Below are 60,948 nucleotides of genomic sequence, written 5' to 3'. Positions count from 1 at the left end.
AAGATCATGTTGGATCAAGATGGAACTCAGAGCCAATAAACTGTCCCTTCCAAGGAACAGACACAGGGAAAGCAGCCGTGTGAAGACGGGACCAAAGATTCCCAGCAACTAGGAGGTGTCAAGTACGCTCTTCCGGAGCCTTTAGAGAGAGAGCAGCATTGCCAATACTTTAACTCTGGCCTTCCGAGCTCCAGAGCTATGAGAGAACACATTTCTGCTGTCACAGCTAACACACCAACCTGCCCTGGCAGCGTTAGGAAACTCAGATCAGCTCTGGTTGATGCTTATCCCCAAAGAACCAAAAACCCACCAGGGCGATAAAACAGGTCATACAGGGAATGACAAAGTGGCATTTTAACCCAAGTACATCCTACAGTGAGCCCCAAAGGTCCCAGATCCCCTCATACGGTTATTTCCCAATTTCCTCCATGTTTAACTGGAGTAGATATGCTGGATAATGGTGGAATTGTCACCCTGGCTTCCTGACCCAGGAAGGGATGGCTATTGTGACACTGACCAGAGTGTTTTTGGACCATCCCTTTAGATTAGAACAGTAAACAAAAACAAACACGATGTGGCTGGAGGGGATTGCCAATGTTCACCACACTGAAGTTTCCAAGGCAACAATGATTATCATCCCTGTTAGTTTCACCTGCCTGGATTGTGCAAACAGTCACGGGCCAGTGTTCACAGACATTCCTCCAAAGGTGTCGCATTAGGTAAAGAAACATGAGAAGTTACATGTAGAGGTAGCCGGCATTCAGATAGTAAGACGCAACCCAGAGTCTGAAGAGAATAAAGACAAGCTTCTTCCCTGGCCTCAAACTAATGAAAACGCTGTTTTTGTTTTTAAATATCTCTATATGTTTGGCGTACTTCAGGATGATTTTGAATAACTTACACCTTTACCGGCTAAATTAATAGAAAGAACATTTTTTTTTCTTCACCAAATTCACTATTTTCTTATTCTACAAGATATGACTTTAACCTCCAACGGGGTAAGTTAGTATCTAGGTTACACAGTAGTTAATACTTTTCAAAAAAAGTGTATACATTAACACTTTTGGTGAATTAAATTCTATTAAATAGCTGCTTAATCCAGCTCAGTTTTGCAAGAACATTATGCCATTTTTTTTTTTTAAACAGGATAATATTGTGAGTCATCTTAGGATAGAGAAAATCTGGATTGGCCCTCTCTATTTTTGGTGCCACAATGGGGTTTGAGTCACTGTGTTCCAGCCCCAGTGAATTAATGATAACAAGAAGAGGTGCTGAGAGGTGTCTAGGTTTTCCGGTATATTCGCCCCGCTCTCCCTGGCACCTCTTTTCACCCCTGTTTGTTGTCTCTTTCTCCTCCTCTTCCCCCCTCCTCCTCCCTTCCTCCTCTTCCTCCCCTTCTTCCTCTTCTTCCCCCCCCTCCTCCCCCCTCCTTCTTCCTCTTCCCCCTCCCCATCTTGTTCCTCCTCCTTCCCCTCTCCCTCCCCTCCTCCTTTCCTTTCCCCTCCCCTCCTCCTGTTCCTCCTCCCCCCCTCCCCTTCCCCTCCTCCTCTTCCCTCCCCTCCTCCTCTTCCTCCTCCTCCCCCTCCTCATCCCCTCCTCCTCTTCCTCTCCCCTCCTCCTCTTCTTCTCCTCCCCTCCTCTTCTTCCTCCCCCTCCCCCTCCTCCTCTTCCTCTCCTCCCCTCCTCCTCCTCTTCCTCCCCCTCCTCCTCTTCCCCTCCTCCTCTCCTCCTCCTCTTTCACCCCCCCTCCTCCCCCTTTCTTTCCTTTCCCCCTTCTTCTCTTGCTCTCTTCCCAGCATTGTCGGGGAGCTTAGAACGCATCCGGATGAGGACTATGTGGCAAGACCACCCCTAAGCCTCAGCGCAGACTGAGGGCACAATGGCAGTCCCCGCTGCAGCTACGGCAGGAAGCAGAGCCAATGGGGGGAGTCTCCTTGATCACAGAGGCTGGGGTGTGGCCCGGGGACTTGGTATGTGTTGTCAGGACCCCCCAGCCAGGGTAACAGGTGGTGTTACAGGAGGTAGGTGGAGCACACAGCAGGGGGTTGGGGACCAAGGAACCCATAGAGATCCGGACATGCAGAGCTGGGTTGTCTCAGAGCAGGGGCTCTGCATGGGCCATATGGCATGGCTGGGTACTCAGCCTTGCTGGGGTTGTCTGGGAGGCACTTCTCTGTAGTGGATGTCTGTTCTACCTACCTATGACCTTGAAGTGCCAGTCGCTGGGGATGTGGCCTGGAGGCTACCCTTAAGACCTGAGAGGAACATAGGCCCTCTTCTCTCCCTTGTGGACTTGGATGGTGCAGACTGGCTCAGGAGGCAGGAGCGGTGTGGGACAGGACTTCAACCTTCCAGAACCCTGCGACGATTCGCCCATTCTGCTTAATGAGTTGTCATTTCCGATTTATCTCCTAATAAATTCCTTATAACTCTTAAGCAGACTCCTTTGGATTTCTTGCTATGCTTCTCTGCCTATCCTGATGTGTGAGAAGCTGTATGTCCCTCCGAGGCTAAGCAGGAAGATGAAATCACAAATCATTCTGGTAAATAAAAGATCAGCGACAGGGTATAGCCATAATAGTTAACATTTTCTGATTCAGGCTTCTCCTCTCCTCCCTGGCCTCCCTGCACTGTCCAGGAGTGAGCAGAAAGACCAGTCATACACATTAAGCATGGCACTGAGGCTGCCTGGCCATTTGGAAGTTAGTGGGTTTGGAGACTGGCCTCCAAGGACTAGGACTCACTCGAGTTCTTTCGTTTCTGGGAGGTAGATGCACTGACCAGGCAAAGAAATGTGACTATGAATCACACTCCAAAGCTGGCAAAATCTAAGCCATGTGAGGACCGTGGCTATACCGTGAATGTCATTTCCTCACAGAATGTTGCTCCCAGCTAGGTCAATGGAAGAGAACCTGAGTGCTGAGGGTCTCAGGTATGGGGTCCTGAGGCATCCCACAGGAACTAGGGCAGTGGGAGGTGGGTGTCTTCTGCATCAAGAGATTTAAGAATGTTGTAACCCGGGGAGGAAATTGAGGGAAAAAATTAACAGAGATGAGATAGTTCAGTGGTTACAGGCACCTTCCACTGAGCTTGGTGATCTGAATTCAACCTCTGGGATCCATGTAGTGGAAGAAGAGAAACCAACTCCGGGAAGTTATCTTCTGGAACTTTCAAAACACACACACACACACATATAATTTTTAAAAAGTGGGTTTTTGTTGTTGTTGTTGTTGTTGTTGTTGTTGTTGTCTTTAAACAAGATGTTGTAACTCAGGGATTTAAACAATCTTAAATTAAGCAGAAGAGTCAGTGGAAGGAGATACAAATTGGCAAAGCCCAGGAAAGACAGACTGCTGGCCAGTGCGGGGGGACAGCTGAGGCGGACATCAGGTGTCGAGTTGACCGCCGAGGTACTCAAGTGGATGGGATTCGCACACAGGGATGCAGCTGGACCATCGACAGGAGTCAGGGCTGAGTTTTCTCAGCGGCCTGAAGTGGGACGCGTCCGCTGCAGTGAGAAGGACACACAGTAACAGATTAGAACAGAGAGCAGAGGCGGCTCCGCACCGAGGGTCTTCTTCTAGTGAAAAACTAGCTTCCTAGCTCCGGAAGGACACCAAGGCCACGTTCTCTTTCCCCTCTCCAAGTGACCCTTCGCAGGAAGACGAACGTCACCAGTCAGTGGTAAACAGCAACACTGTTTCACTGCTGTGTCCCTTAATTCCGGGATCTGGTGGGCAAGGAGGAGTTCCCTGACCCCAAACAGAGCGAAAGCTCCCACGGCTTTCCACGCCCCTCAGGGTACAGCGCAAGCTCAAGACAAGGAAAAGAGTTGCCATCCTGGCCTCCTCTGGGCTCCTAGATGGCCTGTGTCCCTCTGATCCAGTCAGGAAAGGGGACAGTGCGTCGGCAGCTCCGGGGTCCACATTCTGGTACTGCAAGCTTCCAGCACGAAAATCAGAAATTTCTAGGGTACTAGCCAAATAGTCACTCAGACGGAACATTTTTGAGAATGCAAGAGGCACGATGTCAGTAAAGTGTTAAGTTGGACATCTATAGACAGCTGAGACATGTATTCACCCGACTCACACCCTGTAATGTAATTCTTTCATTTCCATCACACACACACACACACAAATCCTACAACCATACTCTCTTAAATTTGAACTCAGCATTTAGGCCTAAAGACTACAGAACTACAATTGCTCTGCCAATGTGAATGTCAGATAAACAAGTACATCTTAGTAAAAACAGGTCCTAAATATGTCACGAAACATACCGTAAACTTATCGATTGCTTATTTACAATTGAAATTTAACCAAGCATCTTGTATTTTTATTTGCTGTTAGTAATCCCACTCAAAAGTTAAACCGCTGTGTTACACCCCCGAATCCCGCTGAAATTTCTCATCCGTGGCTGCACACTGGAATCACCTGAAAAGTTTTTTTTAAAAACTGCCAATGCTTTGGGCTGCCCTCCAGACCAATTAAATGGAGATCTCTAGGGACGGACTGTGGCTCCTCAGGTGACCTGACTTGTGTGTCCTGATGGGAATCACCTTCCTTGCTATGTTCTCAGTTAAGCTTGTTTTGCTTCCATCCTTCTGATACCCTCCCTGATAGGATGGCATTTTATGACCCAGAAAATATGACTGACACACACTTTCTGTGTCAGGATGGTGACATGGACGGGACTGGCCAGAAGGCTTTCCTTGTGCATGCGGGACAGTGTCTCATGAGTACTCTAGGCTCTGTCCCTCCACCCCCAGCTCCAGCTCCTCCTCAGCTTTGGGATTCCATTTACCTGCTCCTCTGCTCAGGGCACATTCATTTGCAGGGCAGCTGCCTCCTCCTCCTCTCAAGCCCAGGCCAGTGGCTGCTCTCTCTGGCATGGACTCGGGAGAGCGATCCCTGCAGGCCACACTGGTGGTTTTGGCTGCTCCACCCATCCCTGGCTTTTGCCTCGGTGGTGGTGGTGGTGAGGCCAAGCTCCAGATATCTAGCTATTGGGAAAAAAAAACCAAAACAACTCGCTATTTACGTTCCCAAAGCAGCGGCCTGAGAACCCTTCTAGGGTAATGCGTCAAACTGCCGATTTCTCCCCACACAGCAAGGAGAGAAGCCGCAGCTGTCCATAGAGATCTGCTTCCCCCAAGGGCCTCAGGTGATGGCACCTCCCGAATATCACTCAGTAACTCAACCTGATGAGTTAGGAGGTGCTTCAGGCGACGGGCCGGCTCCGGATACAGTGGCGCTTTTGGCTTCTTGAGCCAGTGAGTAGCCACCATGGGCCACATCCCGTGCTGTCTGCTGAGTGCACGCCCGCTGAATCAGACAGATGTGGTCCCCGAAGCCTATGACTCTTACCGTCAAGTCATGCCTAATTGAAAAGGAGAAGACTGTGAACGAAAACGGGGTTAGACATATTTGACTAAACGAGGGTTGGGCCTGAAGCACCCTGGCCGTGTGTTTGTTCCATGCCTTTTAAATGTAGCATTTCACTGTTCCAACATGCGATGCCCTGACCCCTGTCAGGTGCAAGGCCGCCCACTCAAATTCTGTAAGCAAACAATAGACGAGTGCAAACGGAATGATTCCTCACACCTGACTGTGGACACAGCAGCTGTCAATCTGTGCAGAAATCCTGCTGTTGACAGCTGTGTGTTGAGCAGATGCGCTGGAGCGGTGGGGCTAAGGGTGTCCCTCAGCCTGCGTTGCAGGCAGGGTCGGCGTGTGCAGCTCCTGCAGTTTTACATGCTGAGTCTTCAGTCTGTGCCCAGGGGCAGCGGCTCCTCTCCTCAGCTCTCCTCTTGGAACAACAATGATTAAAAAAAAAAAAAAAAAAAAAATTATTTTTAGAGACATAATAAGGAGGGTTTGCATTGAATTATTAAACAATGGACATCACAGGACGTTTTCCTTAACCTTGATACTTCCAGCCAGAGTCTTCCTGTACTGAAGCAAAGATGTGGAGAACACAAAGCAAATTACGCAAGAATACTGTATTTTACAAGCTTTCAAAACCCTGCCCTGCCTGATAAACTTTCAGATATCTTATGCCCTCTTTCCACTCCCTGAAATTCAGTGGGAATTATCAGGGAGCACAAAAGCACAAAAAGAAAGCCCGGCTTTGTTTTTACACCAGGCCCGAAGCCACCCTCCCGTTCTGCCTTGGGATCCTGGAGCCTGTACATGCGGATGAACGCCCACCCCTCCGCCTCCAGTTCCTGCGAATCATTGTTCTAAACGGTGATAGCAACGCTTGCCATGCTCACTCAGGGGTGACTTTCCGTTAGCAGTTCGCTTGTAAACATTTTCTTTGCGAAAATAAAATATGAGATGAAGCCAAATAATAATAATAATATTAATAATAACGGGACAGCTTAAAAAAAAACAGAACAGGGATTCATGCAGTAAATAAGCACTGTGCCTTGAAATGTCCTTGGTGGGGGAGCGAGAGAGCAAGGCAGAGTTCTAGGGTTAATGCTTTCACTCAAAAGACAATTGCGGGGTGCTCCTTAGTGTGGCCAGAAAAACAAAACCGGAATTTGAGAGACAGGTGACTTGCGGCAAGCTGGGCTTTGTCTGCTTGGGTTTTTTGTTTTGTTCGTTGGCTGTTGCCACTTTGAGCAAGCTGTTGGGCCCCTTTCTGAGCCCCGGTGTCCTCACTGGGGAACGGAGAAGAAGAGGGCTGGAGGTGCAGCTCAGCGGGGAGAAAGCATGTCTAGCCTGAACGAAACCCCGGTTTGAGCTCCAGCCCCCCGTAAAACCGAGCACAGTGGTGCATGCCGCATGTATGGGATGTGGAATAAAAGGATGTTGCATGAATCCTAAATGGTCTTATAATAAAAAAAAAAAAAAAACCTGGAGCCAGACATTGGGGTAAATGCTGAAAGATCAGAGACAAAGGGACAGCCACAGCCACTTCTCACCTCGCCAACTCCACCAATCCTCTGGCTGAATGTCTCTGAGTCGTCAGCCGAAAGGGGTCTAGCTGAAAAAAAGGGCCTTAGTTCCTGTCTCCTCATGCCTTATATACCTTTTTCTACCCAGTCATATCATTCCCTTCCTAGTGCTGGGATTAATGGTGTGTGTGCTTCCCAAATACTGGTAGCAAAGGTGTGAGATCTCAAGTGCTGGGATTAAAGTTGTGTGTGTGATTCCCAAGTGCTGGGATTAAAGGCGTGTGCCACCACTGTCTGGCTCTCTTTCTCCCCTAGACTGAATCAATCTCATGCAATCCAGGGTGGCTTTGAACTCACAGAGACCCAGATGGATCGCTGTCTCCTGAGTGCTAGGATTAAAGGTGTGTGCCACCACTGCCTGGCATCTATGTTTAATCTAGTGGCTTGTTCTGTTCTCTGATCTTCAGGCAAATTTTATTAGGGTACACAATATATCACCACAGGAGGATAAAAATTTGAGGCCATCCTTGACTATATAGCAAGCTCAGGTCCATCCTGGGCTATCTAAGACTGTGTCTTGAAGAAAAGGGAAAGAAAGAGAGAGAATAATAAGTGAAAATAAATGCAAAGTGTCTGCACTTCCCAGGTAGCCCAATAAGTACTTATTAGTGTCATAATGATCATGAATGACATGTCCCTTTGAATTGCACTGAAAGATTTTCAAGAGTGATTTAAAAAAAAAAAACTAAACTCTTTAAAAGTCAAATTGGGGTATAAAAGTAGATAATAAAGGGTTGGCAATCCTAGTTTGGGTAGGGGAAATATCGTTGCTATAGTCACAAGCCTAAAATTAAAGTTCATTGACTCTGAAGTTAATTCCAAAGACATTTCCAAAAATGTTCCCAAGGACCACATTGTCCTTGGAATTATACATAGGTTCACTGGGTGGCCACTTAAAAACAGACTCTACTCCTCTGGATGTTTAAGCCAAGCGGTAGAGAAAATCTCTATGCTTTATGGTCACATCACATATACGAGCCCTACAAATGGGGCTTATTTTTCACAAATCCGACTTGTCAATGCCCAGATGCACGTGGTCCTTCTCAGGGCAGTGGTGCCCAGTAACCAGGGATACTGATTTCCTTTCTCATTCGCCCCACCCCCCGCTTTGATTTCTAAACCTTGTAATTGATGCGGGAAAAGAGACTTGTCTCTGTTACCAGAAGCTTCCATGCCGATCACACGGTTTCAAAGGCTTTCGGGTTTCCACTTTCCTCATCTCACCCCAGATGCCTGCCATACGCGGTAGCAGCAGAAACAAAATCTGTTGCATTTTTGGAACGTTATTAAAGCTTAAGCAGCCCAAGAACTGTGGTAGCAAAGAGGGGGGAGGGGAGGGAGAGAGAGGAGAGTCGCTCCTCCCTTTACACATTTTTTTTTTTTAAGTCCAGAAAGCAAAGAGAACTTTGTCCCAAGACATCACTCCAATGCATTCCAATTCCCCAATTTCTCTTGGCTTGCCTCCCCACCGCTCCAGCCGAGACAGTGCCATTCCATAGTAGATGTAGAAACCCTGCCGTTTGTGTAGAGATCCTGCAGAGACCCTTCCTCTCCTTAACAGCGTCAGAAAGGGAGTTATCGAGGAGCTAAATCACCTGTTATTGTCTCCGGGTGGATTTTAAAATTGTTCCCCACTGGTGGGGGAGGGCTGCTAGGTTTTTAAGGTGTTCATCCGACTGAAAACATTCTATGCCTGTAAGCAACGTGCGATTCAGCATGTCTAGCAATTCGCATGTTTTAACGGATGAGAAAGTGCAGCAGGCAATGTGAATGTTCTCGCCATGTTGGGGGCTTGGAAACCTCTCACTGTCACAAAGGAACACTTGAGGGTAGTGGGTTATAAAAGCCACTCTCTCATTTCTGGGACTTGATGACATCTCTCTGGGTGTAACAAATGTGAGATCACAAATGGAGGTGCTTGGGGCTCCATGGGAGCAAGGTCTGTCTTCAGCACAGGCAATTTATTTCTCCAATAACGTTGCACTGTGCCTCATTTCTCCACTCCGCACTGTCTATCTGCCCTTCCCCGGGACCGAGTGGGTTCAGGTGGTGCGGTCAGGAAACTGGTTATAGGGGAACCAGGCGAGTAAGTAAACCTGCTGAGATAACAAGCGGCTGGTCTGTTACTGGTGGAGACTCTATAACTTGAATTACAAATAGGGAAAGGAGGATGACCCCAGCAAAACCCATGATACTGAATTAGAGTTAAAGGTGTTGGTGTGAACTCTTGGTTTTTAAAATGTAAATAAAAAATTTGACGTAGATTTATGTTTGTGTATATGCCTAGAGATGTACCTACAATACCTACACATGCATGAATGTATATGTAATCTATGTAAGTTTCAAGCTCTGTGTATATTGGATGTAGAGGCACCGATGTGGTAATGGGCATACCTTGAATTCACATCTCACCTAAAATATCCTTTTCCAGTTGAAGGGAACAGGGCTCCTTCAAGACCTGGTTGATTCTAGGGCGTGATAGACTCGAAACTGGCCCACTCATAAAAATAAACCATATCCTAATTCCTGGAATCTGTAAAGGCCACTTTATTTAGGGGGACGAAGGTCCCTGTAGATGTGATTGAATTAAAGGTCTTAAGATGTAGAGATTAGCTTGGGTTCTCTGGGTGGGTCCTAAATGTCGTCTCAAGAATGATACAGGGAGATTACAGACAGAAGGTTCCATGGCAGCGTGGCCCTGGAGGGGTGAGAGAGCAGCGTGGCCCTGGAGGGGTGTGAAAGCAGTGTGGCCCTGGAGGGGTGTGAGGGCAGTGTGGCCCTGGAGGGGTGTGAGGGCGGCGTGGCCCTGGAGGGGTGTGAGGGCGGCGTGGCCCTGGAGGGGTGTAAGGGCAGCATGGCCCTGGAGGTGGAGATTAGAGCAGTTCAACCACAATCTTCTGATGCTGCACTTACCCTCCAGCAAGAACAGGTTCTCTGTCAGATCCCATGTAGGGAACATCCTCCTGTCAACATCTAAACTTCAACCCAGTGGCCACGGTTACAAAAATTTGAAAATAAATTTCTGTTCTTTTAAGCCACCAAATCTGTAGTAATACACAGGCCTCAGCATCTTGTTTTGTTGAAAAGTGAAATAGTGTCCAGGAATGTAACATCAAAAAAATACAGGGACCACCTGGAGAGGTTCCATCAGCCCAACTGAGAAGAAATCAGAATCAAATCAATATAAGTAATAACATATTACTCCCTGCTAAAAATAGGAGTCCAAAGTGATATAAGCAAACAAGTTTTATTTAAAAAGAAAGAACAATATACCTCACAATATAAAGCCAGCTAATAAACATAGAAAAAATGATGAAATTAGAAAATGATAGAATTAGAACATTACCATTAATTAATCAAGGCAAGAATCCTCAATAGATTAAAACTCAGTAGAGGAACATTTGTCAAGAAACGGCATATTTACATCGTGATTATTATTTCCTTATTAATAAGTGCAAAATGCTTACTAATTAACTTTTCTGAAGAGAAACTTGGCAGACATCATCACCCTAGCTAAGCGCCCATATCCAACAGCATCAGCACAAATCACCAGCATGTAGCTCTGACGGGAGGGATCTATGAGAAGAACAGAACAAGACTTTGTGTTGTTCTTGCCCTAAACGTATGACCTAAGACCAGTCACCAGTAAACACCAGGCAAACCCAAGCTGAGGCATAAGTATAGAGAATAAATGGCTGAACTCCTTGAAAATGCCAGAGACATGCAGGACAAGGAAAGGCTGAGAGACTTCCAAATTAAAGGAGATGAGAGAGACATTACAGCTAAATGCACTGTGCGATCCTAGATTGAATCATGGACCCATAAAAGATATTCTTGAGATACCTAGGAAAAAATGTAATGTGGTCTGTGAATTAGATAGTATTGATGTTTGCATTGTAATTACGAGGGGAAATATTCCTGTGCATATTAACGTATTAGGAGATAATAGGACGTTATGTCTGTAAATTCCTCCCAAATTGTTCAGAAAAACAATGCACAGAAATATGTACAGAAAAAAAAATGTAGTAAAATGTTAACCCTAGAGGAATCTGGGTCAAGGTCAAACAGGTGTTTTTGCAATGTTTGAAATGATTTCTGAGAGGAGACTTTGGGAAGAGCACAGCATTATTCTCCCACTGTCCCCTGTCACTGAAGGAGTACTCAGGGGATGCCTCTGGGAAAGCGATACTGGCTCACTTGTCATTTACAGAGAACTCGCAATGGCAACAGATAAAGAGTCTTTACCGTGGAGTAGCAGTCGCTGCTAATGGACACTGAATATCACTTCTTTTGGCAGGACAAAAATCCCTCAAAAGTAGACTGTGGGCATTGCTGAGTGGCCCCACGACAACAGGGAAAGAATACACTGGATGATATGGTATGAGACATATATCTCTATAAAGCCATGGCAATCATTGGTTGTTTCCTCACGCAACACTCAGCCTTTCTGTTTGGGGTAAGGGAGGCTGCAGCAGCCGGCAATGATCTCTTTGGTGAGTAGGGAACACATTCTTGATTCACACTGGAAAAACAAAAACCCTTCTGAAGTGGCTGGAAGAAATACAGACCGGACGCTCAGAGTCCTGCTCTCTCTGCTCTCTGTTGTTTCTTCTTTCTTTCCTTGTCTTTTTTTTTTTTTTTTTGGGGGGGGGGTGCGGTTTCAAGACAGGGTTTCTCTGTGTAGCTTTGCGCCTTTCCTGGAACTCACTTTGGAGACCAGGCTGGCCTTGAACTCACAGAGATCCGCCTGGCTCTGCCTCCGAGTGCTGGGATTAAAGGAATGTGCCACCACCGCTTGGCTCTTCCCTTGTCTTTACTTATGGTTCCCAGGTGACCTGGTCCTTTTTGGTGGCTTTAATTCCTTCCCAGGCATTGTGTGATAATTTAGGATTAGATTTTGCTACAACTGAGAATCTGCCAGAATTTACGTCAGAAGCTCATTTTTTAGTAAAAGGGGGCACCTGTAGGGCCCTGGTCCCCTTTTGGGTAACTGTGGCCTTGCTAGCTGACCTTGACCTTGATATCCTCCCTATGCTAATTCCCTGCTGGGTTCCACCCTCCTGAATACTTAAGGGAAGTTCCTTCTCTGTGTATCCTGCATACTGGGCGTTAACAGCTTAGATGCAAGATTGTAAAACATTAGTAGCGAACTTCTGCCTCTGGGGTCCTCCCATTGTGCTGTAAGTCTGTATTTAAGTTCTCTTCCCTCCTTCAATAAACGGCATTCGGCATTCAAAAAACAAACAAACAAACAAACAAAAACTTAAGCAGGTTTTGCCTAGTGGCACAAGTCTGTAATCCTAACCACTAGGGAGTATGAGGCAGGAGAATTGACCAGCCTGGCTGAGCTACAGAATGGGTTTATAGTCAGCATGGGCAATTTAGCTCCTGTCTCAAAATAAAAGTTCAGAAAGGATTGTCAATGCAGATGGAGCCTTGCGTGTGTAGAGACTTGGGCTCAGTCCTTAGAGCTATCAAAAATGAAAGCAAAAACAAAATTAAACAAAAGGTAAGATTGGAATTCTTTTCTTTCTCACAAAAGAATTCGAAGTAGGGCCAGAGAGACAGCTCATTGGGTAAAGTACCAAGCCTTGAAGGGTCCTGATCTGCATGCATAGACACAAAAGAAATAAGTGTAACTTTGTAAATGAAAAAATTAAAGGATTATAAATAAATAGTTCAGAACTCCACTAGGTCAGAGATAAATCCCTGGGCATCTGGATATAGCCTTACACACTATGTGCCCACAGCTCCCATGGGTGCCGCTGACTCTTCCGTATGGCTGGTTTCTTCTGGAGTAGAGCCAAGAGACAACGCTAGCCTCTTCGCCTTGTCTCAGCCTTCTTGTTTAAGATGGCAGCATCTGTCTTCCAGGCAGGAAAATGATGATGGGGAAGAGTCCAAGGAAAGGGGGCAGGGTCCACATGGACCCAACCTTAAATGAGGTTTAGAACTTCCCCCATGAATGTCCATTTGCTTTCATTGTCTAGAACTCATCTTAGTCATATGACCATGCCCAGGTGCAAGTGAAGTTGGGACATGTATTTTTTATGTCCACATACTCTGCAAGCAAGAAAAACAAAGAACCCCCAAAAAAGCAAGCAAGAAAGAAAAGAAGAACAAATGGGAGAGGAGAGAGGGAAGGGGAAATTCTACCACCACTGAGTCAAAGACAGTCTGTATTAGAGGACAGGAAGTCTTGTCCATACCTCTGGCTAAGATTCACATAGCTAAGGGTATTCTGGATGTCTACACAGACAGCTCACTGATGGTAAAAACGAACCCTACTACCTGGAAGCGGCATGTTCATATGCCTATCCCCTCCCTAGCTCGGCTCTGCCTGTGACTTCCCAGTTTGGTGAATGCTAGCCATCCACCTAGCTGGCTAGAGACCATTCTAGACTCTTCTGTTTCTTCATTGCCTGCTCTGTACTCTGCTAGACTTGCTTAAGTCTTTCTTCCCATCCTGTTACTTTAGCCCAGTTACTGGGTTGGGTTTTTTTTTTTTTTTTTTTTTTTTTTTTTTTAATCTAGATTGTTCTAGGGGCCTCACACTGGGCCTCCTACTACCAGGCCACACCCCCTAAGTTATTCATCCACCTTACAGTCAGAGTGTTCTCTCTAAATGTGAATCTATCTTTGACTGCCCCTTCTTAAAATTCTTCAGGATTGCCAGGCCACGGAGGTGCAGGCCTTTAATCCTAGCACTAGGGAGGCAGAGGCAGGAGGATCTCTGTGAGTTCAAGGCCAGCCTGATCTACAGAGCGTGTTCCAGGACAGCCAGGGCTGTTACACCAAGAAACCCTGTCTCAAAAAAGCAAAAACAAAACAAAACAGAACCGCGGGGGTTCCCCATGCCTTTCATGGTAAAGTTTACTTGCTACCTTCCAACACCCTTCAAGATCTGGCCTCCACCTGCCTCCCCTGCCATCTCCTGCCCCTCTCCCACACTCGACCTTTGCACCAGCCAAGTGTAGTTCCCTAAACAGGCAGCTGTTCCATGCTGGCCTACCTCTGTACATGTCGCTGTTGGTTCCTAAATGAACTTCCCATTTCTTTCTTTTTCAGACCTCATCTTGATCACCGGTTCCCTAAATAAAATGCTTTTCTTGAGTTAACCAGTCCAATTTAGACATTCTTCCTCTTCTCTAACACACCATCCATAAGAACCTCGGTGTACATTTATTTATATATATTTCCCACACAACTATAGGTTCTCCATGGCCTGGGGTGTTTTCTCTTCTTGGGTCCCTAGTCCCTGACTCATAAATATTCATTGAGTGAATGAATATGCTGGGCTCAACCCTATACTGTATGCATTTACATACAGCATTGTGTTAGTTTTCCATGACCGTAGCAGAATATCAGAGATAATCAGCTTATAAAGAGCAAAGGTTTATGGGGGCTGTCAAGATATCTCAAGGGGTAAAGGTGCTTGCTGCCAAGCCTGATGACCTGAGTTTGATCCCCAGGACCTGCATGGTGGAAAGAGTGAACTGACCCCTGAAAGTTGTCCTCTGACCTCCACACATGCACTGTGGCGTTTGACATTTAGCATTCACACACTTAGAATCCATCCATCCATCCAACCATCAATGTAAGAAAAGTTTCAAAAGCCCAAAGCTTTATTTGGCTTAGTTTCTGAAGTTTCAACCTTTGGGCCTGTGGTGGTGCTTTGTAATGCAAGCCTGTGGCATAGCAAACCATTGACTCCATGGGTAGGAATGAGAGAGGGCGGTGGGCTGGAGTCCCATTATCCACTTGAGGGCATGGTCCCAATTAGTAGAAGACCTCTCAGTAGGTCCCACTTGTTAAAGTTTCCACAGACCTTTAGGAGGCACTTAAGGTCCAAACTATGCCAAACATGTAATTGTCAGAAAGCCCCAATGAGATACATGCACTTTACAAATGGGGAAATAGACTCAGAATGGTATGACACGTCAAAACCCACAGCTAATGAGTAGCACACTTGAAAATTAAATCCGACGTTCTTCCCTGCTGGTGTGTCGTTCATCGCCAGACGAACAATAATAACACAGCTGTTTTGAACTGAAATATGGCTGCACCTCCTTTTGACTTGCTAACCTCCAACCTGAGTTCATCTTCAGAGGTGTGTGTTTTTTCCTCTTTCTCCAAATCCCCCAGCTGATTGACACAATTCTTGGGTGCTTGAAAAAGACAGTCTAGAGACATTATTTCTCTACTCCTGGGAGAATGTTTTTATTAATCCTTACCAGTGGAGTCTGTCTCTACTCACCCACTCCTTCGATGAATATTTATTAGACACCGACTCTGTGTTAATGTCAGCCTAATTAAACATAAACACGCAGAAACAAAGGCTTTGCAAACGTCTCCAGAAATCTTTTAATCTTTTAGTCGGAACGGAGGTGCCGCGAGCCTTGTCGAAAAGACACGGTTACAAATGGAGAACAAGCAAGCGGCAGGGCTGTAAGTGTTTGTTCAAGGTTTCATGTCATTATTGTTCCTGCCTAAGCGAGGAGGCGTGTGTAATCCTTGTACTGGAAACAGGTTGCCGGGACAGTGAACAATGGGCTCCCTTATCTCCGTTCACCGGGGCAGTTTCGAGGAGTTGTTTACCACTCGGGCATTCCTTACTCAGCGGCTTCCCTGCAGTAATGATACCTTTTCGTCCCCTAGTGCTTTACCCTCCCCAAAGGTACTAAGAGATCGAAACCATGTGCTGCGTAAATGAAGGCTTTCATGTGGCCAGCAGAGCCATTTTTACAGGCTCCTGCGATGCCCATTGGACTTGAAGCCAGAACGGGTTATACGAGCCACAGCATCCATCTCCCGAGATGGAGTCAGGATTTCTCCGAAAGGAAGGGTGAGAAAGGAGAAAGAAAAAGTGGGTGATTGTCATTGTGGTTAGAAGTGGCCCCAGTTATTCTTGTAGGTTCTCCTTAAATTACCGGAATAGAACAAAAGAAGGTTAGTTGAAACTAAGGAAAATGGGGAAAAGAAGGGGTGAAATATTTCTGTTGTTTTGGGGTGCTTTTGTTTTGAGATAGGGTCTTGCCATGTTGTTCTGGCTAGCCCAGTGCTCATTTTGTAGCCCACACTGGCCTTGCCCTTCTGCCTCAAGCTTCCCAAGCACTGGGATTACTTATTCATTCAACCAACACTGGGCACACAGCTCATTAAAAGGACCTTTAAGGCCTTAGAAATGTGGGAATTAGTTGGACAAGAGATTTGCCCTCAGGAAAGTATAATACAGTAGCCAATTCAACAGGCGTATGTGTACACAAGGGCACAGGTATGTATGCACACGTGTGCATGTACACACACACACACACACACACACACACACACACACACAACTGTATTACTCGATAACAAAGTCACCGTCAGAACTCTGCTACTTAACCTCAGAAGCCAAATGTGTTCTGGCATGTTTAGAATAAGTCTCCAGCCCAACTTCTGCTACTTGCTTTCCCAAACTCAGGACCCGCAGACAATCAGTTCCTCGACTCTGTCCAGTCTCCAAACTTGGCACAGAGTGAGGTGACTAGCGGGATGGTTCTTGCTGTATAAACCTGGTGCAAACTGTCAGGAGCAGTGTCAAATGCCAAGCTTGGAGGAGGGTGCCATGCCTTCCAACAGTACACGATTTGATGGATAATGTATTTGAGTTGTGCCTTGAGTAGAATGTGGTAGAATATTTTATCATCTCCCACCTTGGTGTAACCAGACAATCCTTGTATTTGTCCTGTGTTCTTCCTCCCCTGAGTTCATCTGCACCTTGCACCACTCTCTCAAGTCTCCTGCTTCTGCCCATGACAACAGTCTCAGCAAAAGGCCCTGCTTTTTACTTGATGGAAGAAAAAAATGAACAAAAACAAAACAGCAAAACAAACAAACAAACAAACAAACAAAACAAAACAAGGATACAGTTGTGAGTGGTCCAATTCTCCTGTCTTTACCTCCCTAGTACAAACCCTAACCTTGCTACATTTCATCCATCTTTAACTCATTCATATCTCTCTCAAAATAAATTGTACTAGCAGCCTCCAGGAAAACATATCCAAAAGGAAATACAAGATAGATAGATGTATATTTATCATGTGAGTTGGCCTGTGCGATTATGGAGAGCAAGAAGCCCCATGACCAGCTGCCTATAGACTGGGAAACAGCTGTAATTCAGATAGATGCGGAGACCTAAGAACTGGGGGACTATTGGAATACATTCTGGAGTTCCAGAACCCAGGAACCAAAAGCACGAATATCTGAGAGCAGAAGGGAATCCAGGCTCCCGGAGAAAGCAGTCACCCTTCTTCTGCCTTTTTCTTCTGTTTGGACCTAATGGATTGGATGATGCCTCTACCAACCACTCTGGTGAAGAAGGAGACCGTCCCCTCTTTCCCTCCCCTCCCCTCCCCTCCCCTCCCCTCCCCTCCCCTCCCCTCCCCTCCCCTCCCCTCCCCTCCCCTCCCCTCCCCTCCCCTCCCCTTCCTTTTGTCATTTCTTTAACTAAATTCTTTAAAAATATTTCACGTGTCTGGGTGCTCTGGCTGCATGTATTTCTGTACACCACGTGTTTTCCTGGAACCTGTGGAGGTCAGAAGAGGGCAATGGATTCCCTAGAGCTGGAGTTAACAGGTGATTGTGAGCTGCCATGTGGGTGCTGGGAATCGAACCCTGGTCCTTTGAAAGAGCAGCCGATGCTCTTAACCACTGACCCATTTCTCCAGACCCATTCTCTGGTTTGGGCTTTGTGAGGCAGTGTTTCGTTGATCCTCTGGAATCAACCTCCTGAGTCTCAGACTACAGGTATAAGCCACCGTGTCTGGCATTGTTTTCCTTCAGCGCACTTTTTCTCAGGTCCTCTCCTGCTTTGGTCTAACAATAATGTGACTTTGCTTCACCTAGCGCAGGTGGGCCCATGTCTCAACGAAGTCGGAAGTGTGCATCAAAGGTGTGAACAGGCCCTGCATGACAGAGTTCTTTGCCATGTTTTCTTTGGGGTCCTTGCTATTTGATCAGTGTAAACTTGATCAATATCTACCCAGTAAGGCCAAATACCAGTCTAAGGAGAGCCAAATGATCCCGAGAAACACAGAGAGAGAGACTGGCAACATCGGTTGTGAAGCACCAGGCCGAGGAGATGGTTCCCTGGGTAAAGCACTTTGCCATACAAGGGCTAGGAGCTGAGCTCAGAACCCCAGAACCCACACAGAGCCAGCTGCCAGGTCTGTAATCTCAGCGCAGTTTCAGAAAACTGGGAGGTCTAGACCAGAGGATGCCTTCATGCTCCTGAGTTCTGTCCTGGTTAGCAAGAGACCCTGTCTCAAACAAGATGGAAGTCAAGGACCAACACCCAAGGCTGTCCTCTGACCTCTGCGTATCACACACACACACACACACACACACACACACACACACACACACACACACACACACTGGACTTTTCAATTGTATGAGCCCCAAACTTCCCTAATTTCAATTAAAGTAAGGCTCTTGGTCTATTAGTTAACTCCTTATTTCTCCAGGAACTTTGCCCTTCCCTCTTAAAACTATCTCTCTCCAGCCCATGCATGTGGATTTTTAATCTTAAAAAAGAAAAAACCCAACAACTTGTCTTTGATCCTATCACCATTGTTGCCTGCTCATCCCCAGTCTCCACATCCTTAGGCCAGTGCAACAGGTGATGAAGTATTCAGTTGTCTGTAGCAAGACCGTGATAAACAATAAACAATTTAAAATTCATTCAGGTTTTCCCTGCCTGTCTCTATGTGGTATGTATATGTTTCTGTGTGTGTTTACATGTGTGGACCCATGTGTATGCGCATAGGTGAGACAGCAAATGTGTGCACTTACATGTGGAGACCCGAAGTCAACATTAAGAGGCTTCCTCAACTGCCACCCACCTTATTCTTTGAAGCGGGATCTCGCGGTCAAACCTAGAGCTTGCCAATGTGGCTAGTCTTGCTAGCCAGCTTGGTCCTGTGTTTCCCCATCACCCACAGGTTGCCATACCCACGCCCACCAGGCACTTACGTGACTGCTGGAGATTTGAACTCCGGAACTCATGTTTGTGCAGTAAGTGCTTCCCTTGCTGAGCTGTCTCCCCAGCCCCACATTTAGATTAAAAAAAAAAAATTTGAATTACATTTCCTATGCTGGACATAGTGGTACATGTCATTAATCCCAGGACCTTCGAGACAGAGGCATCAGGGTCTCTATGAGTTTGTGGCCAGCTTGGTCTGTATAGAGGGATCCTGTCTTAAACAAACAAATAACAAAAAATCAAACTATATTGTTTGTTTGTTTAGTGTGTGTTTGTGTGTGTGTGCAGGCACACAAGCAATCTGTGGTTCAAGTGTGCAGGTCAGAGGACAACTTTCAGGAGTTTCTGGGACTGAGTTCAGGTTATCTGGCGTGGTGGCAAAAGCCTATACTAGCTGAGCCATTTATCAGTCCCTAGATTTTTTTTTTTAAGATTATTTTGTTTATTTTGCTGGGATAGAGTCTCACTATATGTAGCCCTACCTGGCCTGGAACTCACAAAAACATTGTGGATGTAAGTCTTTTATCAAACACCTTTGCAGGGATTCAGGTTGGACGCCATACCTGCCCAGCATTTACATGGATTCTGAGAATCTGAGGTCAGTTCCCCATACTTCTGTGGAAAGGATTTTATCTACTGAGCACTATCTCCAGCTCATATCAGTAAATCTTCATTTGACTAATGATGCTGATTTTTCAAAATTAAATATATTTAAGTCAAAGCATTTAAAACTAATTCCAAGATTTAGATTCCCTCTTTTTTAGAATTAGTATAACTTTAAAGCATAATAAGATGATGGTATTAGGACAGAAGTGTGTGTGTATGTTTGTGTGTGTGTGTGTGTGTGTGTGTGTGCTTGCGCGCGCGTGTTTTCTCCAGGAGACAGGCAGAAGTTTGCGTATAACAGACTCTCCTAAACAGCACTCTGGCAGGTTCTTCTCTTACTGGGTGAAGAAGGCTTCACCTTGGTCCTAGTCTTCTCCAAGGAAAATGTCCAGCCAAAAGATACCAACAGCCACAGCAGAACTTTATTTAGGAAAATGAAGCAAAGTAGTATGTATACTCTAGAGTGGGCTGGGAGAGGAGGTCTGTAGCGACACACTGGGTTTTGTATTATGGATTTTAAAGAACTTTTTGTGAATATTTAAGAGGTGGGTAGCATATTCACAGGGCTAAGCTGATCCTTTTCCCTCCCAAATCATGTTGGACCAGATTTCCTAGTTAAAGTAATTCTTCCCATGATCCTCTTGAAAAATCCACAACGGGTAGGACCGAGGGGCAAATCCCTTTAATTTCAGCACATGGGAAGCAGAAATAGGAGAGTCTCTGTGAGTTTGAGGCTAGCCTGGTTTACATAGTGAGTTCCAGGACAGCCAGAGCTACAAAAGAAAGGAAGGATAGGAGGAAGGAAGGAAGAAAGGAAGGAAGGAAGGAAGGAAGGAAGGAAGGAAGGAAGGAAGGAAGGAAGGAAGGAGAGACGGAAGGAAGGAAGAATGGATGGATGGATGGATGGATGGATGGATGGATGGATGGATGGATGGAAGGAAGGAAAGAAAAGAAAAAGGATAAGAAAGAAAAAGAAATGCCCTCAACGGGTAGAGGGTGGGGTACACAGAAAACACAATGAAGGTGATACTGTAGTGAAGCCAGGGCTTTCTGAGGCTACAGACCCTTTGCGAGTGTGCATGTACGGCAACTGAGAAAGTTTCATGGCGCCTTAGTTTCTGATATAATGGGAAGAACTTAAGAACAGCTTCAAGGAAGCTTAACCACAAAGAGGCCCCCTGACCACCAGATGACACAGCTACAGCTGCCAGGATACGGCTGCAGTTTCCTTGGTTACCCCATCACTAGCTCCATGCCCATCCATTCTCACTGCTAAGCACTCTTCTCATCTGGCTTGGACCGCGGACTTCGATGCTCTTACCTGGTCAGCCGGAATCACCTGGCTCTATCAATACCAAGAATCCTGTTGCGTGTTTGAAGAAAACACATGCTCTAATAATCCATTTTTAAGAATGGAGGCTGTCAAGATGGTTCTGCAGACAAAGCACCTGCCACCACCCCTGTTGTTCAAGGCCTAGGACCTACCATGGCAGAAGGAGAAACTTATTAGTCCTCTGACCTCCACGTGCACACAGTGGCACACACACACACACACACACACACACACACACACACACACACATACACATCATACACATACAAAATAGTAAATTTACAAGATGTGATTTATTTATTTCTTTTTCTTTTTTTTTCTTTCTTTTTTTTTTTTTTTTTTTTTTTTTTTTTGGTTCTTCGAGACAGGGTTTCTCTGCGTAGCTTTGCGCCTTTCCTGGAGCTCGGTTGCCTGGCTCTGCCTCCCGAGTGCTGGGATTAAAGGCGTGCGCCACTACCGCCCGGCAATGTGATTTATTTTTTGAGAATTCCATAAATTATGTTTTAACCATATTCATCCCTTACCCAACTCCTCCCAGATCCGCCCTACATCTCCTCCCTCTCCAGCTTTGTGTCTTCATTGTCTTTTTTAACCATCAAGTCCGACTGTGCTGCCTACATATGCTTGTGTGCCTATACATGCCCACATACGGTGTGACTACCTACCAGGGGCCACACCCTCAAAGAAAAGTAGCTCTCCCTCTATTGGCAGCTGTGGATCACTAGTTGTGATCAGCAAGGACTGAGACTTCGTGCCCTTCCCCCTCCATGCTGAGATCTCATCCAGCTTGAGCTTTCCCAGGTCTCGTGCCCTCTCTCACACGGCTCTGAGTTCACATGTGCAAATGCCCCATACAAAGAGTACATTTCTGAAAAAAGAAATGTCCTGTCAAGTCGATTTGGCCAGAGTTACCCCAACCCAGCCCGTTTTCATCTTAATAATGTCCCACCCATTGCTCCTCTTCCTTGTCACGAGGTCCCCATTTGTCCTTGTGGAATTCAGGATGGAGCCCAGCTCTGACCTGAGGCCACTTCTGACTAAAACCTGTTTTTACCGCATCACTGTCTAGCTCTGATCTTCCTTTGATACATGCGGGAAGGTTTTTGGGATCACCAGCAGGAACAATAAGTACTCCATGAGTTCCAGTGACCTGACTGGCAGAGAAAGACGTTGGATTACGATGTAAATACAGCAGGGGTCTTGGCTGATCCTGTAGGGAATTCTAGGGCTGGATTGGTCCTTCCGAGTTGCCCTGAATACAGCCAGGGTCTGGGCCTCTGGTCTCTCAACCTCTCCCTCATTAGATGAGATCATGTGGGGAGCTTCTATCAAATGTGCTGGAGGAATATTTGAAGTGTAGTAATTCTCAGGGAACCTGAGGCAATCCTTCTACAAAGACAAAACAAAACAAAAATGAATTAGTCATTTATGAAACCCTTTCTGTGGTTCTGTGACCTCTGCTACCTGACAGCCCTGTATCCTGGCAACAGTCTCTGGGCTTTCTGCCTACTTTGCATCATTTCCCCCAGGGTAAGAGCATCACTTTTAATGGGCTCCACTGTTTCCTACCCTCATGAAAAAAAGAACAGGTTTGTTTGTTTGCAAATGGACCCTCTTCCCAGGTAGCAGTTCCTAGGGACAAAGACCTCCATGCCCATTAGGAAACTCAAGGGGATATGGATGAAAATGTGGATGAGAACTTTCTATGTGCATGCGTGCGTGCGTGCGTGCGTGCGTGCGTGCGTGCGTGCGTGCGTGTGTGTGTGTGTGTGTGTGTGTGTGTGTGTGTGTGTTTGAGCCAGGGACTCCTGTTGCCCAAGCTGGCCTTGAACTGGTCCCTTCTGCCTCCACCCTTGCAAGGGCTGAGATGACAGGTATGGTCCACCATGCTTGGATTCTAAGTGCTTAAAAACAAACAAAATTTTTACAGCTAAAAATGTTTTATGATATTTATTTGCATGTGTTTGTGTGCACGCACACCATAGTTAATGTATAAAGATCAGAGGACAATTTGTGGAGTTGTTCTCCTACCTATATGTAGATTATGTAGATCCCAAGGATCTAACTCAGGTCATCTGGTTTGCATGGCAAAGGGCTTTTATCCTGTAAGCCATCTCTCCAGCTCTCCAAAAACTCTTTACAGTATACAGAAAATGACGTTTGGGTGGCCCCAGTCCACGTACTTGGGGATCATGTCAACTGAATCTGAAAAGCAGACCAAGAAAAGAAAAGCCCTAAGCATATGCCCGATCTTTGCCCGCCTTTAGAAGTGTAAATGCATTTACTTTCTGGGGTTCTGTTTTTTGAGACAGGATCTCACTATGTAGTTAGTCTTGGCTGGCCTGGAACTTGCCATGTAAACCAGGCTGGCCTCAAACTCCCATAGATCTTCCTGCCTCTGTCCTCCAAGTGCTGGGATTAAAGGCCTGTGCCACCATGCCCAGGTCTATTTCTCTTTTAAAATAGGCACTGCCTAATCTGGCATTTTGTTGTATCATCACAAAATATATTATGACAATAGGCTTAGACCAATTATGACTTGTGCTCTTGCCTTGAATAACTCTACCATCTTAACGAAACCCAAAGTTTTGTCAGGAAGGAGGGCTAAGGGATGGCTGTCTACAGTGGGCGCTTCAGCCTATAAAGGCTTTTAGGAGTGGGTCTCCTCCACTTCTGTTAGCTTACTGTCAGCCACTTTATGTTAGCCTCTTCTCTAATCTGACGGAAGCAACCAAGTTTCCTCCATGACTTAGCAGTTACCATCCCTACCACCCAGAATGTCCCCCTCCCCTTGCTCACCCCACAGCTCCCGTCCTTCTTGGACTTCGAGCTTTGTGAAACCTTCCCTAATCCCCTCAGTGCAATCTGGGCCAGTCACCTTTGACCTGTCCTGGCAGTACCTTGTAGTTAGTGGTTCAATAAATGCTGACTGACTGAAAAACACTGACTGAATGAAAAACACTGATTGGATGCCTCTCTTCTCCATTCGGGCACGCTGTCTTCGAGCCCTCAGATCTGTGTCACTACCCACACCATAAAACCATCTCTTTCTTCATAGAGCCATTTCTAAGAGTCCCTTAGTACATAACATCTTTTTAAATAGTGGGATTGAGTTGCTAATGAATTTGAGCCAGAAGCTGTTTTATAAGGTATGATGTAGTTACGTGCAAGCTCAAAAACCCTAATTTGATATTTAATCTCATAATATCCTGTCCCATGGTCTCTATGATAAATAATTCTCTTTTGCTTCTGGGCATTTTGCATACATTTTCTTGCTGTCAGTTGATCATGTGTGCGGTACAGTGATAGGGACACTCAGAAATGCTAATTTGTGTTAGGCTAATACTAGTTGGGGTATGTGTACAGAAAATTATTCAAATAGAAGCAGCGGGATAGAGGAAAGGGATAAAAGAATATTAAGTAGAAGATAAAATGTAGAAGCAATTTACCCCAGAGCAGGGGAAGCAAACACAGAATCATCTCAGGTAGAGCAGGTATTTAGACGTAGACTTAAAGAACGTTAATCTACAAAAAGCCTACACCCTCTCTGATTCATTCTAAATGCTGGTAAAAAAAAGAAAAAAAATCCATTTCTCTAACTTGCCAGGCTTAGCAAATGGCATCCCACCTTAGAGCGATGGGCCCTGGTCTGACTGGCAATGACTCAGAGCCCTTTGAGGGGAAACAGGTGGTGGGGATCGCTGGCTCTCTGCTGCCTGACAGATGTCAGCAAGCACCCCAAAAGGAACAGAAAATGTCTATGCAACAAGGACTGTGACTCAAGGGTGGAAACTACTCACATCTACAGAGTGAGGCTTTAGCAGACGGCAGAATGTGGCACGCATCATAAGAAAGCAAAACAGAAAAAAAAAAGGCTATAGTGAAAAAAGAAAAGATGCGAGAAAGGAAAAGAGGGAGAGAAGGAAGACACTGCATTCTGCAGAGTTCAATGGAGTCTGAAGTTGCTTACACTATGGCTTCTAGGAGGCCCCGCCTCATTTCTTTGAAATATGACTCAGACCCTTACCCAGGAGCAATATGTCCTTGTTCTGACAGAACTTTAAAATATTTACTCTGTACTCAGTTCAGGCAAATTCTCCGTTCTTCGTCTTGGGCATCTGCTTTGTGGAACAGAGGCAACTGCCTTGCACACATCCGAGAGAAAAGATGTTGTCTTCTGGTGCAGGTAGCCTTTTCTCCACTCCACCCCGGGGGCTGTTAGCACTCCCTTGGGTGGCCACTTCCTTGTGGTCCGTGGTTGCCTTAGAACTGCAGCTAAGGACAAGATCTGGAGCTGCCTGGGCAGAGGAGGATCGAGAAACAGGATGTGCGTGTTTCACAAAGGTTTGCAGGGCTGTTTTAGCCAAGGATCCTTCTCTATGTTCAAAAATATTACACCCCTCTCAGGATATCAGATCAGGACTTCTGAAGATGCCTGATTCAGTCAAAGCAAACCTGCAAGGAAATTGTTGGGTTTCCAGCCTTGTGGTCTCTGGGTGTGACAAGGTCCCTCTCTAATTCTCAATGGACTCTGTTATCATCAGAGGCTGCCATCAAAATCTGCCTTCAGGAATGGAATTAATAACGAACTCTTGGGGCTGGAGAGATGGCTCAGCGGTTAAGAGCACTGGCTGCTCTTCCAAAGCTCCTGAGTTCAATTCCCAGCAACCACATGGTGGCTCTCAACCATCTGTAATGAGATCTGATGCCCTCTTCTAGCCTGCAGGCAAAACATGCCGACAGAACATTGTATACATAATAAATAAATCTTTAAAAAAAAAAAAAAAAAAAATAACGAACTCATCCACACAGGTGCTGTGGCAAAAGAAGAAACTCACCTCTAAAGCTTTTAAAGGGAGTTGTGATTATTTTGCCCATCTAAGACAATGAGTACTGGCAGGGGGTGGGGTGGGGGTAGGAAGTGAGAGGAGAAGGGAAGGGGAGAGAAGAAAGGAGACAAGGAAAGGAGAGGAGAGGAGGGGAGAGGAGGAGAGAAGGTTTTGGGGGGCAGGAAAAGTCTTCTTAGGATCTAAGATTTTGTACGTCATAGCATTCAACTTACCACAAAGAGTGGTACTTTACCAGGCTTGGAAAAGGTTGGCTGCTCTTCAAATAAACTGTTTTCTGGACTGAGCTATTAGAAGCACAATCAAACCTGCCTTTATTGAGCACTTACTGTATGCCAAGCACTATATGAGCCCTTCTTTTCTTTTCTCTTCACATCTGTGTAGACACCACTCAGCATTCTCTTGTCTGGTCTGCATTGAATGGACCCCACTGGAAAGAGCACTTATTGGCTAACAGCAAACTGGGAGGTCCAGGCATAGGGATGGCTCCCGATGGTGGGACTTAAACAACATCCCCAGAACTTTGTATCCCACCATCTCATGACTGGGAGCTATCTTTCTTCCTGTGTGGGCTTTGTCCTCAGATTCCCTGTAGGGACACGTGGCTGGCTAGCCAACTTGTTCCCCAGAGTCTGCAGAAAACAGAGAGCAGCATTCAAGACCTCGGCTTCCTCTTGAGTGCTCAGAAGACTTCTAATCAAAAACTGTCATGGGCCCAGCTCTGAACTGCCCGATGGCCAGGGGGTTTCAGGATTTGTCCTGTTGTGCTTCACGTCCCCAGACTGAGGTGACTGAGCCGCAGCCAGACCAGGGGATAGAGACGAAGGGAGGAGACCCCTCCAATGGCATTGTAGACACAGGCAGTAAGAAATGTGCATGGCCCCTCTGCATGTTAGGCCGAGTTTGGGAGTATGCATCACTCACCAAAGGTTAGTACTAGAAATTGTCAGGACAGAGACCGGAATCCTATTTATTATATTTAGCAACCTATACCTGTTGCTCCATTTATTCAGAGGAAATCTGTTTGATCTTTAAGTAAAAACAAAATACATCATTAGAGTAAATGAATCAAACTTTCCACAATGAAAATCTTCCCTAACTTGTCCTGCGAATGTGTCCCAGGAGGCCGGCTAGAAGAAACCCTCTAAGGAGACACAATTGTCTTTCCAGTAGTCACTGGCCAAGTTATACTGCCAAGGGAGAGAGCAAATGGATGTTCCTGAAGATACAGGGAGTGCTTTTAAATTCATCCCTGGGACAGTTTGAACCAAACGCTACAGGCTTTTTTTTTTTTTTTTAAAGCAATACATTAGCTGAATTCTTGATGCAAATTCTCAGACACTTCATATGGACTCAGCCGCCTCCTGGAAGGACTTTGAAACAGTCATTTAGAGATTTAGTCACTGTTGAGTGTGTTCTGAAATCTTAATCACAAGCATCTATAAAGCCAGTTATCGATGACCTTATGATATTGATTTGTACTGATCAAGACAGAGGAAAGCCATGGTCTAGCAGAGTTTGCAGTGGCTGTTCAATAACTGTGTGATCAGACAAACCATCTATCCTTATGGATTCTTGTATTCTTCAACTATTAAAAATATTTAATTTAGTTTTAGGTGTATGGGTGTTTTGCCTGCATGTATGTCTGTGCACCATGCAAGTGCCTGGTATCCTCAGAGACCAGAAGAGAGTGTAAGACCTCCTGGAACTGGAGTCACAGACAGTTGTAAGCTGCCATGTGGGTACTGGGAATTGAACCTGGGTCCTCTAGAAGAGCAGCCAATGCTCTTAATGGATAAGTCATCTCTCCAGCCCCTAAAAATAATTATATTTGAGATGAAGTTTCATGTATCCCAAGCTGGCCGATCTCTAATTCACCCTGCAGCTACTGATGACCTCGAACACTGATCCTCCTGCCTCCATCTCCTGAATGCTGGGATTATAGGCCATGGGCTGGTTTATTCTTGTGTAAAATCTCTAAGATTATGTTCTCTGTAGATCTTGTGAAATACAGCTGATGTGTTTATAAACCTTTTTTTAAAAGCATTATATATATGATGTTTATAATCTTCCCAGTCCAGGAATCTGAGAAGTCCCCAACTGACTTTTCGTTTTCACAGGGCACCAAGAGGCAGCTCTATAACAAACTGAGTCAGAACAAAAGTCATCATCAGTGGCTGATTCTGACCAGGTAACAACTGTCTAATAAGGAAATAGTTAATGGCCTGTTACCAAACCAAAGAAATAAAACACAGCAAAAAAACACTAACATTTTATTAGCTTGAAATTCAAAACGGAAGTGTCATACAGGTGTGACAAGAACTTCTAATCAAAATAATCAGTCACCCACACGCTATATGGTCCTACTTTCTCAACAAAGGGGGCTTTGGCTTTTTGGTTTGTTTGTTTTGTTTTTAACCTCATGCAAGACATACCATGGGGTTCTCAGCACTTCATGGCCAGCACCCCAAGTCTGATCAAATTGTCTCACCGGGCAGCAGTCTCAGGAGAAAGAACACTTTAACCAAGAGCAAACTAAAACAGCACCAACCTGCATGAAGGTCAGGGACTTTGAGATTTCAAGATCTACTGCAAATCTGAGTGGTCACTGTTGGGGCAGGCAAGTGGTCAGGCCCGTAGTCCGGTGAAGGATGCTGTACTGGTGGCTTGCCTGGTCTCCAAAACCCTCCCTGGGATTTTACCTTGCTTTACAAAGGCACAAAAACCTAGACTCCTTTGGTCATCTCTAGCCTGATGACCCAAGACAATGCTTCTAGGCCCTTTCATGACCCTTCCTGCTTCCTAAACATTGACTGCATTCTGCTCATTGCTTGCATGCTGGGATGTTTATGGTAACAGAGCGTGCAGGATGTTATCTGGTTCCAAGTTCTTAGATTCTTGGTTTGTCAGATCACAGATACCATCTGGAAATTTAACTTTCTCACCTACGGGATCTCTTGGACTAAGGATTGGTCCGCAAAGGTGGAATCTAAGCCAAAGGCTGGCTTGGAGCCTGTCCTTTGGGTGAGGGGTAAGGATGAGGACAGTTAGGTATTCCAAGCCTAAAGAACAGCCTTAGGAAAGAGGAGGCCATGATGCATTTGGAGCATTCCATCAGCATCACTGGACCATAGAGTTTGTATGGCTAGGCAAGCCTTGGAGAGGCAGATACAGGACAGGCAAGGATCACGATGAATAATCAAGAGGTTGAGGCAGGGGGATTATTATAAGCTCCAGGCTAGACTGAGCTACGTAGTAAGACCATCTAAAAATAAAAAATTTTAAAGCTTTGATCATTAGGACAAGCCAAAGGCATCAAAGTCTTTGAGCACAGAAGCGGGTCAATTAGACGTGCTGTTTGTTTGTTTTGTCCCATTGTTTATTTTTGAGACAGGGTCTGCCCGCCTCTGCCTTGAAGTGATTGGGTTAAACGTGCACACCACCCCACCCAGCTTGTTTTTTTTGCTCTGTTTTGGTTTTGTTTCTTGAGACAGGATCTCATTCTGTAGCCCAGATTGACCTGGAAATCCCTGTGTAACCCAGTCTGTCCTTTAACTCACAGGCGTCCTCTTGCCTTAGCCTCCCAATACCGGGGTTTCAGAGGTGAACGCCCATGCCCAGCTTCAGATGTCCATTTCCATAACCCAAACAATGTATGGTGGAAAGAAAATTTAGAAAATCAGGTTAGATGTGGTGTTGCATGCCTTTAATCCCAGCACTTGCTAGGAGAATGAGAGGCAGAAACAGGTGGGTCTCAGTGAGTTCCTGGCCAGCCATCGTGTCTCAAAAAGTGTTGTTTTTAAATCAGAAAGCACACACACACACACACACACACACACACACACACACACACACACACACACGTTAATGCCATGCTTATTGAATGTAATGGACACATTTTAACTCTATGTTTTTTTTTCCTGCTGCTTCAAAGCTCCAAAGCGAATTCCTTGGTTTCTCCTGTTTAATTCAGTCCTAAGAATACTCTCAGTTAAGTCTGGCAAAAGGACATGAACTTGCAGTGTTTCATTCATTTCAAAGCGTCTCTCCTTGCTTCTGTCCTGGAAGCCTAAGTAGGGAAGAGTGTATGCACACCTTGCCGAGTTTAGAGAGCAGAAAACGGAATTTTCTTTAGAAGATCACCCCAAATCCCATCATTTTTGTTTGTATTGTCTGTGTTTTCTTTCTTCCTTTGGAAATGTGAAGAACGAAGAATGAGCACCTACTCTCCACAGTTTGGTGTGCACCCTTTAAACTACCTTTCTTGTTTACACAAATAGGTAGAAGAGCCTAACTAAGCAGAAGTTAATAGCCATGCTGAGTCACAGGACAAATTTTTGACATTTTTTTTTCCACCAAGGGTGGGGTTTATACTCCCTCTCTTGGAACTAGGGCATGCTGTGACTGCTTTGACCAATGGAATATATAGCTTGTGACTTCTGGGGCAGGGTCATGAGAGGCTGTGTGGCTTTCAACTTGCTCCCTGGGGGACACTGGAGGCATGGAGCTACCACAGAACAAACATGACCACCTTGAAGCCATGACGCTGGGGGTGTCCCGGAAGATCCACTTCCGCACTGCAGATCGGAAGGCGGTTCAAGCACATGGAGAGGCATCGTCCAACCCCAGTGCTCCTGTCTCCCAGAGCTCAGGTCACACAAAGCCCAGTTAACGAGGGCAGAGAAAAGCCACCCATGTTATGGCTACTCAGAAGTCCTGGCCTGTGGCATCTCCAAGTACAGTAAACCGATGGATATTTTGAGCCGATGTGTTTTGGGGTGGATTGTTACACAGAGATAATAAATGGGAACAGATATCACTACTCATTTTAAGAAGTTCTGGTCAGCACAACTGGGAAGGGGGAGTGGAGGAGAGCAGCCCTAGGGGCAGGAAAACAAGGTGTCTGGCTTTTGCAGAAATTCACATGTAAAACGAAGGTCAAGTTTAGGCAGTGGTAGTAGGGAAGAGAGAGACCTACTGAGAAATATTTAGGCTAATACCTCTGACCCACATCCAAAGTATGAAATGTGCTAGGTGTGGCAGCACATGTCTGTAATTCTAACACTTGGGAGGCGGAGGTGGGAGGAGAACCAGGTTCAAAACTACCCCGTACTACATGAGAGAGAGCCTGACTCCAAAACACAACAAAGCAAAACATGCTGGCCATAATCTTACAGCTCAGCAGGAGGGTCATGAGTTCGAGGCCAGCCTGGGCTATATATAGCTAGATTCGGTGGTAGCACAAGCCTTTAATCCCAGCACTCGGGAGGCAGAGACAGGGGGATCTTTGTGAGTTCGAGGCCAGCCTGGTCTACAGAGCGAGATCCAGGACAGGCACCAAAACTACAGAGAAACCCTGTCTCAAAAAACAAAAACAAAAAAAGTGTGTGTGGAGGGGGTTATAAAACATAAAAGATGGGAGACTAGGTTCTAAGGCAAGAACTCTTGTTTGGTTTGTGAATGCATCACTCCCTCCCGGTGTCTCAGCTTTTTTTCTTCACGTGTGGAGTTGGCTTTCTTACCCCAGGCTATGATTACAGGGTTGAGTTTCACAAATGGGATGCTCTGGATGCTAGGATGTAGCTTACACTAATCAATCAATCTTGTTTTATCTTACATACTTACTTAAAAGCCTCTCATACTTAGAAAGAAAGCATATGCACAGTGAGGTTTAAAGCAGAACCTCGTTATTATTATTTTAAGCTGAGCCATTTGCCGTGTCGATGAACAAGGGGCTCCTCCTGGGTCAGCAATCAGCCTCGCGGAGATCGGCCTCCCGCAGCCCAGCAGGCAGGTGGGGTGGGAAGGACAGAGTATACGGAAGCCACACAAAGATAAAAAAACAACTGTTCCTAGCCAGTTCACCAGCATGTCTCAAAATACGTCATGCCAGGCTGTACGGCAATGTGTGTGTGTGAAGTATAGTCCGTGTTCTAGGCAGTGATTTGCGCATGCGCAAATACAGGTAGACAAAAGACCAGAGGCTCATATGCTCCAATGCAAAGATTCTGCCCTTCTGTTTTTGCTGCTTTGTTGGGTCCATTAAGCCTGCTTGTTTTCCAAGTTTTCTGCATACACGTTACCAGAAAGTGAAACAAACAAACAAAATATGTCCAGTCGGAAATCCTGCAGGGACTGGTTGATTGGAACTGCAGTACCGTGGAGAGTTTGGTATGTCACAGGTTCAAAGGCCAGTGACTTTATCTTGGGCTACTTAGAGCCCTCTGGAACAGCCGCTCCTTAACCAACTCTGTGTCTGTACTATCATCCTGCGACTAGTAGATAAAAACCCTTGGGAATCCATTACTTTAGTGGACCACTAGCTTCCACCAACCCAAATGTCAGATAGCATCTCAGACATAGAGAAAAGATGCTCCTCATCTGTCCCCACCTCTCTGATGTACCCACCAATGGTTGGTTGGTTTCTTTGTTTGTTTGAGACAGGCTTTCTCTGTGTAGCCCTGGCTGTCCTGGAACTTACTCTATAGACCAGGCTGGCCTCAAACTCACAGAGATCTGCCTACCTTTGAGTGCTGGGATTAAAGGCATGCGCCACCACTGCCTGCTGAACTCCACCAATGTATTTTAAATTTGCCTTGGCTTATGACATTCTTTGTTCTGCAAAACTAGAAAAACTTTATGAAACTTGAAACACGGAATTCGGGGTAACCTAAATCTGTGTCCCCAGGCCATGGTTACTCCAAACGGCCCTCGAATAAACTTTCTTATTCATATCTTTAAGGTGAGCGCCATGGTTTTTGCGTCCGTAACTTCATCCATCCTGCCCATACTTGACAGTGTTTCCTGCGGCTTCCATCTTAGATCACTTTGTGGGTCTTTACTTTTACCTAGGTGATCACAGATCCAATAAAGGGGCCCTTTCCACACAGTTGAGCCCCCTTCTGATTCTTCACTAAACATCTTTCCACTGTTCACCTCATTCCCCAAGTGTCCGGCACAGACCATTACCTTCCGCCCCCCATTCTCCTCCAGCCCTCCCCTTGGAGCTGGGCGCTGTGGTCTTTAGCAACTCATTTCCTGTGTCTCGAATCGCTCTCTGTCTGCCACTCCCTGTATTCCTCCACTTCCCCACTCTCCACTGATTTCCCCAGCAGATATCAGTTTGATGTTAGAGGCGGAGCCAATACATAGTCATTCACAATATCTGAGCAGTTAATAGTTTCGTACTGGGCTTTTAAAAGAGGTTGCCCAGCTCACATTACCGTGTCTCTAATTAGTGATGTTAACGGTGCAGTCAAATGCAGATTTTCACATGCTCGAATTCGTGTGCAAATAGGTCACAACCTCTTTTAGCAAAGCGGGGAAAGTCGCCTGTAGCCAGGCGCCATCACTATTAATATCAGATGGAGCGGCAACTAATTCAGTCCTGTTGATGGATGCTGAGAGGGTGCCCAGGCTCCTGCAGTGGGAGCAGCTGAGTAGAGAAGCCAATTTCCTCCCAGCCTGAAGTGCTCCGGGTCACCCTGGTTACAGAAAAGTGACAAGAGTCACTGTGTCTCCTCCTAAGCCGGCTTATCCAGAATGGTGTGCACCACTAAAGAAACAAACAAACAACAATGGGTGGATGTGGAATCTACAAGGTTCCCAAAAATCTACTCCAGTTTCTCAGGGGTATGGGGCAAGAGGCTAGGAAGCGAGTGCAAAGCGAACCAATGACAGGAGGCATTGCAAACCAATAGGCAACAGAGGCAGAAACGTGGAGAGGCTTCTGAGCTCTAGCCACTGAGCCAGTTCAAAGGAAGGCTGCTCCTGTCCTAGGGAATTCTCTCCCTGAGGGACCCGCACAATGATGTGAAGGCCTCCCTGTTCCTCTTCTACCTCCACCCACCATCTCTTACCAGAAAGTAAATGTGAGGTTTACGTAAACATCCAGGGATCTGAAGACATACCGAAACATCTCTAGGTTTGGTTCATGAAACAAACCTTTGTTAGGACCCACTATATGCTCTGTCCCTACTGCGAGGGAAGTTATAATCTGGGCCGAGGTGGAAAGGGGGCTTGGTGCGAATGAGAAACGCGATCTTCATCAATGAAGTCCGGTGAGAGGGGGCAAAGAACAAAGGTGGACGAGTGCTTCAGTGCTGTGGGATGGGCTGTATGGCAAATGTGTTGCTCTGATTGGTCAATAAATAAAACACTGATTGGCCAGAGGCTAGGCAGGAAGTATAGGCGGGACTAACAGAGAGGAGAAAAGAAAGAACAGGAAGGCATTAAGAGTCACTGCCAGCCGCAGCCAGGACAAGGAAGATGTCAAGTACCGGTAAGCCACGAGCCACGTGGCAAGGTATAGATAGAAATGGATTAATTTAAGCTATAAGAACAGTTAGTAAGAAGCCTGCCACGGCCATACAGTTTGTAAGCAAAGTAAGTCTCTGTGTTTACTTGGTTGGGTCTGAGGGGCTGTGGGACTGGCGGGTGACAGAGATTTGTCCAGACTGTGGGCAAGGCAGGAAAACTCTAGCTACACTTCAGTCTCTTCCTGGACTCTGGGGAGACAGGCAGAAGGTGATGGAGGGACCGGGAACCTGGAGTGAAATCTTCAAGGACAATTAAGGAAAAAGCCTGTGAGGCGCTAGAGAGGAAGGGAAGAGGAGCAGGTAGGAAGCGTTCCCATTGAAGGAAGAGCCCGTTCGACTTTTATTTTTATTTTTTTTTCATTTCTTGTTCTACTCTAAAATCAGAACTAAGTGAAGCCACTTTCATACCCTCTGAAGGTGGAAATGGTACAATCTGACCCATGACTTCACACAGTTATTTCCTGGAATCATCATCGTCGTCGTCGTCTCTTAGCCTTTTGGATCTGTCCTTGTCCTACAAGCTAGATCAGAGAAAGGAAAGGGACAAAGTTAAAGCCAACCCCTTTTAAGTAGTTGGTTTATGTTTTTATAATCTACTTCCAAAGACATTTAGAGGAAACAGTTAATGTATCTATTGAACTGATTGGGTTAAAATGGCCATGAAAAGGTTGGAAAGGACAAGATACATTTCCACTATTTCCTTAAGCTTCTCTCTTCAATTAGCCCGATAACTGGGAGATAAAGTAGAACATGCTACACCCACTTCTAAGAACCATTCAGGAAAAATACCGGAGAGCTGGCTCCACGCACACACTGCACAAACAAACTGCCTCTACATGTATTCCTTTAGAACTAATTTCTAAAATGATATGTGATATGTGCTGTGGGTTAAAATACATCAGGCAGTCACACTCACTCTTCAGAGGTAATCCCAGTCAACAGCTTTGTGAATCCTCCTCCAATATAGATACGACCAACAGGATAGATACATTGTACCTCGTGGCATCTAGAGACTGTATCTGCGAGGCTTAGGAGAGGCAATCTGGTAAGATGGGAAGATTTACTGAGAAACTGAATCCTCTGGTAAGCAGTTAAGTATTTAGGATGATATTTACTTGGCATGATTTTGTGGAATGGGGGCTAGAGGAAACGATGGAGGAAGCAGGAGCCTCCCTGGAGCTGGCCATCGTACACAGCCACAGACGCTTTTTGTGTTTGAAAGTACATTTTTTCTTTTTTGGTTTTCAAGGTGGTGTTTTGTTTTGTTTTTCCTTTTCCTTTTTTTCTTTTCTATGTAACCCTAGCTGTCTTGGAACTTGCTGTGTAGACCAGGCTCAGAAATCTGCCTGCTTCCGCCTCCTGAGTGCTGGGATTAAAGGTGTCCACCACCACTGTCCGGCTTATTTAAAAGTATCTTGAACATTTCATTGCATCATTTGCACATTAATCAGTCACTTTCTTTGATAATTACATAGAATTTTTACTATATTTAACTCATCCTATAGTACATTTATATTTCCCCGTTTCTACTCTCTCTCTCTCTCTCTCTCTCTCTCTCTCTCTCTCTCTCTCTCTGTGTGTGTGTGTGTGTGTGTGTGTGTGTGTATTCTGATTATAAAAAAAAAAAGAGTTTCTGTAAGATAGACTCATAGGAGGGACATCTCTAGGATAAACGATGGGAATCCTTAAAGTTCAGACAGAAAACCGTCATGTTGATACACTGTTAATGTGCAGCCCAGTGTACAGCCGTTCTGTGGCTCTGCAGCTGTGAGGGCAGAAGGCTGTCCTAGGTAACTAACTAATAGAGTACCTGTGCAATTCAGCCTCTGGGGCAGGGCGGAAAGACAGGAAATGAAGGATACGCGGAAGGGAAAGGAACCCTCCTGTCTGAGTCCCTTCATCTGCCGAAAGTCAAAAGTCTCCAGGGCTAGGGAGATGCCTCTGTGGTTGAGACACTAGTTGTTCTTGCAGAAGATACAGGCTGTTCCCAGCACCCACCTGGCAGCTCACAATCCTCAGGGGATCCAACACCCTAGTCTGACCTTCTGTAGGCACCAGGCATGTGTGGGCCCTAGGCATGTATGTGACGCACAGATATACATGTGGTGCACAGACATACATGCAGGCAAAACACTCATATACATGAAATAAAATAATTTTTTTGGTTTGGTTTGGTTTGGTTTTTTCGAGACAGGGTCTGTGTAGCCTTGGTGCCTGTCCAGGATCTTACTCTGTAGCCCAGGCTGGCCTTGAACTCCCAGAGATCCACCTGGCTCTGCCTCCCAAGTGCTGGGATTAAAAGTGTGCGCCACCACCGCCCATTGAAATAAAATAAATTTTAAAATTCCAGAATAAAGACATTTAGCTGTGAAGGTTGCTTTCATAGAAATATTCCTTTTACATATTTCAAGTAAGAAGGTTCGAATACATCCAGGGAGATGGTTCAGCCGGTAAAGGTGTTAGTATCCAGGCCTGGCACTCTGAGCTCAGTCCCCAGAAGCCATGGGAAAAGCCAGATGTGGTGATATGCATCTGTAAGTCCAGCATTCCTGCGGTGAAATGAGAGGTAGAGGCAGGAGACCTGCCCAGAAACTCATAGGCCGGTCCAACTATCCAAGAGAACACGGGACAGCAGGAGAAACATGGAGGGCAGCTCCCACAGGATAGACGGCACCCCCAGCTCCTGAGAAGCTGACACCCACACATGTACCATTGCACCTTGACACCAGAGCCACGACTCCATAGCTGATAGGCACAGCCTAACTCACACACACAGACACATATGCAAAAAGAAATACCTTGTTTAATGTTAAAATTGCAGTGAGCTGTGCTGAAGGTCCAAATAGACCATATTCCTTCTCGGCTGTAAACCTGCAATATTTTGGGAATCTCATGACACTATAAACTTCATATTTATGAAAGCACGCCTTAACTCCCTCATGCAAACCTAGTGTCTGTGGCTTTACCAGTGTCTGATCTTCCTCAGTCCTCTGTCCCCAAAGTACCTGTGACCAATGTAACCAAAATCATATATATGGCTGTTGCTAAGATTCTAAGTGCAATGCTCTCCTAAGGAGCCATGCCCAGGCCTGAGTATGTACTTCCTTTACCCAAGCAGCTCAGTTTCCACTAAAGACAGCGCTGAAATCTGTTAGAAATCTTGATAATCTCCACCCGTGCTTTATACTGACATGCCCTGCTCTTTCCTGTAGCGTGGTCGTATAGCAGCTAAACCAGAACATGTTTGAGAGTCTGAGAAGGAAGATGCCCTTCATTGTTATACTGGGAGCACATGCATAAACCAGGACAGAGGAGAGGAGAGTGGAACAATTGCTTTTCCTAATGACTACTACAATAATTACAACAAATACAAGCACTAATGAAAATAAAGTCTCTGAAAAACCTGACAGCTCTGTAAGAAGCTTAAGAAACTTCAAGTATCTCCCTTCTGGCCTCCAGACCTCCTTTATTACATACACAGTACTGCACTAGAGAGTATATGAACCTTCTAGCAATCTGCTTGTTGGAACTTGTGTTAACGGCACAAACAAAACATTTAGTGATGAGTGGGTATAATTAACTTCTAAATATTTTGCACTATTAAGCTTCTCATTTGGAGAAGGGAGATTCTCAAACCAAAGATTACAGTAGGATACAGAATTTTTCATGGAATGAAAACATAATAAGGAAAGGGCAGATGTTTTGGAAAACAGAACAGTTTGCCACAAAACACTTATTTCTACTGTAGCTACCCTTCAGTGTTCCCATAAGCATGGAAATTCCAGAGCCCCAGACAAGAACATGAGGGTCCCAGGTGGGTGTTGTTAGCAGGCCAGATTTCAGGCGTTCTCCGGACTGATGGTGACTTTTATGGCTCAACTGAGAACGTGCATTCTGTTTGCTGTCAGTTCTGGCAAGGGTTGGCTTATTTCCTTCGGTTCTTTGTGGACAGTCCAAAGCCCGGGGATACTAGCTGTCTGGTTGTCTTCTGTGTGTTCTAGCAAATAGATGGCTTCTCATCTCCAAGACAGCAGAGGGGTGATGGGGCTTATTTGGCTGCCAGGCAGGATCAATTCTTGTTGGAAATCTGTGATTTTGAGGGACAACTGGTCATTCCAGATGGAAGAGGAAAGCCCATCTCCAGCCTTGTCTGTGGGTGTTCCCTCTAGCCGCGCTCTGGATTCCTTGTTAAGGATTACATTCTTTTCTCTATGGGTTACCCCCTGCTCAAAAAGAAAAGCCCTTGATGGGTTAATGAATTGCCTTGCCGGGCATACTGAATCATCTGTCTTGTGTTTCTCACTAAATGAGAAGCTTTAACGGCTCAGAGCTGAGGTGTTGAGAAGTGTGTTTCTAGCTGATAGCAAGCTGTTGAAAAATGCCTGGGCCTGTCACCCTGCCACCTAAAGGCAATTCCACAGGAGGGTATTTTCCGAAGTATTCTTCATTTCAGCTTTGTCCATTGGCTGTTCATTTAAAAAGGTGTATTTAATTGCCTAATGGTTTTCGAAGGTTTAGTTACTATCGTTTGCTGTTTTGAGGTAGCGAGCCCCCTCCCCCAGAAATGGTGACTGGGACAATAGATAGCAATACCATCACTTTCTTTTTCATTCTTGCTACATTGTTACTTATTTACTTCCTCTGTCTGTCTGTCTGTCTGTCTGTCTCTCTCTCTCTCTCTCTCTCTGTGTGTGTGTGTGTGTGTGTGTGTGTGTGTGTGTGTGTACCTGCATGCACGCACATGCCTATGCTTGCAACAGTGTATGCACATGCAGGTTCCAGAGACAGAAGTCAGCTTATCCGGCTTGCAGACAGGTGCCTCTAGCTGCTAAGGCATCCCTTTGTCCCCCAGTAGCATCAATTCCTCACCTAGACCTTGCTTCAGTTAAGGCACGCATGGTAAGGTATTAGACACGTGTTCTGTTTGTGTAAAGTGGGTGTTTTCCTCTGTCTAAAAGTTGAGCTCAGTCTATAGGTCCTGACAAAGACAGCTGAGCTGTTAAGTGAAAAACAAACAAAAAAACACGGCCAAACAGTACGGACAGCAGATGCCATTTATGTAAAATATGTGGAAAGACAGTATGCGTTAGTCTATGAGCAGAGGAAATGTGTAAGACTATGAACCATATTATTAGTAGCTGTTATTCCGGGGGTGGGATTGTCGGGGCTTTTTACTTCCTAAGACAGCTGGAATGCTTGCCTTTTCACAATAAACGTCTGTTATTTTTCTAATCCAAAAGGGAAGAGGGACACTAAAATAAAGTTACTCAGAAGGAGTCAGTTGATTTCCTAGTCTTATAATCAAACTAGCTGAACTAACAAAATCCAATCAAAATCAGTCACCAGTGGAGCATGAACAGTACATGATGCAGAAGACAGCATGATTATATGTTAATGAATATTATGTATATGTTTATCTGAGCAGAGGAAAGTGGCAAATTCCATAGAAAAATTTTCTCTAGGTGTTTTTCATGAAATATAAGTTCTTGTTTAAAAATAAACTTGGACAAAAGACCCAGGATAGCTAAAAGAATCCTATACGATAAAGCAACCTTTGGAGGCATCACTATCCCTGACCTCAAACTCTACTATAGAGCTATAGTAATAAAAACAGCTTGGTACTGGTATAAAAACCAACATATGGACCAATGGAATCGAATTGAAGACCCTGGCATTAATCCATGCACATATGAACACCTGGTTTTTGACAAAGGAGCCAAAACTATACAATGGAAAAAAGAAAGTATCTTCAACAAATGGTGCTGGCATAACTGGATCTCAATATGTAAAAGATTACAAATAGATCCATATCTGTCACCATGCACAAAACTCAAGTCCAAGTGGATCAAAGACCTGAACATAAATCCAGTTACACTAAACTTAATAGAAAAGAAAGTAGGAAGCACTCTTGAATGCATTGGCACCGGAGATCATTTCCTAAATAAAACACCAACAGCACAGACCCTGAGCACAACAATTAATAAATGGGACCTCTCAAGATTGAGAAGCTTTTGCAGGGCAAAAGACACAGTCAATAAGACAAAAAGACAGCCAACAGAATGGGAAAAGATCTTCACCAACCCCACATCTGACAGAGGATTGATCTCCACAGTATATAAAGAACTCAAGAAACTAGACATCAAAATACTGAACAGTCCAATTAAAAAATGGGCTAAAGAGCTAAACAGAGAATTCACAAAACAAGAATCACAAATGGCTGAAAGACATTTAAAGAAATGCTCAACATCCTTAATCATCAGAGAAATGCAAATCAAAACGACTCTGAGATACCACCTTACACCTGTCAGAATGGCTACCATCAAAAACACCAATGACAACCAATGTTGGAAAGGATGTGGAGCAAAGGGAACATTCCTCCACTGTTGGTGGGAATGTAAACTTGTACAACCACTGTGGAAATCAGTATGGCGATTTCTCAGAAAATGAGGAATTGAACTACCTCAAGACCCAGCCATCACACTCTTGGGCATATACCTAAGGAATGCTGATTCATACCATAAAGATACATGCTCAGCTACTATGTTCATAGCAGCACTATTTGTAATAGCCAGAACCTGGAAACAACCTAGATGCCCGTCAACGGAAGAACGGATGAAAAAAAAAAATGTGGTACATATACACAATGGAGTACTACTCAGCAGAGAAAAACAAAGAAAGCATGAAAATTGCAGGCAAATGGATGGAACTAGAAAAAATCATCCTGAGTGAGGTAACCCAAACCCAGAAAGACAGTCATGGTATGTACTCAGTCATAAGTGGATTCTAGATATAAAATAAAGAACAATCAGACCACAACCCATAGAACCATGGAGGCTATATATATAGCATGGAGGTCCCTAGGACGACTGTGGCTTATAATAAATTTCAGTTTTACTCAATTATTGGAAAAAAATAGCCAAATAAATGGAAACACATGAACTATGAACCAAAGGCTGAGGGGCCCCCAGCTGGATCAGGCCCTCTGAATAGGTGAGACAGTTGATTGGCTTGATCTGTTTGGGAGGCAACTAGGCAGTGGGACTGAGTCCTGTGCTCATTGCATGAGTTGGCTGTTTGAAACCTGGAGCTTATGCAGGGACACTTGGCTCAGTCTGTGAGGAAGGGACTGGACCTCCCTGGACTGAGTCTACCAGGTTGATCGCAGTCCTCGGGGGAGGACTTGTCCTGGAGGAGGTGGGAATGGGGGGTGAGCTGGGGATAAGGGGAGGGGGTGGGAGGGGGGAGAACAGGGGAACCCGTGGCTGATATGTAGAACTGAATGGTATTGTAAAACAAAATAAAAGGAAAAAAGAATACAAAAAGAAAAGAAAAGAAAAACAAGAACAAAAAATAATGATAAACTTGGAGCTGAAGAGATGTCTCTGTTGTTCTTGCAAGAGGATCTGGGTTGGGTTCCCAGTACCCACATGATAGCTCATAACTGTCTATAATTCCAGTTCAAGGGATCCAGTGCCCTCTTCTGATCTCTGAGGGCACCAGGCACACACTTGGTGAGCATACAAATAGTCAAGCAAAGCATTCATACACATAAAATAAAATGAATAAATCTAAGAAAGTAATAAGTGTGTTTACTATTTAGTCTGCTTAGGGAACTTTTATATTTTTTAATTAAAAAAAGTTTATTTGCATGAAGCATCTACATCTATGTGTGGGTGCCCAAGGAGGCCAGAAAAGAGCATAGGGCCCCTTGGAGCTGGAGTTACAGTAGTTGAGAGCCGTCTGATGTGGTTTCTTCAGGATGTCTGAAGAGCCATCTCTCCCGCTGTAGAAAATGCAAAAGCAATATACTGTCTTTTTTTTTAATCAAAGGGTTAAATAAGGCAAAATTTCATCCTAAAAAAATTGTAAAGAAGCTACATTGCAGAAATTCAAATTCCTCCAGGATCAGCCACGAAATATGCATTCAGGGTTGCCCTCGGTACTCACAATTGCTTTCTGCTTTATCAACCGTGCTACTTTAAGTTAACCAATAGCATAAGAATGTGAGGCTGAACCCACGGAATGGGCTCTGCAGCTCCCCTGGGCAAAACAGTAGAGCTGTCCCTGTAGGCTGGGGTGCAGGTGAGCCGACCTGAAGGTGTGAGAGTGGGAGGGCTAGCTCCACTGTCTGTCACACAGTGTCATGGGCAAGGGAGAGATACTCCTCTTTGCCCCTCATCACCTACTGCAGGCGGGAAAAAACAGAGTGGGAGAGCTGACCCTGCCCCTCATCAGCTGTGGCGCTCACTCATAGAGCCCTGCACCTCACCCGGGGAGCACACTAGAGCTGACTCTGCTGGCCAGGGAGCAAGTAAGCCAACCCCGAGGGCAGGAGAACAGGAGAGCTGGCTCAGCCCCTCCCCCTCCCCCCACCGTCGTCTGCCACGTGATGGCGTGGGTGAGCGAAAGATTCCCCCACCACGCCCCTTGCCACCTGCGGCAGGCCGGAGAGCTGGCCCTGCACCTCACCTGAGGAGCACTCCAGAGCTGACCCTGTTCTCCAGGGAGCAGTGGAGCCAGCTGTGGGCGTGAAAGCAGGAGAGCTGATCCTGCCCTGCCCACATATGCCGTGTGATGTCATAGGTGAAGGAAAGATAAGATGCTCCCCGCCACCTCCGTCCCTCGCTCCCTCTTGTCACCTGCGTCAATCAGGAGAGCTGGGCCCTGGGGTCATGAGAATGGGAGAGCTGGGACTGGGATGCTTGATGTGAAATCCACAAAAAAAAAAAAAATCAATAATAATAATAATAATAATAATAATAATAATAATAAAAAGTTTAAAAAAAAATGTGAGACTGTGCTCTGACTACTTAAGAGTATGTGGCCCAGGACCCCGCTGGGTGCGCTTGCTGGCTTGATTTGGCATAGCTACATGCCCTTCTGCAGAAGAAAAACTTTTTGGCATGACAAAATATTTTGGATTCTGTGGTCACGTTCTTGGGATCCCAGACCCATTTCTAGCACCATAGTCGCCCCCACACACACACAGCATTTTAACTCATTTGGCACATGCTGTGTGTCAGGTGGGGCAGTGAGATGGCTCCGTATGCAAGCCTGATGATCTTAGTTTGATTCCTGGGACTCACTCCATGGGAAGGAGAGGACAAACTCCACAGATTTGTCCTCTGACTTCACACACATGTAGTGCCCCCCCCCAATCATATATACATTCAGTACTAATAGTAACGGTAAAAGGAATTATTTTGGAAGAATACTTATTTTTGTTACATAATTGGAACCAATTTCCAATTAGGAACATGTCAAGTTAGAATGTCAGTAGTATTTAATGGCAATTAATTGATAGGTATAGTTCAGTTAATTATATCAGGTCTAACGTGCTGTTTTTCTGTGTTTGTGATTTACCCCAGTATGGAGTACTACTTGGTTTTAAAGACTCCAACTTGCTTTCTCCCCCACTATTTTTTTTTTTTTTTTTTTTTTTGGTTTTTCGAGACAGGGTTTCTCTGTGTAGCTTTGCGCCTTTCCTGGAACTCACTTGGTAGCCCAGGCTGGCCTCGAACTCACAAAGATCCGCCTGCCTCTGCCTCCCAAGTGCTGGGATTAAAGGCGTGCGCCACCAACGCCCGGCTCTCCCCCACTATTCTTGCAATTTGCTTTCGGACAAATTCTTAACCCTCTTGAATTTCAGTTTTTGAAACCAACGCATTATGATAAGCGACACTACACCGGGTTCTTGCAAGGCTTAAACAAAATAGCCCGTACAATGACCCAAGGTGGCCTGTCTAGTGAGGGCCTGGCATGCATGCGAAGACAGCAGAGTCAACCAGATTCTCTGTCAGAGGCACCCACAGAATTAAATGATCTGCCTGTTGACAGAGACACTCACTTGCAGAGTGAGTTCCCTTAATGATAGTGCCCCAGGGTGAGCATTCTGTGAGCCACGCCTGTACTTGGTCTCACAGTCAGGAGAGAGCAGAGTCCTTGAGATAGAAGTCTAAGAATATCTTAACACTGATTCTTTTGGAAAGAGCAAGCATCTTCGAAGATGAAATCTCAGTTCTATTTTATTTTATCTGTTTAAAAAATTTTCTGAGTGACACAATAATTTATTATACATACTTATAGTGTGCAATTATAATTGTCCATACTTATAGAGTACAATTATACAACATACACACGCGCGCGCGCGCGCGCGCGCGCGCACACACACACACACACACACACACACACTTTTGGTAATGGTCACTTGGTAGGAAGGTAGAGACAGCAGAAACAGAAATGGTGATCACTGATAACCCTTTAAGATTGCCAGACAGGCTCGCCATCCTTCATCCTCTCTCTCATCTATAAGGTATATGTCATGCCTCTTGAAATGGAGACTTGACCTTACCCTTCAGCAGCCTGGGAATCTTTCTGCTGGGGCCCTCACCCAGGCCCATCTGGGATCTATTTTTCTGTCTTTATTTATAGATCCTTAAACCCATGCCTTTTCCCCTCTCTGCCTAGAACATTTTGGATTGGTACCATATGTGACTGTCATGTTCTCTTCCTATTTTGCTTGGGATGCTGCCTTCAATTCCCTTTGAGTTCCGTGTCTGATGCTGTGTATTATTACCTTCCCATACGAGCATTCAATCTCCGCCCCCCCCCCCCTGCCGCCGCCCCCCAGCCTTCGCTTTGGGCAAATTTAAAGCGTATTTGGTTCCTGAGAGAGTGTATCGGGCACACGGTGGAGAGGAGTCAAAGAAGGGGTCCCCGCGAGAGACCAGTCAAGTGAAAGGAACACTAGATGAGGAGCCGAAGAGGGGAGCAGGGGTTGATGGGGCCAGTGACCAGAGAAAGTGGGAGTGGCTTCAGGATATAGGTGGGTGTGTCAAAGACCTGAGGGACAGAGATGGCAGTGGGGATGGGTGGAGTTAGATTTGTAGGTGAGGGTTCTCCTGAGAATGGGGGTTATGAGAGACTGGGGCGATCTGTCATGGTTAGTGAAGGTTTGGCCAGCCACTCATGGGAAAGGTGAGGTGACCTAAGAAGAAACAAGGTTATAGGGTAGCACCCTGAGGCTGGTGGAGACTGGAGACGGAACATTTGCAGTGGTGATCACTGTCCTGAGGACATGAGGACTGTATCCTATGAACCGGGCTGGCTCAGTTCTCAAGGTTAAAGCCAGAGTTCACAGGGCCTGGCCAAGGCCCAGGCACACTGTCCTTAGAACTCTACAGGAGTCCAAATAAGAGAGTCTTAATGTCCCTGCAACTCATCTGTGTCCTGCAGGCAACATACATGAATTTGAAAGAAGAGTTCATGATAGGTAGGAATTGCTATTTTACATGATGAAGGCCTCCCTTGCTACATAACCAGTTCCATTCCAGTTAAGCCCAAATCTAGACCCAGCCTGCTTCCTGCTACAACTGGAAATTCTCATGGTTCTCGTGACTCAGCTGTTTCTTTCCTAATGGAGGTGAAGCATATGGTTTTCCTGGTCTCTCTATCACATAGAAGAACGTGGTGCATCTTGCGTAAGCCAAGCTTCAAGCGCTGAAGTTGGATTCAATTGGCGTGCACCGGCCAGGCTATTAACAAGCTCCGGCAGGTTAAACCCATGTCAGCTGCTCGGCAGCAGGGCTCTGGATCCTGGCCCATGACCTGCCTGGAAAAGCAACTGCTGAGTGTTATTCCCAGTAGCCTGGCTGAACCCTTACGACGAGCTGTCTTTAGACATAGCTGCTGTCATTTTTCTAGGATAAAGTACTACTCTTTGCAAGGGTGCCCTGTTTAGAGGAAAACCCACATCTACCACCGAGAAATACCATGCTTCCTCAACAGGGAAAGGAGCCAGCCTGACCCGAAGGCATCCTGCCTCCTTCCTTTGACTATCCACATACCTTCCTAAGAATGCCAGTCCTGTGGCTGCCAGAGGCCCAAGGTTTCCATACAGTCTAAACTCGGGTGAGTTCAGCAGATCCCTTTGGCTGTTTGCAGATCCATGCTGCTCTGGATACACAACTGTTTGTTTACCAGAATTTATCACTTCCTCCTCCCTCGGGTGATTTGTATGCCCGGGTCTATGGCCACTCTGGTGGTCAGGTTAGAACATTAAAATGTAAGAGTCAGGTTTTTGACAGTGTTATATCTAAGTTTTTGTTGAACCTAGCATGGTTTTCAGTGATTACACATGCCATATCCTGTATCCTGAGCAGCCAGGTTCACAGCTCATACATTCCTCAAACATATGAGACTCATCCTACCCACACTGACCTGGCTTCTGAGTCAGGTGATGAGCCAAAGGCCAAGGAGACTTGTCATTTGAAAGTAGGCTGGGGGCTGGGACAATAGCTCAATATATAAAGTACTTGTCACAGAAAAAGGAGAACCAGAGTTCAATTCCCAGAACCCGTGTTAAAAAAGCTTGGCACAGCCAGGAGGTGGTGGCTCACACCTTTAATCCCAGCACTTGGGAAGCAGAGGCAGGTGGATCTCTGTGAGTTCAAGGCCAGCCTGGTCTACAGAGCAAGTTCCAGGACAGTTAGAGCTACACAGAGAAACCCGGTCACAAAAAACCAAAAGATGACATTGGGGGCTGGAGAGATGCTTCAGCAGTTTAAGAGAGGTTACTACTCTGGCAGAAGACCCGGATTCAGTTCCAGGCACCCACATCACGCAGCTCGCATCCACCTGGAATTCCAGTTCCAGGGGATCTGGCACGTAAACTCACAGACACTCACTCACATATGTAAATGAATAAATATTCTTTTTTAAGAAGTGCTCGCCACACAAGCATGAAAACCAGTGTCCAGATTCCCAGCAGCCATATCAAAGGCTGAGAGTGGTGGCCTTTAACCCCAGTGCTGGGGAGGCAGACAGGAGAATTCCTGATAGTCACTATCTAGCCATTTTAGCCAAATTGGTGAGCTCTAGGTTAAGAGAGAGACCCCCCACCCCAGAATAACAAACAAACAAATAACAAAGTGGATAGCAATCAAGGAAGATACCTGACTTTGACCTCTGGCTTCCACGTGCACACCACACATGCGCACGCACAAACACACACACACACACACACACACACACACACACACACGCACAAACACACACACACACACACGCACAAACACACACACACACACACACACACACACACACACGCTATGGAGCTTAATTTCCATAGTATAAACAGCTACCTTTCATGTGTTTATTCCTATATGCTCACATACACAGAAAGCATCCTGAAATGTTCCCTTCTCTCCTTTTCCCTCCTCCTCCTTTTTCTCTCTCTGTGCCCCCGCCATCCCCCCCACTCACCCCCTCGCCATCCCCCCCAACCCCCCACCCCTGTCCCCTTGATATGCATGTAGCCCGGATGAGCTTGGAACTCACTATGTAACGCAGCTGGCCTTGCAGTCCTTCCTCTTCCGCCTCCCAGTTGTTGCGATCACAGACATGCAGCACCTTGCCTGGTACTTCTTGTACACTAAATTACAGAGTTCAAGTCCTTTAGACTCTTACACATGTGTGGGGGAGGGGGAAGGGGCGCGCAGGGGGGGGGGAGCGGTCTGTATATCAAGGAGAAACAAGATGTTTAAAATAGAATTCTTTTTTGTCGCAGGTTCAAGGTTTGCAAGGAAAAGGTGAAACAAAAATGAATAATGTCAATGTGGTAGTTTGAAAGAAAATGGCCCCCAAAGGGCGGGGCACTAGTAGGAGGTGTGGCCTTGTTGGAGGAAGTGCGTCACTGTGGGGTTGGGCTTTAAGGTTTCTTTTTCTCAAGCTTCCCTCAGTATGACGGTCAGTCGGCTTCCTGTTGCCTCTGAGTCAAGAAGAAGGACTCCCAGCTCCATCATCATATCTGCCTGCATGCCGCCATGCTCCCCATCCTGAGTGAACCTCTGACACTGTAAGGGAGCCACCTCAATTAAATGCTTTCCTTTCTAAGAGTTGTGGTGGTCATGGCGTCTCCTCCCAGCAATAAAACACCCTAACTAAGACAGTCAAGTTACCCACACATTCCAAAACAAAGTGCTATATCATGCATTAAACCTGCCAGCCCAGCCATCATCCATCTCAGTGTGAAAGGGGGTTAGTGGTCAAGAGGTCTGCCATGAGAGAATGGGTGGTGTGATATGCATCCACCCATTCCTGAGTCGTTCTTCTTGGCCCCAGGCACAGGTGAGAGGCTTCAAAGGTCCATAGATAGGCTGACACTTCCTGATGGATGGGTAACTGATTTGTGATCAGCCCAGGGGGAAATGCAAACTTGAGGGACCCTTGATCAGAAAGCAGAGGAGGGAAATGGCATTAAAAGTTCTAAATTAGGCTGGGCGGTGGTGGCGCACGCCTTTAATCCCAGCACTCGGGAGGCAGAGGCAGGCAGATCTCTGTGAATTCGAGGCCAGCCTGGTCTCCAAAGCGAGTTCCAGGAAAGGCGCAAAGCTACACAGAGACACCCTGTCTCGAAAAACAAAAACAAAACAAAAAAGTTTTAAATTAGTAAAAGAAAAAAAAGGGAGTGTTAATTCTTTTTTTTTTTTTTTTTTTTTTTTTTTTGGTTTTTCGAGACAGGGTTTCTCTGCGTAGTTTTGCGCCTTTCCTGGAGCTCACTTGGTAGCCCAGGCTGGCCTCGAACTCACAGCGATCCGCCTGGCTCTGCCTCCCGAGTGCTGGGATTAAAGGCGTGCGCCACCACCGCCCGGCGGGAGTGTTAATTCTTAGAAATAAACTCGGGCCTTGAGGCTCAGTTCTGGCAAACTCTAAGGCATTCAGAGATGAAAAGCAAGCATGCCTATAGGCATTTTGAACGTGTTCTTCTCTTCGACCTTCATGTCGATACTGGTTGTGTTTCTGGTAACTTTCATAAGATCACACAGAAGGTATAGGTAGGCAGAACATAGTCAGGTAGGGGATAGGCTCAGAAATTACAGACTGCGGCCGTGGTGTTTCTCTATGTACTTCTCTCATTGCCCACGGAGGAAGAGACAGACTAAAATCCTGACACGTTCTGAGCATCTACAGTGTGACTGAGGGTGTTGGTCCAGCTGTTGGAGAAGGAGCCTCGGCTTCTGAAGGACCCTCTCTTGGCCCTTCAGATATGTGCGTAATCCCCACTGTGTGCCTCCGCAGGCTGACCAGTAGGCAGGGCAGCTGGCAGACTGATGGAGAAGGGACTTGAAGGCTCCTTCACTTTCTCATCCATGTTTGTCCATTCACAGAAGGCATTTAATCAACGCCTCCTCCTTTACACCCCTGAATTCCCAGGGCAATCCCTCCTCCCTCTTTTCCCCCTCTCTTTAAAAAAAAATCTTCTTCGTCTGTCCAGGACCAGCAGAATCTAATGAAAAGGCAACCTAGACATTATGCACATGATGAAAGGAAAATAAATTATTTCAGGATAACATGCTTTCTAAAATGAGATTTCAGTGTATTAAACAAAAAAAAAATTGAGCTGTCTGGCCAATTATCTTTTTGTCCAAGAATTATTTTGTTCCTCCACTTAACCATACGGTCCATGTGTATGATGGCTAATGGATACAACAGAAAGGGTCACAATTAAGCAGCAGCTGAGCACGGAGGTTATGATCTTTTCCCTTAAGGCCACGGTCTTGGAGTGTGTGTAAATTCATGGCCATATTTGATGTCTTGTCTAAAATATGTTCTGAAAGCATGGAGCTGCCAGTAACCTTGGCAACAAAACAAGAGAATGGTTTGTTGAATCCAAAGATCTTACAGCTGAAAGTAGCACAGTGTGGCCATTTGGTCCAGTGCCCTCCTTTGACAGACAAGGAAACTCTGGATGAGAGACGCCAGATGGATTTTCTAAAGACACAGGTCCTCAAAGCAAAGTTGGGCCAGGACCCCGCCTCCTAAGCATCCTGGAAACTTGCCTATGGTTTATTTTCAGTTTGTATATGCACTTGCTTATTTATGTTGGAATGCTTTTGTTTTCATTTTGTTGATTTCGAAATGATGAAAGTGATATATTTCTTACTGTAAAGACATTCACAACAGAAATATAGAGTAAAATGTGAGTCTCCCAAGTGGGTTTTTCCTTTCTAGTAGAAACTTCTGTTAGTGGATCGGTGTGTGCTCTTCCTGAATCTCCCCTATGCATTTACAGTATCATTTGACTTTTCTGTTTCCTAAGGGGAGCATACTGTCCATATTATTTGGGGGCTTGTTTGTTTCACTGACTACTTTTTTTGTATCAGCATGCAGTTATATTCCTCTTTTGTTGTTTTTGTTTTTTGAGACAGGGTCTCTCTATGCGGTCCTGGCTGTTCTGGAACTTGCCATGTAGACCAGGCTGACCTCAAACTCAGAGATCCTCCTGCCTCTGCCTGCTGAGTGCTGGGATTAAAGGTGTGTGCCACCACCGCCCGGCTCCTCATTATTTTTTAAATTGAGAAACTATTTGCTAATCCTGAGATTCTCCAGAGAAAAACCAGTTCCACAATTGTGAGCCAAACTTGAAGCAAGTTCTAGTTAAGTACTGACCAGAGAAAAGGACTCTGGCTAGGTCCATCCTTGGGTTCCCAGAGAGTCAAGTCACATTTTTTTTTTTGTTTTGTTTTTTTATTTAATTTTTTTATTTGTTTTTCGAGACAGGGTTTCTCTGTGTGGCTTTGCACCTTTCCTGGAACTCACTTGGTAGCCCAGGCTGGCCTCGAACTCACAGAGATCCACCTGCCTCTGCCTCCCGAGTGCTGGGATTAAAGGCGTGCGCCACCACCGCCCGGCTTCAAGTCACATTTTGCAGGGGCTTAAAAAGACAAAACCCACAATTCATTGCATTTCTCATCTGGTCCAATCAGGGGCAAACATACATCCTGGTGTATTTCCTGCCTTCATACCTCCTGCCCACACGTGATCAAACATACCTAGCGTAGTTGGTTTAGACAAACTTGTTTAGGGGGAGTGAAACCATGTGGCTTTGTTATTTCCCAAGAACTACAACTCCCAGCATTCCAGGAAGTTATCTTGTCCCTGGGCAAGTGGGACTTACAGGTTAACGTTGGCTCTTACATATTCACATAACATAAAATTAGTTTTGAGATGAGCAGTTCAATGGCTTTTAGTATGCTGTTCAGTCCTAGCACGAATTTCAGAACATTTTGGACATGTACATACACACAGTAGAAGCAGCAGCATGGTATGGTTAGATTTTTCCAGAGAAACAAAACCAGTAAGATAAACACAGACATGTTGTGGGTAGATATAGGTAAGGGGGGATTATGGGCATCAGCTCACAAAACCCCTGGAGATCTAGATGTCCTGCAACATGCCATCTGTCAGCTAGCGGACCAGGAAGGCCAGAGGGAACCACTTACCCGGTGCTATGGTAACTTTTTCTGGGGAGATGTGAACAAACTTCGGCTTACCCAAGCGGGGCAGACATGACTAACCAAGACAAAGATTCCCCCAGCATTCATCTGAAAACCAATGCATTTACTGGGCTTACTTACAGCGCGCAGGTGAGGGATTGCTTACAGGAGTGTGGATGACACCAAACAGCTGCGTCTTCACAAAGTCCCGGCCCAACGCAGATGAGGACCTCATGGAAGCTGAATCATGGAATCCCACCTTCAGGGAACCTGCCACTTCCTGTATCGTCTACTGCCTCCCCCAATCATTGCAACCAGTCGGGAGGGGAGTGATGGGGGGGGAGTAAAGCTTGGGCTTCCAGGTGAGGATGCTGGGACTCTTCTCTACTAGAGCTTCGGCTAGCGCTGTATTGTTCTGTTTATTTTGTTGCCATGGCTACCGGGCCAAGGAAGTCTGTATTCTAGAATGGCCAGAGGATCATGCCATGACTAGACGAAAAAAGCTGTGCTGTCACATCCAATCAAATCGGCGCATAAAATTAATCATCCCTTGCATCTACTAGCTGTTAGTCCCTCTTCTCAACTGACAATTACTAAACTAGTCTGTTTTTCTAGATTTTCCTATTCTGATCATTTCATTCAAAAATGGCAACAAAATGTCTGTATGGTCCTCTGTGTCTCTTTCTTCACTTTGCCGATGTTGTAGCATGTGTAAGCATTGCAGCTCGCATGGAAAAGTGTCCTGGCAACTGGGAACCAAGGAATGCCACAAACTCACTGTCAGCATAGCCTACAGCCCTGCTCCAGGGAATGCTTTCTCCAATGTTAACCACTCTGCTCCAGCAGTGGAGGGTTTCCCCCTGCCCGGTCCCCCATGAGAGAAATACATTCTCTGTGTACAGAAGGATCATCCCACAGCAGGCTGGATTTGGTGCTCAGGGATTGGTCGGTTTCGTGCTCAGGGATTGGTTGATTTTCCTGCTCAAGGACTGGATGGTTTTTGTGTTGAGTTGGTCAGGGGCAGAGTGTGTTTCTTTGGCCCTAGTTTCGGGGCCAAAGGTGTGTTTCTTTCTCTAGTCCCTTTTAACCTTTTGGCTCTGGTTTCAGGGTGTGTTTCTTTCACTGGCTCTGGTTCCAGGATCAGGGTGTGTTTCTTTGGCTGGCCCTTTTATCCTACAGTATGTAATAGTACTTCATTCCTTTTTATAGTTGGCTAATATTTATTGCATGTACACACTATTTTTTTAAAATCCATTCCTTAGCTAGTGGGCATTTGAACTGATTCCAGCTTTGATTTTTATGAATAGTGCTACTATGAATATGTGTGACTAGTACTTTAAATTCTTTGGGTTTCATTCTTTTTTAATGACTCCATAGTGTTCCAGTGTTCTGTGATATGAATTTGTTGTATAGCCATTTCTCAGATCTATAAACATTTATATTTTATCCAATTTTTTTTTTACTTATTATAAGTAATAATGCAGTAAATACCTCTGCATATTTATTTGAGAGAGACAGTACAGGGATAAAGAGAGCATTTTATACTTGAGTCGTTCCACAGTTTCTTGCTGGTTCTGTTCCTGAAGTGACTCGCTTAGGCTCTGCTTCTTCCCTTGTCTATAGAATGGGACAGGAATAGAGCTTAGCTTGCAGGGTTGGTTAAGTAAACAAAGCAGTTACAAGGGATTTTATGCATGATACATATTCAAATGTTAATAGTAGAGATAGATATTTCTACAAGTTAGGTTTATAGAAACAGAATTTGTGATCAAGTATTCATACTTACGATTTTGAAAGATAATAATTGCCATCCAATAAAGTTATAACAGTAGGAAGAAGAAAAATGTCTATTTCCCTAAAATTTAGTCAATTATGGAAATTGGTTTTTGTTTGTTTGTTTTTGTTTGTTTTGTTTTGTTTTGTTTTGTTTTTCAAGACAGGGTTTCTCTGTGTAGTTTTTGGTGCCTGTCCTGGAACTTGCTCTGTAGACCACGCTGGCCTCGAACTCACAGAGATCCTCCTGGCTCTGTCTCCTGAGTTCTGGGATTATAGGCATGGGCCACCGCCAACCGGCTGAAATCCTTAAGGTTTTAAGATTCTAATTTTATCTGCCTCATAGATAAGAATGGCATCTTATTGCTATATGCCTCTGTGTGTGTGTGTGTGTGTGTGTGTGTGTGTGTGTGTGTGTGTGTTTGTGTTACATGTGGATGTTTGTGGGACTGTGCATGTATGTGTGCAGGTGCCAACAAATGTGTGTACACATGTTGAAATCTTGTTCAGTTGCTCTCTACTTTTTTACTGAACCTCGAGTTCACCGATTGGCTAAGCTGACTGGCCAATGAGCTCCAGGGATCGACCTGTCTCTGCCCTCCCCTCCCCTTACCTCAGTGCTGGGGTTGCATACATACCATTGCTCAGGCTTTTATGTGAGTTCTGGGGTTTTGAACTTCGGTCCTTCTGCATGTACAGCAGGCACTCTGCCAGGGGACCCATGTCTCTACCCTTGCTGCTGTCCTTGCTACTTCTCTGGTGACTGCTGAGGCTGTACCTTTTGGTATATCTATTAACGATGTATATTTCTCCTACTGTGAAAATCCTGACTGAGGCAACCTTTTCTGTTGATTCTTTGACTCTCTTTATATAGAATAACTAACAATTCATTTCACATTGTAAAAGTCTTTTCTCTCAGCTCTGTTCCCAGCACCCATGTCAGCTGGCACACAACTGTCTATAACTCTAGCTTCGGGGGATCTGAGACCCTCTTCTTGTCTTCTCAGGCACCCACATATACATGGCCTATATTCACACACACACACACACACACACACACACACACACCACAGAAAATGAATCTAAAAAATTTTAAGTACAAAAGTGTACTGTATTCTTCCCGATATTTCTATAACTCTGTTTTTACATTTGGCCTTTATAATCTATGTGGAGTTTGTTTTTGTGTAAGATTAGAATTTAACTAATTTTTTTTCCTATGGAAGTAGTTATTGTTCCAATTCATTTCTCCTTAATTATTTGAAATGTCATGTATAGTAGGTACATTAATTTTATTCACATATTTGATATTTTTAAAGGTTAATTTATTGTGTTCTAGATGCTATGAACATTTCTAAAACTGCCATTCTATTCGTGTACTAGAGTTCTCTCTCTCTCTCTCTCTCTCTCTCTCTCTGATTTTTTTTTTTTTAAAGACAGGATTTCTCTGTTCTTGAATTCACTCTGTAGACCAGGCTGGACTCGAACTCACAAAGATCTGCCTGCCTCTGCCTCCCAAGTGCTGGGATTAAATGCATGCACCAGCACCACCTGACTGAGTTTTCTCTTTTGACATAGCTTGTATCTTAAGCAGATATAAGCAGACTAAGTATTGATATCATAGTTTGATACATACAGGTGGCAGAGGCAGATGGAGCTCTGTGAGTTCAAGGCTAGCCTGGTGTTTACAATGAGCTCCAGGACAGCCAGCACTACACAGAAAAACTCTGTCTTGAAAAACTAAAAAGGAGACCATATCTCTATTATAATATTATGCTATAATAATAATAAAATTTGCAAAGTCCGAATTATTGTTCAGACCCAAAGTTAGACAGACCTACATCTGAATACATGGGTATGTGACATTTTGACTGAAAAACAATCATTCGATTAAAATGCCTTTTTGTTGTTGTTCGTTTACAAGACACTTTGCAACCACGTCTAATTTAGATTTGTATAAAATTTAGCAACAACTAGATCTGAAGAAAATCTCTGTGAAAGTTTAATTTGGAACCTAAGTATAGGAAGTTCCATGAACTTCCTACATCATGGGAAGAGTGTGACCTCTTTCCCCATTTTTAGAGTAAGAGGGGGACAGGGCTGGGGCATTAAAACACGTGTAACTTCTGGCAGGCAGTCCCTTTGGAGGTTGGGTCATCAGGGGTTCATCTTTCTTTAACCCCTTGTAACCCCATATCACCCTTGTTTCCATGTACTTACGGGGTCTTCATGGAAGCCCTACTGCTGGTATCCCCCTGCCCCCCCCACACACACCCACGGAGTGTCACCAGTGACCCTCACATGAGGCACAAACTCTGTCCTCAAACTCACTCAGGTTCTCAGGCAGATGGAGTGACCACCATCTTGAAAATGGCATGTTGCCTCAATAAAGGAAAGGGAAGAGATTTCTAGAAGGTCTCTCAACTAGCCATTGAAGATTGACTTGAAAACAACACAGATAACTTCTGCTTACAACTCATTGGTCGGCAATGGTCACGCAATAATTGCATCCTCTCATAGAAGGTTTAGGAAGTATAATCCTAGCGTGAATCCAGTTCTGTGAGGGGCTGTAATAATAATCTAGGTTAGATAGATAGAGACAGAGGCGAACAAGGACGATACAGTAGAGACATAGGGAAGTGTTTACAGGCCTGCAGCTGTTGGGTAAAAGGCTGTGCTCTGGCAATACAGGATTAATTCTATATTGTGTCCAGAGGATGTGGCTTCAGGAAAGCATTTTACATGAGCTAGCTGGAACAGGATTTCAATGAGGGCCCCAGTCACTGATTCAGAGACAGTTCTTAGCATTCAGAGTGCACATAGGAATTGACGGTGTGGCTCATCAGCCATTGATTTATTCCTGATGTGAGGAGTTTATATAGATCATCCAAATATTAAGTCACTGAGCCAGAGGGTATTCTGAATGCATTTGGGGAACGGCAGAGTTATCTGTTCTTGAATAAGTGCTTGCCCAGCCCCCATCTTCCGTATGCGCTCTTTGTATGTGTGTGTGCGCTTCTGTGAGTGGAAAATCAATACCCTCTTGGATGGATGGAAATTGAGCTGTGTCAAGGCATACATGTATTGTCTGATAGCATCTTCCTGCCAGGAATCTAATATATTGATCAAATTTTCCTCGCAGAGTATCCGTGCAACATACAATAACAAGACAAGTGAATGGTAGAAATATTAGCTGTGCATTTTTTTTTTTTTTAAAAAGTGTCTCCTTTACAGAAAAACATAAAAATAAAAACCATGAGCTTGAGAGTTCCATGCAGGGCATTGCCCCTCCTGATGAGTGTCCTGATCGCCTTGTAATTTCTGGCAGAGGTCACTAGCACTCCTGTCTGCTTCAGTGGTACACCTGCTTCTTACGGAGGGTGAGAAATGATTTTCTCAGTCGGAATCCTCCTGTCAAACACAAGCTTCTACCTCCTGCCCTGCTTTGCCGCCTCCCCCAATCCCCCTTAGCACACAAGCAAACCTTCTCCCCCCACCCCCCAGCTAGCAGCCGTCAGTGTGTGGGAGGCTCTCTGGCTGCAGCTTGGCAGAGCTACAGAGGTTGTATGTACCTTTCTCTGGTTCTGATGGCGGTTAGCGCTTTTGTTATTACTGTTGTTACACTCATTGTTAAAAGGCCAGAATGACAAGGACGAGCAGGAGGAAGACTCCGCGTGGCTCTTTTAGACGTGTGGTTCCTAACTCAGAATGTGACACATGAGCACAAGGGGTACTGCCCTGGCTGACACTGGGCTGTCGCTGATGAGCCTGCCTGCCTTCAGCTGTTAAAGAGGAAGGGACATGAAGAAGCAGAGAGGGGGAAGTCCCTGTATTTTAAAATAAAGTGCCTTGTGATACGCAAGGCAAATGAAGCAGCTGAGATATTGAAGTCTAGATATATGGAAAATTACTCATTTTGTGTGTGTGTGTGTGTGTGTGTGTGTGTGTGTCTAATAATTCTAGTAATCCAAAGGAAAATTATTCCGGTTAAATGACTCATCTGGAACACATTTTCCAACTGTATCTTCGGCAAGGAAGAATCTATTCAGAGATAAAAATTTATTATTTAACATTTGACAGGTCCAAAGAAGTACAAGTCAATTGAGACCAAATTAAAAAAAAAAAAACAAAAAAAACCTGTTCTATTTTTAGCTATTTCTGGATGTACTCAGCAGAACCCAGGTCAGGCTTTGTTAGGTGTTGAGATTTGCTTTGTTTCTTTGTTGGTTTGTTGTTGTTGTTGTCTGTTTTTGTTTTTCTTTATCCACGATTTCAACTGAGATTTGATAAGCAGAATCTTATTCTAAGGGAAAAGCCAAGAAATAGAGATGTTAATGAAAATCTCATGGAAGTGCTAGTGGGGGAGGGGAGGGAGTAATGAATGGGTAAACACACTTGGCCGAGGAGTCAGAAATAGAGGCACCTGCATTTTTATTGACTTAAAAATACTGTCCCATTGGAACTTGTCATCTAAATGTGTAAAACAAATTCATAGAATTTTTATACTCTTTATTTTCCTGTGTTCCGACTTTCATTGTTACTTTACATGAAAACTGTTCATTCTTGTCAAATACATGGATATACATGAACATGCTTGTTTCACTGATGAAGCAATAGTCACACAGAAAAGTTATCATAAAATTGGATCATACCTCGAGTTTATTACAAGATAGGCCTTTTAAAGCTAAAAACCAGATTTGTGGGCACATACCCACCTTCACTTTTCTTCTTGGCATGGAGTCTGAGGCCATGGGAGACCTTGAGAAGTTTGGTTTGATGCTTGGAATTTTTAATCTTCCTTTGGAGGGAGTGACAAATAGGAGTTTTATCCTTATTGAAGTGAAAATGGATATTTTTTAAGGCCCATAGGAAACAAATTGGCCCAATTTTGCATTATGCCACTTTTTAGTATCATTCATTGCTCAACTTAATCTATGGTTAATTTTAATTCCAATGAACTAATTCACTTTGGGGTATCATAATAATTGAATATAACATTCATAAATTCAGTATGTGTTCAGTGGTAAAGACAGAACTGGTTTTGCTTACATTCTGCTTAAGTCAATTTCCTCATAAATGAAAGATTGGAAATATTTGGAAGAATAAGACTGTCTTTTGACTTAAGCTTAAAATATGGTATTCACGCTAGATCCTTGTTGGATAAAGGCAACCGGCCAATTTGGGGAGGTGGCTGGATATTGAATGATCCTGAAGCTATTAAATATTTTATCAATGTGCTTAATTTTTTCAATAGGTTGATATATGCTTGTCATAACGTCAAGTAACCCTAGGTGGGAATCAATATATGCTATAAATGGCAGCAGAATTAGCAGAAAATTATGAAAAATATATAGTGCATAATTGTTTCTATTTTTATTTGAAAGTCGGCGTCTGGTTAAACTGAGAAACCTTTTTGGAAAGTGCTGGAGCTGTAATAACATGCACTAACTGCTTTTGCTTGTTGAATTTTTCATTTGCAAAGATAATCCATGCTTTAAAACCTGGAAACCTTTGAAATATGCATCAGGCAAGAGGCTGGTGTGGGGATTGCCTTGAGGTCAGGGCTTTCAGTGTCTTGGTTGCTGAATCTGAGGTTTCTGCTAACGGCCATGAAATATCCCTTCATTAACTGCTTCTTGGCGGCAAATATAATTAAGAGCTAGCCAGAGACCAGAATGTTGTAGAGGATAGATGTCTCCTGTGGTGTGAAAACAGGACCAAAGACGCTGATCCTGTGACAGGAGTCCTGGACACACGCTACCCTTTAGCTGGCAGGGGCGTGATTTTACAGAGTGGAATAAAGCAGCTATGCAGCCCTGGTGGCTTCTGGAAGATAACGCAGTCATCTGTGGTTCTGTCAGGCGCCAAGTGCAGTGACTTGACCCCACATGTTGACAATTCCTCAGTTTTCCCAAATCCCTTCCCAGGGGACACCACAGCAGGCCAGTTAGGTGCGTGTTTGTGCAGGTGGCGGGTCAGCTGCCTTCCCTGAAAGTCACCCTCTTTTCTTTCCAATTTTCCTACTCAGGGTCACTCAAAGGTGACAAGCTTATGCTCCTTGGAGGCTGAGCCTGCTGCTGCTGCTGTGGCTGCCAGAGCGCAGCCTGAAAGAAACAATGATTTGAACCTGGCTTGCCGACGGCTGCCTCTAGACTCCCTGGCACCACTCAGTTTGGAGAAGAACAAAAAAAAGTAGCAGGTAGCGGTGGAGTCTGGAATTGTAATGAATTTAGAGTGTCCAGATGTATCCTTTTAAGAGGATCAAGCCAGTTGCCAGGAAGCCCTTTGAGGATAATAAATTATGTACTTTTTCTAAAGCAGGTAGGAATAGGAAATCTTCAATTGTGCTCATAGAGATTAGATTTTTAGATAGCCAGACCTTTTTTTTTTAAGTTGGACATAGCTGTTTGTGCTAAACAGAGTACACCACAATTGATCTTTGTTTTCACCTGGGTCATTAGTGCATGGTTCTGATTATGCCCGAGATCCCCTGAGTACACCAATTATACTTTGCTGAAGTCTGCAATAACAAACTTGGACCCTGTGGTTAAACAAAAATCCAAAACCACCTTGGGCTGGGAAGGAGCATTCTGAAATGCTAATATTTGCCTTTGTAAGATTATATGCTGCTGATAATCTCTTTTGCCATGCAACTCTCTTTGTTTGCTGTACAAACGAATCAAACCCTTGATATCACTCAAATACTGGACTCCCTGCCATCTCCTGCACATAAAATCAAATAAATACTTACCAAGTTCATATTCTGTTCCAGATACTGTTATGTGTCCTAGATACACAGAAGTGCTTCAAAGTAATTAATAATTATCTATCCTTTAATTTAATCAGAAAAGCTTGATGGTCACCTACTATTCGTCAAGGAGTTCAGATGTTGCAGACAAGGCTTTGGTTTTATGTAACTTACGAAATTGCTAAGAGAAAATAAATGCTAAGCCATAATAAGGGAAGGAAGAGAAGACATAAGACGCAGAAGAGGGAGTGCTGGCCCCAAAGAAGAAGGTAGTGAAGAGGGAAGAGTCAGGGACAGAGACAAAGTCACGGGATGACAGTGATGTAGACTGTACAGACAGCGTTCTTGATTCAAAACCTGACTTGTCATTTTTCTCATCCCTGAGGCAAGTCACTTAATTCTATGCCTCTATTTCCTTGTTGTTATTTTGCTTTGTTTTGAGACAGTTTCAGATAGCCCAGGCTGGCCTTGCTATCCAGCAGAGGATGAACTTGCTATATGGCAGCAGGTGACCTTGAACTCCTGATCCTCCCATGTCCACCTGGAGTGCTAAGATTCCAGGTGTGCACCGCCTCTCCCAGCTAGTCTCTTATCTATAAAGCAGCAGTACTAAGCTAGCCATGGTTCTGGTAAATGAGTTGCTATGTGCCCAGGACATAGTAATCATCATAAAAATGTTAGTTTTTTCAACAAGACAGTGAAAGTATATTGAGCTACCTGAAGCCTAGAGTGTAGTGTTCAGGAGCTACAGAATAAGAAGTGAGTTTAGGAAAACTGATAAAGCTTGGGTTATGAGAGCCCGGCCTAGAGGGTGGTCATGTAAACATGTGAAGGATTTTATTGATCTATGAAGCAACAGGAAGTCATTGACAAGGTTTAAGTGGCCAGTGATACAATCTGATTTGTAATAGGCCAAGAGGAGAGGCCAGTGGGTAGATTGCAGATCCCTAAAATAGAGAACAAACTCCATTTGGCTAGGGATTGAAATGGTGAATGAAGAAGAGGGGAGAGAAAAGGCAGCCAACATATCTCTTGTGTCCAAATAATGGAGGGAAACAAGA

General features: G+C 45.0%; 1 long non-coding RNA gene across 1 annotated transcript; it reads right to left on the bottom strand.

The window, feature by feature from the left end:
• Positions 1 to 21,299: 21,299 nt before the first annotated feature.
• Positions 21,300 to 51,850, bottom strand: LOC121821310 (uncharacterized). Its single transcript, XR_013043344.1, has 5 exons — positions 51,511 to 51,850; positions 47,432 to 47,525; positions 34,502 to 34,614; positions 22,960 to 23,133; positions 21,300 to 22,317 (listed from the first exon to the last, which is right to left on the bottom strand). It is a non-coding gene; the product is annotated as an uncharacterized LOC121821310 (long non-coding RNA).
• Between the last annotated feature and the right edge of the window lie 9,098 nt (positions 51,851 to 60,948).

This window comes from Peromyscus maniculatus, chromosome 11, assembly GCF_049852395.1.
Source record: "Peromyscus maniculatus bairdii isolate BWxNUB_F1_BW_parent chromosome 11, HU_Pman_BW_mat_3.1, whole genome shotgun sequence".
NCBI lineage: Eukaryota > Metazoa > Chordata > Mammalia > Rodentia > Cricetidae > Peromyscus > Peromyscus maniculatus.
Note: the sequence above shows the minus strand (reverse complement) of the source record. Positions and strands in the feature narration are given on the sequence as shown.